This window comes from Nannobrachium achirus, assembly GCF_963921795.1.
Source record: "Nannobrachium achirus genome assembly, contig: SCAFFOLD_330, whole genome shotgun sequence".
Taxonomy (NCBI): Eukaryota; Metazoa; Chordata; class Actinopteri; order Myctophiformes; family Myctophidae; genus Nannobrachium; species Nannobrachium achirus.
The window spans coordinates 16,377-78,903 of NW_027664826.1; the positions used below are offsets into that span (position 1 = coordinate 16,377).

The 62,527-nt window shown below is 42.4% G+C and overlaps 1 protein-coding gene across 1 annotated transcript; it reads left to right on the plus strand.

Annotated features, from left to right (window-relative positions):
- Positions 1-8,470: 8,470 nt before the first annotated feature.
- LOC308280774 (aryl hydrocarbon receptor-like) lies at positions 8,471-59,917 on the plus strand (the record flags this gene model as incomplete). The annotated part of the gene is made up of 7 exons (XM_080755092.1): positions 8,471-8,481; positions 16,851-16,920; positions 40,030-40,119; positions 42,571-42,703; positions 53,497-53,633; positions 54,694-54,896; positions 59,808-59,917. Coding segments are annotated over 7 exons (754 nt in total), but the record flags the coding sequence as incomplete, so codon positions are not given.
- Positions 59,918-62,527: the final 2,610 nt, after the last annotated feature.

A 62,527-nucleotide genomic window follows, 5' to 3' on the forward strand; every position in this document is an offset into this window, starting at 1 on the left:
GTCCTCTGTATTTAATTCATGGACATAATAAATAGCAAGCAAAGAAAATATTCAATAATATCGCAATTATACCAGTAAGACTCCCTAATCGGGAGATAAGCGACCGTAGGTCTCGCTAGAAGAGGGCCATGTGAGAAATGAGGGGTGGGGTCTCCGCGTTGCCTTGGCGGACGAATAGGTACCGGCCCCGGCTCTCCCGGACGCTCCTAGGCCGAGTTAGGGCATTTTATGTGAGCTGCAGTGGAGGGGGTCCTCCACTGGGGGCGCCACCACTTTTGCATCCGTTCTGGAGTAGCAGGAGTGGGTGGTCCCCGGGAATTCCCCGTGAGCAGCCCCGTGGGGGTGGTCATTTGGTCATTTTTGCACATTTGGTATTTTTTTTACACCTGGGGGTCCCCCAGGGACCTGGGGGTCCCTGGAACTCCGGGGGTCCTTGGAGGTTGTAGTTTGGCAGGTAAGGAGTGTGTGTGCAAAATCTGACATGGATCGGGGCAACGGTTGCGGAGATATGAGCAGGGCAAAAGTGTGACGTGACGTCTGACGTGTGACGGACGGACTGACTGACTGACGCACGGACACCTGGTGGAGCTTTCTGTAGTAAGTGCGACCTACGGTCGCAAAAAACACTATATGTACAGGATAGGGGAAACAAGGGGGTGGGGCTAAGGTAAGGAGGGGGGGGGGGTGCTCACTGCTCGCCTGTCTATGGGAGAAGTGATAACTACAGTACCTCCTTCTCTGGCCTCCTGAAAGGTGAGTTTTCAGGGCAGATTTGAAGGATGCCAGCGAGCTACAGTACATGTAGTAGTAGAAGTTGATATAAGTTAGTTAATTATAAAGATGATCAGTAGGCTCACTAGAGCGAAGCCGTGGCGAGCGAAGCCGTGGCCCAACACAAAGTTAACAAAGAAATTACATAAACAAGGGAAATAACAAATAAAGAATGGTCTAAACACAACTTATAAAGCAACAAAAATAATAAGCTAAATAAGAGGAAACGAAAAATACAATAACTTAGCCAAACAGAACCTTTCCGAAGCGTTCAGAACTCAACAAAAACTCAACACATCTTAAAAATAAATAAATAAATAAATCCCGTCCTGTCCCACTCCTGTACAAGGACTCCTCATACCTGGAGTTGTTGTCTTATGTCTTTCTCTGCTTTACTGTAGCCTACTCACTACTCAGGGATTAGACACAATATATATATATATAAATATATATAACAATGAAAAGCAAATGATTATCCATTAGAAATTAAACGTGCAGGACACAAGTGTCGGTGCCTATACTGTTTGACGGGCGGGTGCCCGTGTCACCGTGACATGCGTGCCCGTCTAAAAGCCGTCTCCACTCGGACAGAACAGGCTGACTGCACCGGGAGACAGTGTGTGCCGTGTAGGCCTATCTATACAAGCTATATATATTATAGATCACCCAGTTGTTCTTTCTATGTATTATTAGCTGAAATGATGCTTAGCTTTTAGAAACACGCTGTGCAGTGGCAACACAAGTTCATATACTCTTCTCGGACAAGCTTGAGCTTGCGAGCGTAAAATGAAACCAAATGGACCCGTACGGTTCTCGTGCGCTTTCATTTGGCTCATTGTCTCTGTCTCTCCGTTCTCAGTGGAGGAAAACGTACTCCGATTTTTTACTTAGGTAAAAGTATCAATACTGCATTATTGAAATACTTTGTTACAAGTCCGGAATTCAAAATGCACTTGGGTAAAAGTAGGCTCACAACGTGTCACAGCGCAGCGCTGAGCGCGACGCGCTGTGAGCTTGGCTATTTTCAAATAGTCTATAAAACGCGGCTAAAGGCATGTTTTATAATATATTATTACCCGGCCTGTTTGGATTCTTGATTCTGATTGGTCGAGCGCTGAAATCAGAGGTCTGTTATCACCCGATAACAGACCGCTCCGCTCTATAACAGGCCGCTGCCTAATCACAGACTCAGAGCACCTGCTGCAGTCAAGTTGCACTGCGTGAACCTTGTGCTGTAGCCAACATGTCAGCCATGTAAACAACCACACAGCAACATTTACAACTAAACGTTGATCTCAAGAATGTTTTTAAAAATATTTTAAGCGAGAAAGAGAGGACGTATAGTTGAGTCACAGACTGAGGTTCTGTGACCATCCTCTGGGAAGGATGTTTTGATGATTGATTTGACCTCTATGGACCCTTTATAAAAGATTTAGCCCCCAGGCCTCTCGCCAAAATCCCGGCATTTTTTTCTAGAGGGCCGAATTCAAAATGGCGCCCGGCGCCATCTCTAAAAATGAACTTTTGATCGAGATACCCTAGAAACATGTATGAAGACACTTTTCCATACAAATCAACCACAAGGATTCCAAATCTGACACCATTTTAATCATAAGACCTCATTTTGGCCCAGAAATTCAACATGGCCGCCATCCAGTAGAGTGAAAACTTTTGATTAGGAAAGTAAATTATTTAGGGTTTGTAATTTTTACACACACAAGACACATATCAATCTGAATCAGATCATTCTGTGTCACTGGTTTCTGAATCATCAGATTCAGATGACTCCACCCTCCTCCTCTGTGCATCATCATCATCCTCCTCCACATCCACCTCACTCTCAACGTCCTCGTCCTCTTCAAATGGCCCTGGTGCAGGTAGGTGTGTTGGGAGAGCAGGCTGCGTGTGGCGGACAGGACGACAGTGACCATCCACCAACTCCCAACCATGTCCAAGTGGCGAGGGTTGGTGTTTCAGTGCGGGATTGCGCAATAGATATGCCAAATATTTAGCACAGAGGCAGTGTTGTCGTAGGCTATCTGCATCTGGAGGGAGACGGATAAAGGATTTTTTTCTTCATTGTCTTCCACTTGGCAGCACGGGCTTCAGCCATGGTGCTACTCTTCTTGTCTCCATAGATCACCTGTCTTGTGAATGAAAAGAGCTCTTGTTCTACGTCCTTCTCAAGGTCAAGGCTATCTCCACACCGTGAGAGCTGCTGCCGTGCCACAGAGCTCTTTGCCACCTTGTCATACACTGATGATTTTCCTTTGCCAAAGAAACCTAAGTTAACATCACAGCCTGTAAAACAGTGTAGCTGCACAATGCAGTCTGCCATCTCTTCTGTCAGCAGGCCACTACAGAGGACTGTCTCTTTGTTTCTCTTGATGCATAACATGCCAGGGAGCTTCCGTGAGATGGCTAATGCTGCGACATAGACATCGGTACCAGCTGCATCAATAACAACAGGGCCACTATAGCCTGACTGCCGCAGACCTGCATAGGTGTGTTGGGAGAGCAGGCTGCGTGTGGCGGACAGGACGACAGTGACCATCCACCAACTCCCAACCATGTCCAAGTGGCGAGGGTTGGTGTTTCAGTGCGGGATTGCGCAATAGATACGCCAAATAGTTAGCGCGGAGGCAGTGTTGGCCTAGGCTATCTGCATCTGGAGGGAGACGGCCACGACAGAGGACTGTCTCTTTGTTTCTCTTGATGCATAACATGCCAGGGAGCTGCCGTGAGATGGCTGATGCTGCGACATAGACATCGGTATCAGCTGCATCAATAACAACAGGGCCACTATAGCCTGACTGCCGCAGACCTGCATTAACAGTGAAGAGGATGGTGTCAGCTTCAGACTGCTCAATGCTGTAGTCTTCCATCGGTTGTTGTGTTGACAAGTTGAATCAATGTGGGCCAACAGAGTAGACAATCTCTGCATTCACATTCTGTGCCAGGTCGGTGAGGTAGCTGCATATTAATTTTTGTAACCGCTTGTTACTGACACTACACAGTAGTGTATTGAATGCCTTGGCAGAGGGGAAGGGGTCATTCAATTTCATGTTCGTGTTGGGTACATGTGTGTTACCCTGTACACGCAGGTCTCGCTCATCATCTTTAGTTGAGAATGCTCCATCGTATGGGTCACAATGGCGGGAAAGGATGATGGATGACACCTTGTGGACATAGTCCAACCACTTGTATGGGCTGCCGTCTTGTGTCTGCTGATCTTCTGCTGATGGAGTTGCCATCCTCCAGATCATGCTGATGTCAATGAGAGCGACATAGGGTTCTTTGATATTTATAGTTTGGAGGGAGAATTTCTGGATGAGCTTGCTCTTCTGTGTCTTCCTGTATGTGCCATTGGAGTTGAATAAGGCCACACATTCCTCAACAACACGATGTTCCAGCAACTCAGGGAGCTTGACAAGTTGACTGTCTTCAACCAGGTTGATCACTGCTTTGAGAGCGCTTATTTCCATTTCAGCAGCTCCTCACTGGGCTTCTCTACACATGCATCCTTGGAAAATGTCAAACGTTTGCTCAAACTGACAGGTGCATGGAACGATTTATTCTTACTGAACACCCAGTTCTGCAAGAAGATGTTCAACTTCTCCACTCCTGCAGAACGAGCTGATTTAAAGTCCGCAATGAGCTCATCAGAGGCAGGCACGGCTGACTGTAGGGTGCAATCAGGTTCTGCACGCACTGCTCATCTTCTCGCATCCCCTTCAGGCCACTTTCCGTGTGCTTCCTCTTTTCAGGTGGCAAGAGCTTTGTGAGCAGCTCTTATGCGGGCCACATTGTTAACATTTCTGGAGTGCACCAGCAGCTGCTTTTCATTCTTGAGGATGGAGAGCCAGCCTGACTTCATTTTGCTGCCCTTCTTCATTGTACATTCAATCCACATGTCCAAGGCCATGTTGGAATAGGGGTTACCTGTGATGGACTGAGTGAAGTTAGTATGAAGGAAGGCAACCTGTTCAGCAGGGAGAGCTGTCAGCATCGCCCAGAAGTCAGGCAGCCACCTCCCATACTTATTGTTGTCGTATGCTACCATCCACGGCTGCATGCAGTAGCATGCAGAGAGCTGACATACTCTTCCCAGTTGCAGATATTGACTGCATGCACATTCTGCATTAGCGCATCTGTCATGAACAGGAAGTCCCTCCAGTAGTCTGCCATGTAACTGACCTCTACTTGGGAGAAAAGGTTGGTGATGAGATTCTTGAGATCAGCATCATCCTCCAGTGCTGCATGAGCAGTAGCACGGCTTTCCTGGGAGAGACTTGTATTCCTCAGAATATCAAGATTGTCTCTTGTCTCCTCTGTCAGGTTGGGTATCAGCCTCTCCTTGGCCAGCTGACTCATGAGTGCCTCATACATCAGCCTCAAGCAACGCAGCACCCTCTTATAATGCTTGCCTTTCAGTGCGCAATCAACAGATCCCTCAGAAATGACTCCTGCCGTGACAAGTACATCTCCTAGCTCACTCCCCTTGTAGCGCTTGTAGATGGAACTCATCATCACACACTTTCTATGTTGTTTGTCTACCCCCAAACATATTATGCAAAGGGGAAAAAAACACACACACGCTTTGAAATTTAAAAGTTATGTTTTCACTCTTCTGGATGGTGGCCATGTTGAATTTCTGGGCCAAAATGAGGTCTTATGATTAAAATGGTGTCAGATTTGGAATCCTTGTGGTTGATTTGTATGGAAAAGTGTCTTCATACATGTTTCTAGGGTATCTCGATCAAAAGTTCATTTTTAGAGATGGCGCCGGGCGCCATTTTGAATTCGGCCCTCTTGAAACAAATGCCGGGATTTTGGCGAGAGGCCTGGGGGCTAAATCTTTTATAAAGGGTCCATAGAGGTCAAATCAATCATCAAAACATCCTTCCCAGAGGATGGTCACAGAACCTCAGTCTGTGACCCGACTAGTAGTATCAGAAAATGGATTTTCTATCTAATCAGCACTTCCTTGTTTTCCAAGGCGACCGTGTCGCGCTGGGAGGACGCTCAGCGCAACACTTGTGGAACACTTCCAGCCGTCTGTAAACAAGGAAATACTTTGTTTTGTTTTTAGTTTTGAGTCAAATTATTACTTTTATTTAGTAGCCGGGTAATAAGCGGGATAATGAATGGCTCCTTGGTGAATGACGACAGATAACTTCCCTTCGGACTGATAACTCCCCTCGGCTAGCGCCTCGGGGAGTTATCAGTCCGTCGGTCAGTTATCTGTCGTCATTCACCGCGGAGCCATTCATTATCCCTTACATAATTTACATCTGCAAAGTAACTAGTAGCTATTTTTCATATAATTGTAGTGGAGTAAAAATACAATATTTGGATCCGAGATGTTTAGGAGTAGGCCTAGTATTGAAAAAAAAAAAAAAAAAGAAAAAAACAGCCTCGCCAAACGTTTGTCTCTAGAATGAAACCAAATGGACCTGTACGGCGATAACGCGCGATAACAACACAATTGATACATTGATATTATCATTATTATTTTCAATTATAAAATAAAACATTAGTCAACATTTAGTCATGTTATCTTTGCTGACAGTGAAATGTAAATGATCTATTAGAAGCAACAAAGGCGCACTCCGGGTGGGCTGGAGGTGTGAAGTCTCTTTCTGCTTCTTCTGGAAAGGGAGAAATGGGGAGAACGGTCTTTTCTGCCGATAACAGCCGTCAGAGTAGTATAATTGTATTTTATTTCATAATTAGGAAACGTTTCAGAAGGGGGAAAAAAACGAGAACATATATCCTGAGTATTTAGGAAAAGTCATGGAAGGGGAAATTTCTGAGACCTTCACGGGGAGAGTTATTGCACTTTGAAATCTCAAAATCGGCCTAAAAGGGACCGGTTAGTCACCCGTGTGTTAAGGGAGGTAGTCAAGGAATTCCACACCCGGGTGGCAGTGTTGTAGAAGGAGAATTTACCCATATTTGTCTTATGGGTTTGTGTTACCAGATCATTGTGTGCGTTTGTGCATTTGATAATACAAGGCAATTCAAAGTGCTTGACACAGAAGAACAAGCAAAGGAAACACAATTATACAATGACATTAGGATGCATAGAACAAAATAAATAACAATTACGATGGAGCTTGTTGCACAAAAAACAATGTCTGTTTTACACCTGTAAACCTGTGATGTGGCCATAAAGATTCAGATTTATTCTACAGGGAAACGGACCCAAGTTGCAACTTGGTCAACTATTGATTTCCTACTTCCGAAATCTCGACGAGTTGTGAGCTTGTAGATTTTAACAGGCTATGGTTTCCCCCTAAATGGGGCTGTGGTTGGGGGTTCAGTTTAAACCTGGCATCCCTGTTTTTGTGCATGTCATCATAGGCACAAAAGAATATATAGGCTACACCAGGGGTCTTCAACGTTTTCAGGCCAGGGACCCCTTAGTTGAGAGAGAGATGAAGCAGGGACCCCCACAACCTTTTCATAGATTCCATGTAGTTTCATCCTTTGACAGCACAAGCATCAGTGTATTTTACGTGTGTGTGTGTGTGTGTGTGTGTGTGTGTGTGTGTGTGTGTGTGTGTGTGTGCGTGTGCGTGTGCGTGTGCGCGTGCGTGCGTGTGTGTGTGTGTGCGCACACATTAGGGCATTAACGAAAATGTCGACTCAGTCGACTTCATTACACAAGTCGACTCCCTCCAGTCGTGTGTGATGTGATGACGTCATCAAACGATAAAGTCGACTTCAACTCAACTTTTTATTGAATCGAGTCGACTTGCAAAAATCACAAGTCGTTAATGCCCTAATACGCGTACGTACGTACGTACGTACATACATGTATTGAGCAGAGAGAGACGTGTTTTTTCCGCCCAGAGAAAACAAAAATTCGGTGCGCTTATGCTTGTGTGTCCTCCTGTGGTGTGGGTTTCCTGCATTAAGGCCTATTTTCCCCCAAACAATTCAATAACGTTCTAAACATAGACTGTATAAAAGATATGGACAAAGATATGGACATAGACTGTATAAAAGATATGGACAAAGCAAAGCCATTGGTTTCTATGCAGCGCAAATTACACACTATGGTTCCTTGGCATGGGTGTTGCCATCATAGATTGTAAAGGCACCAGAGGATGCTATTGGCTGCCAACGGTCACGTGCAACCGCAGAGATACATGGGAGAATGTGGTCGGAGCCTCCCGAAATACAGCACACGAAGAAGAACACAGCCGGCTGGTATCAGCTTAGTTGGCCACGCCCCCCGCAACTTTATCATCAATTTTAACATAAATGGGACCTTATTTTCACAAAACGCATATAATCGTGATTGAAAGGCAATTTCTAACGAGCGATAGGAACCATAAAGTATTTATGAAAATGTTAATTAAGGTTAGAAAACAAAAGGGGAAAATGAATGGGGTCCAATGGAGAACAATTCTTTTTGCGATCGGCCGGGGGGGGGGGGGGGGGGGGACAGCGCAACTAGCGGCCAATCATAGGAGGTTTTAGTTCCGTATTGGAGTCATTTTAAATCGGCGGAACTATGCCCCTGGTTCTAAATCATACCAAAATAATTGCCAACTCGTAACATGACGCGCCGCGTTGGAGCTGGTAGATCGTCTGTTTTTTTTGTCTTTGTCTCTTTTGTTTTTTAAACACTATAATGACGTGGCCATAAAGAGGGGACGCCAGGGTGAACGAGGTTCAAGGTTCTGCGATGGGAACAAGGTCAGAAGGAGTGTCCAGTCAAAGCCTTGTCCCGTGTGAAGGGGTGGACACGACACGCCATGACGACCCGGGCTCTCACACACAAAGCCCATATGTCACCCAGGGTCCGCTAGCTCTCTGAACCCTATAAGCCCTGCTCCGGCCCACCCCCCCCACCCCCCCCCCCCCCCCCCCCCCCACCACCACCCCCCCATAAGTAACTAAGTACATTTACTCATGTACTATCGTCACTGTCGGGCAGAAACCTTGTATCTCCGAGTTTCAAATGTGTACATTTTTTTCCCGCAAAGTAAAGCCCTGCTTCACCATACAAGGCCGTTGGGCAAAAGTAGTGAAAACAGCAGATCTACAAGCACACAACGCCTCGCACAAACGGTGTTGGACATACAAGGTTTCCACCCGACAACGACGATATGCTGCACTGGAAGCTGAAAGATGTAACTCTCCTCCTCTACCGTGGAACTTGAACCCGGTTCCCTGCGCAAGTGCTGAGATGTTTCTTTAACCATTGAGCTAATAGAGCCCCGTCTGCTTGCTCAGGGGATAAATGTAATGTTGACCTTCAGGTCAAAATTTGTGTCAGATCTAAAATGTCTCAATAGAAGAGCAGGTTCACCCAAATGCAACCACCCCAACATACTCATAGGATGAACATTGAAATTATTCTTTAACAAAAAGAAAAGGTTATTGTTAGCTATTTTATACTTAGGATATTCGAAAATAATGGATCTACAAGCTCACAGCTCGTTGCGATGGATGTATAGCTTGTATTTTGTGCTATTTTCAAAAAAGGTAAAAATGTACTTTTCAAAATGCAAGCAGCTTTTGCACTTTTTACCCTAAAATGTTAAAGTATTACTCTTTTAAAATGTTGAATAGTTGAGTACTTTTACCCCTTGGGGGGTCCTCAGAGTTATTACAGGGGGTCCTCCAAATCTTTGAGTGATATTAACCACTTGAACCCTAGCCTCCATAATATATTCGGAGAACTTTAGCCAAAAGAGGTTTGGTGTAGAGGGGAGAAAGAGCAGACGAAGAAGTACATATAGTGAAAGGTCAAGTTTACTAATTATTGACAGTTCAAGTGGTTAAATATCTGAAAACACAAATAGACATGAATCCATGAAACTATATTGAATCTATGAAAAGGTTGTGGGGGTCCCTGCTCCATCTCTCTCTCAACTAAGGGTTCCTTGGCCTGAAAACATTTAAGACCCCTGCACTATATTGCTACTCGTACCTAAGTAAAAAGAAAATGGGAGTATTTCCCCCTCCACTATGCATACAATGCTCCTCTACAAGCTCATCAACGTCCAGTCCCACAACAAAGGCTTTTGACCCAGAAACCTGTCACCCACTCATGTCAAGACGCCACCCTCGGGGTCGGAAGGGTCACCGCGGGTCACCACACCTGGGTGACCCTGTTGGGGTCAGAGATTAATGCGCTTGTTGACCACTGCTCTGTGGAGAGAGAGAGAGAGAGAGAGGGAGAGAGGGAGAGGGAGAGAGAGAACCAGCGAGCATCTCGTCGGAAAATGATGGCTTTATTAGTGGTCATTAACGTCGCCATGTCCGCATGAACGCCTCCACTCCCCCCTTTACGAGCAAGCAAATGGTGTGAGATGTCTTCAAACATGTTTTAAACATGACTATATGACATCACACTGACTATGACATCACTCTGACTATGACATCACACTGACTATGAAGGAGAGAGAGAGAGAGAGAGAGAGAGGGAGGAAGAGTGACAGTGGGAGAGCACTTCTTCAGCATTTCAGCGTGTGCACACACACACACACACACACACACACACACACACACACACACACACACACTCTCTCTCTCTCTCTCTCTCTCATTGTTTGTTGAGTAACACTGTGGACATTTGAAGCAGATGTTTGTACACCAACCCCCCCCCCCCCCCCCCCACACACACACCCCACCCTTTCTGTTTAGATCACTTCTGTATGGCTGACCTTGAGATTTGTCACAGTTCACTTGCCATAGATTTCTGACACACATAAGCGTGATGTGTGGAAATATCATTGTATGGTATCGTTGTTGTTGTCGGGAAGAAGCGTCCTACAGTATCTCCATAGTCTATTCTTATTTTTGGAGCTGTGTGGAACACAAGCTCCCTATACGTGGCCGTGTGTGTGGGTCTCCGTCCGTCCGTCCGTCCGTCCGTCCGTGTCTGTATGTAGCCTAAACTTCGGCACGCTACTAGTCCCGCACCATTTACGCCACCCCCGCAATATATACATCAAAACGTGCGGCTTGGCCGGGAATGGTGTGCTAGTAACTTTCGTTCCGATCCGCCTTACAATGGCGACATAATCGGCAAAAAACGACGCTTAATTGTCCCCATTGACTTATAATGGGACAATGCAAGACATCACATTCAAGTATTTTTCTCTCGCAAAGCATAGGAGCTACAGTTTCAAACCTCGGAGAGGAGATTCATAATGATTTTAAGAATGAATCCAAAAATAATTACATCACTCGGCCTCATGGTGGCGCTATAACGGCCCACTTTGCGTTTTGCCCCGTAACTCTTGAACCGTAGATCGGAAAATTAAAATTATTTTTTCCCTGGATTACTTGGGTCAAGACGCATCTCCCCATATAGGCCACGCCCATTTGCGCCAGGATAGATTTTCCGCCATCTTGAATTTTCTCCAAAACACACTTTTTGCACCTTTTCCTACATATTTTCTTCAAATGTCACAAAAATCGGTACACATGATCCTGGGTGACCAGAGAGGTGCTGTTGAGTCTAGCCTGCCCTGAGCATCAACTGCAACACACACACACACACACACACACACACACACACACACACACACACACACACACACACACACACACACACACACACACACACACACACACACACACAGCTCCACTTCGAACAGAGGTTCGATTTTTTCACAGTTTGGGCATATGTCATGTCAACAGAGACGATATATGTGTAAATATCATGTATGATTATGTTGGAAATATAGTGTCAGGACATATGATGTATTGTATGCAGAATCTAGAGCAGTGGTTCTCAAAGTGCATGGGGTTCCAGGATAAAAATCTTTAACCCTATATACTGTATATGTATATGTATATATGTAGATCGGCTATTTGAACGTTGCTTTTCTACAAAGATATCGTGACACGCAGTGAGCTTGTAGAGCTGCAAGAAAAAGAAAAAAGAACATCAAAATGAAATGTAGCAGATCTGCCGATACATTTCCGATGAGTTGTCTGCCGCGTGTTGTCATATGCGACAAAATAATATAGGGCTTAAAGGAGTAGTTCACCCCCAAAATGACTTTTTTTCCTATTGATTACTCATTCCATGGAGACTTGAGTTCAATAATATTTTTGGGTTTTTGTCACATTCCCAAGACAATAATTGGATTTTAGTAAAATCCCATTGATTCCGGATGGGGACCCGAATGCATTTGGGTCCCCATCCAGAATCAATGGGGGTACATTTATTCAAATTACTCAAATTATTGTCTTAGGAATGTGACAAAAAACAAAAAATATTATTGAACTCAAGTCTCCATGGAATGAGTAATCAATAGAAAAAAAGTCATTTTGGGGGTGAACTATACTCCTTTAAGTGCAGGGTTAAAATGTGTAACACTCAAAACAGCATTGCTCCATAATGTAAAAGGCAGGGATCATCCTCGCCATGCTGGCTTGTGTGGTAGACATGTTTTGACCGTCCGTCAGGATGTGGCAAACGACGGCGTTCAAGCGGGGAAAAGGCCAAGATGAAAAGGGCAGCCATTTTATAGCGTAGTGTTTTGGTGAATGTTTAATGAGACCGTGTGCAGCGCAGGGCACTTCCAAGCCAGCGGACATGAGGCATCCTGACACTCACAGCAGACATGAGGCATCCTGACACTCACAGCAGTGCCTCGCAAACATTAGTATTACTGCAGGACTCCAGCCTGGCTCTCCTCTCCAGGCACGTGCAGGGGCGTCACACCAAACTCTGGGCCCCGGGTACAAGGATTCACTGCGGGCCCCCCCATGAATGTTAACGATTGAAAAATAGCAGATATACAAGCTCACAGCGCGGCACCGAGTGCCGCGCTGCGAGCTTGTAGATCTGCTATTTTTGAAAAATCGTGAAAATGTGTGCAAGAAACCTATGTCAGGGGACCCCCAAGATGATATGTATTTGGCCACGGACCCCCATCTCAAAATATTTAGTTCCAGGGACCCCCAGAAGCAAAATTTGAGTTAGAAATGTTTGCTTAAAAAATACATAATTATATTCAAAGATTTTCACACATTTTCACAACTTTTCAAAAATAGCAGATCTACAAGCTCGCAGCGCGGCACTCGGTGCCGCGCTGTGAGCTTGTATATCTGCTATTTTTCAATAGATAAAGTTATTAGGGCCCCTCCACCTTGGGGCCCAGTAACTCAGTCCCACTTTCCTACCCCTTGTGACGCCCCTGGGCACGTGCACACATAGACATCAACGGGGGCGTGAGCCCCTGCCCTTTTATCCATCTGTAAAAAAGTGCCCTCTCCAGACCATGAATGCAGTTTTTACTATGGTGAAAGAAAAGCAAATAATGCCATCTTTCCATGCCATACCTGAAGGCAGCATTCAAGAGAATTGCCTTGTCCAAACTCTCCTGAACTTGAATGCAGCATCTTATGTTGAAATCAAGAAATGTGTAGAAATCAAGCATCGAAAATAGCCGACCTCCAAGTGAGCTTGGAGGTCTGCTATTTTCAATATTTTCACCAAAAGGCCCTTTTAGAAATGTCTGCCCCTGCCTCTCTAACATCCTCTCCTCTCCTCTCCTCTCCTCTCCTCTCCTACTCAATCTTATATCCTCCCTCTGTGTCATCTGTGTTGATGTGTTGGCAGAAGACTTGAAAACACGCTGATGGGTTTATCTTTTCCTTGGGAATAAAGTAAACGCAGAGTCAGGGAGAAAGATGGCGTAGACGTAGAGATTGGAACCCAATAAATAAGAAGACTCAGGCACGGCTGGAGGAATAATAATAACTAGAAAAGAAAATTTCCAAGAAATTTTAAGTGTGCCTGCAGCTCGCTAAGTCTGTGCAACCTTGTGTAGCGGTTGGTGTTAGCATTAGCGTTAAATTTTTTAACATTAGCATTTTTTGCATAAGCTTTAACATTATGGTTCTTCATATGACACCACCCACAGCCATTTCGACTAATTAGTGGCGTTTTGGCGCATTTTCGGCCGTTATCACGGGTCGCACTTTAACGACAGTTTTTTTTAGAAAAAATTGTTTTGTGAGAAAAAAAAGTTTTTTGAGAAAAAAAAAAGGTTTTTGAGAAAAAAAAAGGTTTTTGAGAAAAAAAAAATGTTTTGAGAAAAAAAATTATTTTGAGAAAAAAAAATTTGAGAAAAAAATTTTTTTTGAGAAAAAAAACATTTTTGAGAAAAAAAATGTTTTGAGAAAAAAAAAATTGAGAAAAAAAAATTTTTTGAGAAAAAAAAAATTGAGAAATAAAAATTTAAGAAAAAAAAATTTTGAGAAAAAAAAATTTTTGAGAAAAAAAAACTTGAGAAAAAAAAATTTTTGAGAAAAAAAAAATTTGAGAAAAAAAAATTTAAGAAAAAAAAATTTGAGAAAAGAAAAATTTTGAGACCAGCCGTGAGTCTGTACGACAAACGGTTCATGAGTTATAGAGGCACTTCCTGTTTGGCGAAGGACACTTCCTGTTACAGAGGGGGCGGGGCTTAATCAATTACAGCTCATCCCTATTGGCCGGAAAAAGACCAAAGTTGTGTGTGCATTTTAAAGTTTAAATCACGTTGCTAGGCAAAAGTATGGCAGAGTTATGTGGCGCCAAAGTTTCTGGTTTTTTTTCGGAGTCCCCCATTCTAAGTCAATGGGGTTTTTGGGCGTAGTTTTTTGCGAATTACGTCGCAATCGTATCGCGGATCGGAAAGAAAAGTAATAGCACACCATTCCCGGCCGAGCCGCACATTTTGATGTATATATTGCGGGGGTGGCGTAAATTGTGCGGCAGTTATTACGAGCAGAAATTTGCAAGAACATGACTTACTTACTTACTTACTGACTTAAGTATGGCGGATTACAATAAGTGTTTTGCCATTGCATGGCAGGCACACTTAATAATAGTGATTCGTTCAGTTCAGAGAGAAAAGGCTACGAGGTGGGGGCGCGACGGTGTAGCGGTTAGTCTATTAGGTTGTCAGCTTTGGTGGTGTTTATCAGTTTAGAGCAGGGGTTTTCAAAGTGGGTGACAGGGCACCCTGGGGTGCCGCGAGATAATTTGATAATATTTGGAATTTATGGACACTTGAAAAAATATTTAGTATCATTTTAAACTTGAAGTACAAAGTTATTTTCAGTCAGTTATAACCAAAATGGCTATTATCTCAACGTTTTCCTCACAACATAATCACTAAAATATCGCCACTGTCGGGCAGAAACCTCGTATCTCAAAGTTTCAAATGTGTACGTCTTTTGGTAAAGCAAATATATGCTACCAGTAAGGCTCCCTAATCGGGAGATAAGCGACCATAGGTCACTTATCTCCACAAATAGGGCAAAAATGTGTTTTGCCAAAATCTTCCTGATCCATGTTGATGACATGAGTGTAGACATACTGTGTAGTGATTTTCGTGATTTTAGGGCAAAATCTGTAGGAGCAGTGTCCAAAAATGTGTTTTTAAAAATCGGCCTGGAGGTGGCGCTATATGGGACAGATTCATGTTGATGGGATGAGTGTAGACATACTGTGTACCGATTTGCGTGATTTTAGGGCGAAAATTGTAGGAGCAGTGTCCAAAAATGTGTTTTGCAAGAATCGGCCTCATGGTGGCGCTAGAAGAGGGCCATGTGAGAAATGAGGGGTGGGGTCTCCGCGCCGGCAAGGCGGACGAATAGGTACCGGCCCCGGCTGTCCCGGTCGCTCCTAGCCGGAGTTACGGCATTTTATGTGAGCTGCAGTGTAGGGGGTCCTCCACTGGGGGCGCCACCACTTTTGCACGTTCTGGAGCACCAGGAGTCGGTGGTCCCCGGGAATTCCCCGTGAGCAGCCCCGTTGGGGTGGTCATTTGGTCATGTTTGCGCATTTGGTCATTTTTTACATCTGGGGGTCCCCCAGGGACCTGGGGGTCCCTGGAGCTCCGGGGGTCCTTGGAGGTTGTTGTTTGGCAGCCAAGGAACGTGTGTGCAAAATTTGGCATGGATCGGGGCAACGGTTGCGGAGATATAAGCAGGGAAAAAGTGTGACGTGTGAGGTGTGACAGACAGACTGACAGACAGACGGAGTTACTTACACTTTGTGGTGGTTTTGATAGTAAAGTGCGACCTACGGTCGCAATAAATATAAGGTGCTGTGAGTGAAAATTATAATGTAATTATTAAAAAAATATTAATGGGGTGCCCTGAGACAAAAAAGTTTGGGAACCCCTGGTTTAGAGAGACGCCTGTAAGTTCAAAAAATCATTCTGGTCGGAACACCGTCAGCTATCTTTCTGTGTGAAAGTTATTTGACATGGGGAATGATGTTGCCACTGCGACATTCATTTGATACGCTACAAAAACTCTGATTAAAATAAAATAAACTATTGCCTATAAAATAGATCTATCACATGATGCCATAAGCTTTTAGGTTAGGTTCAAAGTGCGTGGTTACATCGTATCCTTTTGTTTTATATTATGCTACATGTTTTGATTTCATTCCATATGCTTCTTTTTTTTAAATGTAATCATTCATTTCTATGTTCCTGTCATATGTTTTGTCATGTTTGTTTTGAACCTACTTTAATTTTGTTTTTTTATTTAATTTTAAAACATATGTTGCTTACACCTGTTGAGCGTAGTGTGCTATATCAGGGGTCTTCAACATTTTCAGGCCAAGGACCCCTTAGTTGAGAAATAGATGAAGCAGGGACCCCCACAACCTTTTCATAAATTCCATATAGTTGCATTGCTTGACAGCACAATCATCAGTGTATTTTGGATTCATGTCAATGTGTGTTTTCAGATATTTAACCACTTGAACTGTCAATACTTAATAAACTTGACCTTTCACGCGTTGTGAGCTTGTAGATCGTCTGTTTTTGGCTAAAGTTCTCAGAATAAGGACGCTAGGGTTCAAGTGGTTACCATAAAAAAGGAGAAAAAAAGTTTCTATCACACAAAGATTTGGAGGACCCCCTGTAGTAACTCTGAGGACCCCCTGTTGAAGACCCATGTGCTATATGAATGCATTTGACGTGACTCTCTCTCTCTCTCTCTCTCTCTCTCTCTCTCTCTCTCTCTCTCTCTCTCTCTCTCTCTCTAGTGGCTCTGAAGAGCTACCATGCCTCTAACGGAGTGGCGTCCATCTGCAGTAATGAAGACAACGACAAAGCCAGCGCATCGGCAGACAGTTGGCTGCCCGAGGGCGAACTCTTGCTTCAGGTCGGTGTTATTATTATTAGCATGTCCCCATTACTACCTGCACCTGATTGCCCACGGGCCCAAGCTTTACACTGTTGTGATGATGTCTTTCATAGCTTTTATAATGCTGTTTTTGCACCTGATTTGACCTGAAGCACTAGGAGGACAGGGCGATATGGACAAAATCACATTCTTTTTGTCCAAATACACGCACACATTTCAATCATTTATTTATGTCCACATAAGAGATACAGTACAAGGACACAAATATTACAAGGTGCTGTAAATAATGTACAGTCAGCAAATCCTGGACAAATATCCAATAACCACACATCATTCAAGGGTACATGTAGCTACGCCTTCGCCATATTTGGCGACTACCGATAGTAGAAGAGATTGCACAGAACTTTGCAAGCCGTTTAGCTGCTTTTTTTGGCATCCCAAGTTGTTGGAAGCCTCTTACAACCAACCTATGTACATGTCCAAGGCTGCCAAAGATGAACACAAATAGATTGCACCTATAGCCTAGCTCTGTGATGGTTCTTAGGAGCGGCTGGTATTTAATGACTTTAGTCATAAAGGCTTCCTCTAAGCTAGAATCAAAGGTACAGGCCATTTCAAGAATGGAAACTGATTTGTCTCCTTCATTGACAACAACAACATCTGGTGTATTAGCAGAGCGATGTGCAAAGATTTCTGGATTTTCTATACAGAGATGAAACATGGAAGGTTTGACACAGGAATGTTTGTACATTCTCACAGACGGTGCAACATGTTTAGATATGTCCTTTGTTATGAGAGCAACTATTCTGTGGTGGCGTGCTATGTAAAGTCCTTTATAGGCATAGCAGCCATTCAGAATGTGTGACATGGTTTCTTGTAACATTGTTGAAAGTAAAAAATAGGAAAACGCAATACACCCCTGCAAGCAAAATTACGCCATGATGACATTATGATGACGTCCTCCGGTGACTCCGGTGACGTTCAGAACTAGGCCAGAACCACAGCCCATATGGGGATGATCTTGACGTCATTACCAGGACCATATTACTACATGGACTTTTTTGTTTGACAGGATTATTGTTATTGTTTGTAATGTTAGTTGAAATATGGGCACGTAAGGTTATATTCTGGGACATATCTGACTAGTTATGATATTTATCTGGGCTCGATCGAACCCTCTCTGATTAATCCAGGATGTCCGTTTTCGTGGGCAGGATTTATGTTGGTTGAAATCAGGTGATATTCTAGGCCAGATCTGACTAGTCATGGTTTGACTTGATCTGGCCCCAATGGAGACGTCACTGATTGCTGGGACACTTATGTTGACATTACAATATTCAGAATCACAGAAGATATCCAGTCTCTTGTCATGATATCGATATCACATCGATATATTATATTGCCCAGCCCTATAATCGTCACTGTCGGGCAGAAACCTCGTATCTCCAAGTTTCAATTTTTTTTTATTTTTTTTTTCGCAAAGTAAAGCACTGCTTCATCACACAAGGCCAACGCACAAAAGTAGTGAAAACAGCAGATCTACAAGCACACAACGCCTCGCGGTGCGAGGCGTTGTGTACTTGTAGATCGTCTGTTTTCACTATAGTTTAAATCATTTTTAAGATGAAAAATGCAAAACGAACGGTTGTGGACATACAAGGTTTTCAGTTTTCACCCGACAATGACGATATAGTCTTAGTTCCCAGAGTGTTTTAGAAAATGACTCATTGGGAAAACAAACGGAACAATAAAGTGCTAATTGTTTCCTGTTTGAACCATTTTTCTGAGAAAGTTTCTCCGAATTAATTTCCATCGTTATGTTGGAGACGTCTTCAGTAAACGACCCGTCACCCTCACTGTCACAAGTGTTTACGCAAGGCTGCAAGCAATGATGACAGATTCGGGGATAGTTTTACTTTACTTGGGAATATGTCCATTTTCCAATCCTTGTCTCTGGAAGCTCTCCGTTGTTTATCTTTTTTTTTTTTTTTTATGTTGTAATTCTGAGGTAGTGGCCAACGTGTGTTTATCGCCTCTGTTGGGTGGAAAACTCATATGTTAAAAAAAATAAAATGTCAGGATTTAAATCAGACAAAAACAGCAAAAGATCTACAAGCTCGAAACGTGTCGCTTCGAGCTTGCGGATCTGCTACTTTTGATGCTTTTGTGCGACGCTGTAGTGCAGGGTTCCCCAATAGGCGGCCCGCGGGCCATTTGCGGCCCGTGGGGGGCTACTGTCTGGCCCACACCAACCCCAGTAATAATGGTGGTATAAGAGCAGCAACAACACTAGTATATCGTCGTTGTCGGCTGGAAATCTCGTATTTCCAAATTTGTACTTTCTTTCGCAAATCATACAAGGCCGTCGCACAAATTTAGTGAAAACAGCAGATCTACAAGCACACATCGCCTTAAATAATTTTAAAATGTATAAATTCAAAACGAACGGTTTCACCCGACAAAGACGATATCTGAACTGTCACTGGAGTAGCGGGAACTACTCGTCGTCCCCTGCAATGTTGTGGCCCTCTGCTTGGTACCCTAGACATAATTCGGCCCTTGGGGAAAACTAATTGAGGTACCCTGCTGTAGTGTGATGGAGTAGGGCGGTAATTTATGAAAAACACACAAAGAGATAAGAGGTTTCTGCCCGACAGCGACGTGTATTTAAGCTAATGACAGCGGCTGAGGAGGGAGGCTGACTGGCCACTGTCTGTTGGGGGCGGGGCCCCTGACCCGATGACATGTTTTTGTTGTGTTTGGCAGTGGTGTAAAGTAACTAATTACATTCACTTAACTCATTTAGTGCCACCCCTTTCACCACTAGAGGGCGCCCAGTGGCCATAGAAAATCCCATAGAGATATGCTGGTATATGCAGAAGCCCTGCAGCCATGACTTGCCTGAACACTTTCCTTTGTGCATGTACAGGAAGAGGATGAAGTTAGCTTGAAGTTAGCTATTGGCTACCAAGCATTTTAGAAGCCTTATTTTCGTCAACTTAGCCATGATTAAACCTTGCACACCTCATGCATGGGAAAAAAACAGAGAAGAATGAGCTCTAAAAAATCCAATGCAATCCTGGATTGCATTGGAGTGGATTTGTGCAGTTTGTTCACAGCTTTCAAACAAAAAAATCCGATTGGAAATCCGTTCAGGCATTCTTGAGATAATCGCCATTATGTTTTACATGTTATGTAAACAAACATGGCTGCCCTGTATGTTAGATGGGGTTGTATGGGGGTGGAACATGCATTTTTTTTTTTTTTTTTTTTTATATCCCGAACTAGTTCGGGATAGGCACTCTGGGATGCGATAATATATCCCGAACTAATTCGGGATAGGCACTCAATGAGTTAAGTACTACAGAACTCAAGTACAAATTCGGGGATAGATAGATTTGCTTTTACTTATATTTTTTCTCCACTACATCTTAGAGTCATCTTAGACTTTTTTTTTTTACTTCCCTACAATTATTTGAAAGCCTTAAGGCCTGTCCATACTCTCGGAAAAATAACTTTTTGTCGGAGAGTTCCAACTTTGACACGTTGTGAGCTTGTGGATTGTCTATTTTTGAAAGATTTTGAATGGACCTTGACATGAAAAAGGTTGAAAACCCCTGAAGAAGGGTGTTATTTTACAACCAAAAAAAAAAAGAAGTTAAAAATGGAGATAAGAGGTTTCTGCTCAACAGCTCAATACCTTCACAACACAGGACTCTTACTTGTAACAGAGTATTTCTACAGTACATTGCGGTGCGGCTACTTAAATAAGTAAAAATAATGGGAACTTCCAGCTCTTCTGTTTGGACAGGATGAGTCAATGCAGGATAAAACATCTGCACTGGCCGGGCTGCCTGGCTCAAAGGCAGGGGTGTCACACCAAATGCTGGGCCCTGGGTACTTTAACTATTGAGAAATAGCAGCTATACAAGCTCACAGTGCGCTGCGAGCTTGTAGATCTGCTATTTTTGAAAAATCATTAAAAAATATATATATATTTCAAATCCTTCTAATGTTTCTATGTCAGTGGTGCTCAAACTTTTTCATGTGAAGGACCCCCAAAATGATATGTATTTGACCACAGAAGATTTGCACACATTTTCACGACTTTTCAAAAATAGCAGATCTGCAAGCTCGCAGCACGGCACTCGGTATATCTGCCATTTTTCAATAGCTAAAGTATGAAATAATTAAGGCCCTTCCACCTTTGGGCCCTGGTAACTCAGTCCCACTCCACTCCCCCCCCTTGTGACGCCCCTGGCTGTGCTGGCCCAAAGGCACGGCGAAGGACGTAGGGTGATGGTTTATCAACGGAGAGTCTAAATATGAGTCCATCTAACTCAGAAATCTGTCTGTATTTAACGCAATGACCGGTGTTCTCAAAGACCATGCTCTCTCTCTCTCCACCACCGATTGATCTCATCACGCTTTCAAGAAAACATTTGTCTCCCTCTCTCTCTCTCAATTGTTTTTTTTTTGGGGGGGGGGGTGGGGGGTTGGGGGGGGGGGGGGGTGAGGGGTTGGGTAGGGAGTAGGGCATTCAGGAATAGTCATTTTTAGTATTCGAATTATTCAACCTCAAAGTATTTGAATAGTCTGGCCAAACTATCAAATATTATTAAGTAATTAGGAGGCGAACATTGTGAAAATAGCAGATCTACATGCTCACAACGCCTCGCGTTGCGAGGCGTTGTGAGCATGTAGATCTGCTATGTGAGCATGTTATGTTCGTGCTATGTGAGCATGTAGCATGTAGATCTGCTATTTTCACAATATTTATCTGTGGGGAACCGAGTCACTTTAAATGTAATAACTACAATTCCAAGTGCTTGTCAGGCTGGGGGTCCCCAGTTCAAATATGTTTGATTTGGGGGTCACGGCCTAAAAAGGTTTGCGGGGCATTGACAACTCATTCTTATGACTTCCTATCTAGCTAAGCTTTATAAACTATATATTTTTGAAAGAGAAAACAATAAAAAAATAAATAAAAAAAATAAGTGAACATTCGACTTCGGTGAACAACGTCGAATAGTGATTTGATATTCGAATATTCAAATATTTGGTGAATGCCCTAGTAGGGAGAAAGTTGTGACTGCAAAAAAAAATTGCCCCTGTTTTCCCACTCAAGTGTGAACTGAAGTGAAAGAGGGGAGAGAAAAGAAGAGGAAGTGTTCTTGATTCATTGCAGTTCCGTGGCCCCCCTTTGCGCTGCATGTGTGTGGATGGGCGAGCTAGCTAGTAGGCTGCAACAGTGTTGCCACGTCTGCTTATTGTAAGCAACATTTGGGCTTTTTTCCCCCTGTAGAGTCGTTTGTAAATATTGCTTTCTACTGTTTCTAGACACATGTTCAAATACTGGATTCGGATTGGTTTAAAACAGTTGTAAATAGGCCAACAACCTTGAGTTGGCTCATGGACCCCGCCGACTGAAACTAAAGATCCTTGCAAGTTACAACTGTGTTTTCTTTCATTTATATGGAAAAAGTGGTAGAAAAACTATTTACCATTCGAGGTCGTGGGTTGTTGGCTGATTTACCACTGTTTCAGGGTTGTGCCACTCGTGGCACAACCCTGAAACAGTGGTAAATCAGCCAACAACCCACAACCTCGATTGGTAAATGGCTTACATTTAATATTATTAAATATATAATATTGCGTTTTCTCTTTTTTTCTTGTTTCCTTATTTCCTTATTTGGGCTTGCTTCCTAATGCTCTTTAAACCAGCGGTTCTCAAACATGTTCATGTCAAGGACCCCCAGATTAATATGAATTTGTCCTCCCCCTTCAAAAAAAATCCAGAATTACACTTCACAAGTTTTAATTTTTATTTCATACATTTTGAAAGTAGCAGAAGATCTAACAAGTGAGCTTGTATACATCGACTATATTTTCAAATCGTATCCTATATAATAGTCGCTTCTTTTTGGGGCTTGTTTTCATAGAGACCTGGCTGCTTATTTCCCTCGCAGAATGTGGCAACAAGGCTGCCAAATCTCTTTGGGATCGGCCCTGAGTCATTGATTTTCCAGTCCAGTTCCTCCCAATGTGCTCCATACTGGCATTCCAGAGCACCCCCCCCCCCCCCCCCCCCCCCCCCGAGGGGCGTCACAGCAAATTCTGGGCCCTGGGTACAAGGATTCACTGCGGGGCCCCCCATGAATGTTAACTATTGAAAAATAGCAGATATACAAGCTCACAGCGCGGCACCGAGTGCCGCGCTGCGAGCTTGTAGATCTGCTATTTATTTTTAAATCGTGAAAAATGTGTGTAAGAAACCTATGTTTCCATGTCGGTGGTGCTCAAACATTTTCATGTCAAGGACCCCCAAGATGATATGTATTTGGCCACGGACCCCCAACTCAAAATATCTAGTTCCAGGGACCCCCCCAGAAGCAAAATTTGAGTTACAAATGTCCGCTTAAAAAATACGTAATAATATTCAAAAGATTTGCACATGCAGACTTTTCAAAAATAGCAGATCTACAAGCTCGCAGCGCGGCACTCGGTTACTAGGGCCCTCCACCTTGGGCCCTAGTAACTCAGTCCCACTTCCCCCCCCCCCCCTTGTGACGCCCCCCCCCCCCCCCCCCCACACACACACACACACACACACACACACTCACCCAGCCTAGCAAGGACAACTGCATTATTGATAACATCATTAGTGGCCAAGGCCACGAAGTGGCAAAAGCCTTGGCCACTCATTGTTATTGGACTTCAGCACTATTATTAGTGGCCAAGGCCACGAAGTGGCAATGCCTTGGCCACTCATTGTTATTGGACTTCATCACTATTATTATTATTATTATTATTATTCCGCCACTTTTGCTCTAGCGGCTAGACCGTGCAGTCGCTTTTTACGAAACTCGGCAGTATGGCAGAGGCCTATGCCAAACGGCTAAAACGCGAAGCTCGCAACAATCGGCCAAAGGGTGGCGCTGTAGGAAGCCTTCGAAAGTGCAAACTTTGAACTGGTGTAGCTCATGCCCTGTTTCAGGTACAGCAATGAAACCTGTATACACTTATGCGTCTCCTCATGCCGAACAACTTTTACGCTCTGACTTTTGACCTCTGACCTTTACCTCTCCCACAATTTTGAATTCTATGAAAAACAGTAAAAATGTATCTCCTCCTGGGATTTTCGCGTAACGTGCGCGAAACTTTTTTTACATGAACTTTGGACCAATACGGTCTGAAAAGTTAGCCGGATTTTCTTTAAAGCGAAACATTATTTTTTAATAATTAACCGTATAATGCAGTTTCATGCAAATTATTCTTCTGCCTCTAAATCATACTGCAAAGTGACACGTTCATGGCAGTATGGCAGAGGACCATGCCAAACGGCTAAAACGCGAAGCTCGCAACAATCGGCCAAAGGGTGGCGCTGTAGGAAGCCTTCGAAAGTGCAAACTTTGAACTGGTGTAGCTCATGCCCTGTTTCAGGTACAGCAATGGAACCTGTATACACTTATGCGTCTCCTCATGCCGAACAACTTTTACGCTCTGACTTTTGACCTCTGACCTTTACTTCTCCCACAATTTTGAATTATATGAAAAACAGTAAAAATGTATCTCCTCCTGGGATTTTCGCGTAATGTGCGCGAAACTTTTTTTACATGAACTTTGGACCAATACGGTCTGAAAACTCAGGCGGATTTTCTTTAAAGCGAAACATTATTTTTTAATAATTCACTCAATGTTGCAGTTATATGCAAATTATTCTTCTGCCTCTAAATCATACATGCAAAGTGACACGTTCATGGCATTTGGCAAATATGTAGAGGATTAGTCCAAATATCACTGAAAGCAATCTTACTCCAATTGGCCAAAGGGGGGCGCTATACGAAGCGTTTGAAAACTCAAACTTTAAAGGGGCATAAGTCATGCCTCGTTTTGTTTGAAGACATGCAACTTGCTTACACGCGTGCCTTGACTCAAGCTGAAGACATCTGTGTCTTTGTTAAGTAAGCTCCGCCCTTCGATTTTCCGCCTTTTGGAGCAGTTCGTAAAACACTTAAACCATCTTTTATTCCGGAACTTTCGCGTCACGTGCACAGAACTTTTTTTACATGAACTTTGGACCAATATCTAAAGATCTGTCAGATCGGATTTTTTAAAAATTGAAACATGCTTTTTTAATAATTCTATCAACATTGCAAGTTTTATGCAAATTATTCTTCTGCTTCTAAAACAAACATTTAAAGTAATATTTTCTCACTGTGCAGAGCTGTGCATAGCTCACATGGTAAGGCCTTTGTCTATCATTCCAGAAGTCCCCTGTTCAAGCCTTACCTCATGCATTTAAAATACATGTTACAACATTTTGCCGTGAAAACCCTGGTACTGCAACTGAACATGGCAACCCGACCAAACATGGCAACCTTCTTAAGCAAGGGTATAAATAGTGGTTGAGTTGAGGCCACTCCCCCCCTCTCAGATTGTTTGAAGCCGCATGGTGCTGGTGGTTGCTGCTACTCACTGCTACATTATGCAGCAGCTGCAGGTCTGTACACTGTTCATTATTCCAACAACTATTCCAATTTCTAACAGTTTCATTCATTATACTTACCCATACTATAATTTGTCTTTTAGATTTACCTCACCTGAACATACCTACCTGATCCACTCGATACACTGGCTGTGTATGATGGAGGAACAATGTGTCACTTGGTAAGCTGACCATGTGCTCTGAAATGTTATGTTGTTTTTGGTTTTGGTATCTAAATGTTAAACGATTTCTTTTGGAATGTAATGCTTGTATGTTAGCTGCAACGTTGATTATTGAATTGATGTATTTTGAGTTTAATGCCAATGCCTAGTTGGGGAGATTAATGGAATTATTTTGTTTCAAGCCTGTAGTGCAGCAGATTATTTGAATTTGTTGTTTTTCTATTCATTTGGCCTTTTTCTTTGATCCAGGCCAGGTTTATTGCCTAGAACTGAATCTGAAAGATGGCGAGCCTGCAGAAAGACTGACACAATCCTGTCTGACCTATGGTTATGGGTAGGAAAAAGCAGCCGCAGTGACACTCATTCCTAGTTTGATTTGATTTTGAAGTAATGACTTTGAGTTTCTTTATAAAGTAATGATGTTTGAGTGCATTCATTTATTCGTTTATTGTTTCAAACCATGCAGGGGAAGCTCAGCCTCACACCTGAAGCCCATCTGACAATCAGCTGACAATCAGTACCAGCTCCCAGATTGCTTAATTGAAGCCAAAGAACGGCAGTGTAAGTGGGTTCATTATTCTGAATTGTGTGGAACGGGCAGATTGAACACCTCTTCTCTAACTTGTGGCTCAACTGTAATTATTCTGAAGCTCACCTCATTTCTCTCTCCCTCCCCCACCTAGGCTGGCTGGGTTCCAACACCCCCCAATTGGAATCCATAGTCTGCTCTGCCCACAGGACGGCAGCCCCATGTGAGCGTCTAAAGTTCCAAGTTTTGACCCCCAGCCGCCTTCCCCTCAACGTTTTTCAATAAAAACAATTTAAGTTTAGTTAAGTCTGACTCTGCTAGCCACTTACAGAAAATAATGCTGCCAAATATTTTGCAATTGCAAATCCTTTGTGTAAATAAACTGAAATTCATACTATTGCATGACTATTTCTTTATCATGTTTCACAAGCATCTGGGTCTACAATGCCAGGGGTGTAAAAGTAACTGAGTACATTTACTCAAATACTATCCTTAGTATAATTTTGAGGTATTTTATACTTCACTTGTATAGTCTTACTTCTAGGCTACTCCAGCAAATGCTCATGCGTTGCATTGCATTGTGAGCTTGTAGATCTGCTATTTTCAAAAAAATTCAAGTTGATGCCAATACCTTCGTACTTTTATTCAGTATTACTATTTATCTCTATATATTCATGTTATTCCTGGCACCGCCCCTGTTATCCTGTTCATATCCTGAAAAAGGCGGGGGCTGAAAAAGCTGTCCTGAAAAACATCATTTGATTTCCTGTTGTCCTTGCATTAAAGTGTCAGTAGTTGGGTTCTGGGTTGCCATGTCTGCTTATAATAAGCAATTTGTGTCTCGTTAAGATTTTTATTTATCCAGCCCCCACCATGCAGTTGTACAGTGAAACCCAAAATTCAAAAATGGCAAAAATAAACTTTGCCAAAAATCTAAAAATGAAGAACTCGGGAACGGGAACAAAAGGCAAAACTCAAGAAAAAGGCAAAAATAACAAACACTGCACTAGGCTATGGGGCCCTTGCAACTCTCACTGAGATTTGTTCATCTCGCTCTGCAGCTATAGACAGAAAATCACACAAATCAGTACACAGTATCTCTACAGTGATGTGATCATGACGGATTTGTCCGATATCATATTCTATCTAATTGGCTAAAAATTGAATTCCAAGGTTTGCAGGATTGCTCCTTTTTGAACAAATTGTCTCAAACGCAGCCTGCTATGTGTGTGAGATTTTGCACACACATTCCCACTAGGCCAAGGAACAGATGCCACCCTTCTCACATTGGCCTGTTATAGAGTCACCAGTGGGCCAAAAAAAACACCTGACCTGTTCGGAAGAACACTGCTTCTAGTTTCTCTTTGATGTCTTCTTTGCTTTCCCTTGATGCTTTTGCCTTGGCCACTTTATCGCTGCTTGCAGCTATATTTATTATTATTATTCTTCCGCCACTTTTGCTCTAGCGGCTAGACCGTGCAGTCGCTTTTTACGAAACTCTGCAGTATGGCAGAGGACTATGCCAAACGGCTAAAACGCGAAGCTCGCAACAATCGGCCAAAGGGTGGCGCTGTAGGAAGCCTTCGAAAGTGCAAACTTTGAACTGGTGTAGCTCATGCCCTGTTTCAGGTACAGCAATGAAACCTGTATACACTTATGCGTCTCCTCATGCCGAACAACTTTTACGCTCTGACTTTTGACCTCTGACCTTTACCTCTCCCACAATTTTGAATTCTATGAAAAACAGTAAAAATGTATCTCCTCCTGGGATTTTCGCGTAACGTGCGCGAAACTTTTTTTACATGAACTTTGGACCAATACGGTCTGAAAAGTTAGCCGGATTTTCTTTAAAGCGAAACATTATTTTTTAATAATTAACCGTATAATGCAGTTTCATGCAAATTATTCTTCTGCCTCTAAATCATACTGCAAAGTGACACGTTCATGGCAGTATGGCAGAGGACCATGCCAAACGACTAAAACGCGAAGCTCGCAACAATCGGCCAAAGGGTGGCGCTGTAGGAAGCCTTCGAAAGTGCAAACTTTGAACTGGTGTAGCTCATGCCCTGTTTCAGGTACAGCAATGGAACCTGTATACACTTATGCGTCTCCTCATGCCGAACAACTTTTACGCTCTGACTTTTGACCTCTGACCTTTACTTCTCCCACAATTTTGAATTATATGAAAAACAGTAAAAATGTATCTCCTCCTGGGATTTTCGCGTAATGTGCGCGAAACTTTTTTTACATGAACTTTGGACCAATACGGTCTGAAAACTTGGGCGGATTTTCTTTAAAGCGAAACATTATTTTTTAATAATTCACTCAATGTTGCAGTTATATGCAAATTATTCTTCTGCCTCTAAATCATACATGCAAAGTGACACATTCATGGCATTTGGCAAATATGTAGAGGATTAGTCCAAATATCACTGAAAGCAATCTTACTCCAATTGGCCAAAGGGGGGGCGCTATACGAAGCGTTTGAAAACTCAAACTTTAAAGGGGCATAAGTCATGCCTCGTTTCGTTTGAAGACATGCAACTTGCTTACACGCGTGCCTTGACTCAAGCTGAAGACATCTGTGTCTTTGTTAAGTAAGCTCCGCCCTTCGATTTTCCGCCTTTTGGAGCAGTTCGTAAAACACTTAAACCCGCTTTTATTCCGGAACTTTCGCGTCATGTGCACGGAACTTTTTTTACATGAACTTTGGACCAATATCTAAAGATCTGTCAGATCGGATTTTTTAAACATTGAAACATGCTTTTTTAATAGTTCAATCAACATTGCAAGTTGTATGCAAATTATTCTTCTGCCTCTAAAACATACATGCAAAGTAACATTTTCATGATGAACTACCGTAGAGGGTAAGTCCAAATATCACTGAAACCAAAAAGAATCATATTTGAACTGGGGACCCCCCACCCTGACGTGAGTAGGGTTTTCCCATGATCTGGTCCTTAGGCTAGATGCAGAATAGAGCTGGGACATTCGCGAACGAATCAAATCTTTTGAACGGCTCTTTGAAGTGAACGTTGGGATCCGGTTCGCGCAGTAGAGAGCCGTTCATTTGGGGGGGAGACCCCCTCCCCCCAATTCAACATCTCCTTGCTACTCCACTGAGTACTGACTGAGTACAGTGAGTGAGTGAGAGAGAGAGAACAAGTGGAGGAGCGAGTTCATTGTTGCCTGCTTGTTTTTTTTAGGTGTTTTATGAATAACAAAAGTCAAGGTAGCTTAATTTACACACACATTTTATGATCGATGGTACTGTCTCACTTCAAATAGCCATAAATCCCACCTCTAATGCAGAATGGTTAGGCACAGGTGTGTGTGTGTGTGTGTGTGTGTGTGTGTGTGTGTGTGTGTGTGTGTGTGTGTGTGTGTGTGTGTGTGTGTGTGTGTGTGTGTGTGTGTGTGTGTGTGTGTGCGTGCGTGCGTTATTCTTCTGCCTCTAAAACATACATTCAAAGTCACATTTAAATCACACTTTGCAATAATGTAGGTTAGTGCACTGTGCACTTGTGCACTTGTAACCCACGGTTCAGCGGGAATTACAGTCATTTTATTTTATTTTTCAAATGGAATATATTCTTATTTTTCGCATGCAATGTTTTGACCACGGTCCCTGAGTCACAGCTGCAGAGCATTCGTAATCACCACACCCTGTATAAAGCCAGTCTTTTTTCAGTTTGTTCAGTAACCTCATTGGAGCTGCTGCAGGTTTGTACACATTTCATTTCAAGACTATTCCAATTTCTAACAGCATTACTCCATTTATATTTAACCCACACTATATTGCTTTTAGATCCACCTGACCAACTCTGATATTGACACTGAGGCTGCGTGACTAAGATAATTGGTAAGTGAACATGTGGCTCGGAAATGTTTGTTTCTGGTTTTGGGATTGGAATGTAAAAAGATTCATTTCGGTAATGTAATTATTGCTTGTAGATAAGCAGATTTGTCGACTTTATTTAGTTTTAAGCTTGTAGATCGGCTGATTAGTTGATTTTTTTTAGTTTTTTTGCCTGTGAACTGAATCTTAATTGTTTGGTTTTCAGAAAAACTACATTTCCCAGAATGCAGCAGCTAAGATGGTTGCTTGTTGGGCGTCGGCCGATTGAATCCATCTGAACAGTTTGAACAAAACACTGCTGAGTTGAGTGTGTGCTGCTCTGTTAACCGGTAAGACTGTTTGCTTGTATTTTGTATGGTCTCTTTTACCTTTTTACTGTGTTATTTTGGTTCTATCGTTTACAGTGAGAATGTGTTTTATATTGTCAGGAGTGTGCAGTTGTGGATTATTGCCTGTGTCCACTATTGTTTGGGGTGTGGCCTCATCTCTTTCTTCAATGTAAGCATTTAACTAAAGAGATGTGAGTATTATTGCGACTGTTAGGTCGCAGTTACTATCGAAACCTCCACCGGCTGTCACTCTGTCCGTGTGACATCATACTTTTGCCCTATTCATATCTCCGTTACCATTGCCCCTATCCATGCCAAACTTTGCACACACTCCTTGGCTGCCTGATTTCTCACATGGCCCTCCAGCGCCACCATGAGGCCGATTCTTGCAAAACATTTGCGAACACTGCTCCTACAGATTTTGGCCTAAAATCACACAAATTGATTGTCAAATCACAACCTCCGTCCCTGATTTCACACATGCCCCTCTCTAGCGCCACCATCAGACAGATTTTTGCAAAACACATTTTACAACACTGCTCCTACAGATTTTGGCCTAAAATCACGCAAATTGGATGGCAAATCACAACCTCCAAATCAGCAGATCTGTTGACTTTATTTTGTTTTAACCTTGTAGATCGGCTGATTAGTTGATTTTTCTTATTTTTTTTATCCAGGCCCTGTTTTTTGCATGTGAACTGAATCTAACTGATGGCTTTGCTTGGTTTTCAGAAAAAACTACATTTCCCAGAATGCAGCAGCTAAGATGGCTGCTTGTTGCAATCAGTTTGATTTGTCAGCACCTGGGCGCAACACAGCTTCTCCGAGTCAGGCAATCCAAATGTTTTTGCTCTTAACCACCGAGCTCTGCTTCACTGTGTAGCTGGCTCTCGAAGGGACTCTTCCATCGAGCAGTAAGCAAAACTCCACTATGTTCTCCTCTGTCGCACATTTGCTCTGTATTTTGCCACATTGCTAATGGTGGTTCTATCTGTTCCCATTGTAGGCAAATTAGGAGCTGCATCTGAGTCTTGGAAGAGAAATGGCATGTGTTAATGGAAGCAACAGCATACTGTGAAACATATGTTTCGAATGTAACCCCTGTTTGTTAAGTTCTGGAAAGAAGCATATTTTGAGTTAAAAGCCCCGGTTTTGGGAAGAACTTTATTTCATGTTTTAGGGGAACACCCCATTGAATAAAACAACGCTTATTGCGTTTTCACCTTGAGAACTGTTTCCGTGTGCTGGTTTGGGTTCAGACTTAACAATACTTAATGTTTAAAAACTTTATTTGAAGACGTGTTAAAAGCCCCGGTTTTGTGAAGAACTTTATTTCATGTTTTAGGGGAACGCCCCATTGAATAAAACAACGCTTATTGCGTTTTCACCTTGAGAACTGTTTCCGTGTGCTGGTTTGGGTTCAGACTTCACAATACTTAATGTTTAAAAACTTTATTTGAAGACGTTTACTACTTGAATTATTTGAAAACATTGTGATTTAAAAGACATGCCTGAAAATGGCTAGGTTGTTAACCCTCTGTTTTGAAGGTTTACAACCTGATGAACAACTCTTCAACAAAGACAACTAATGAAAAAGTTGGAAAATAAAGATTGAGTTAAAACCTTGAGGAGTTCTTTGGAACTATTTTATGTCTGTTGCATATAGTCTTTTGCATACATGTTGTGTAGAGGTCAATTTGTGCTTTCACCAATAACTATGCCGATTAGTGTAAAATCGGCAGAGTCTCTGTCATTTATAGCGCCACCAGAAGGCCGAAAATGCATTCTTCGATATTACTCCTTCAGATTTTATCCGATAATCACACAAATGTGCACACAGTATCTCTACAGTGATGTAATCATGACGGATTTGTCCAATATCATATTCTATCTAATTGGCTAACATTGAATTCCAAGGTTTGCAGGATTGCTCCTTTTTGAACAAAATGTCTCAAACGCAGCGTGCTATTTGTGTGAGATTTTGCATGCACATTCCCACTAGGCCAAGGAACAGATGCCACCCTTCTCACATTGGCCTGTTATAGCGCCACCAGCGGGTCAATTTTTGCAAAACCCATTTTTGGAACAAAATGCCTCAAATCCCGCATGCAGCGTCCGATTGCCGTGAAAGGCCAAAGAACACGTGGTACCCTTTTGACTTTGGCCTATTATAGTCACCACTAGGCTAAAAAAAAAAACACCTGACCTGCCGGAGACCTGTTCGGAAGAACACTGCTTCCAGTTTTTCTTTGATTTCTTCTTTGCTTTCCCTTGATGCCTTTTTGCTTTCCTGCTATTTATGCCTTGGCCACTTTATCGCTGCTTGCAGCTATATTTATTATTATTATTATTACCATGTGATCAAACCTACGTTCAAGAGGTGTTTTTATCAGTTTATTTATTGGGCTGTGTGAGGTCGTTATCCATGCACATGTCGGTGTGAAAACCTTGTATGTCCAAAACCGTTCGTTTTGTATTCATCATTTTAAAAATGATTTAAACTAGTGAAAACAGCCGATCTACAAGCATGCGTGCGAGGCGTTGTGTGCTTTTACTTGTGCAAGACGGCCTTGTATGATGAAGCAGGGCTTTACTTTGCCATAAAACATACAATTTTGAAACTTGGAGATACGAGGTTTCTGCCCGACAGTGACGATATGCAATGCATAAATACCCCTCATTTCCCACTTTCCCTCCCGCGGCCACCCTCCCACTCTTCCCAGACGCAGAAACAACACTGAGAGAAAAAATATATAATACCAAAAATGTAAAATACATTACATAAAATGTTTACAATCTGTGTAGGCTATTAAAGTTGAAAAGTTAAAGTGTCCAAACCCGTAATGGAACACACACATCAGGCGCAAACAAACCAATCAATTCAGCTCCATATATGGACATATACTGATGACATCAGGGATCTCCATGATGTACTATGCACCCTCTCATAGTAACAGCGTCACTAATTAAGGCCTTCGCAACGTATAGGAATATATTCAACCTGTGGCCCGTGGGCCGCATGCGGCCCCAGCAGCATGTCTATGTGGCCCGCCATGGTCAGTCATACCAATAAAAATATATTTTGTCTGCTTTCATTGTGGATAATTGTTCAGTTACTCTCCAAAACCACTAAGAAACTATTTTTGTCTTGTTTTATACAAGACATGTTTGTTATTTTATTTGTTCCAAAATAAGAAACTTCATAATTTCATCATTTATCATTTCTTCTTTTTGTTCTTTGAGGTTTGTCCTTACAGATGGAAATGTGTCTGTTTTCTAGTGTGTTTCCTTATTTTCTAGACTACTCATGCAGTGTTACAAAATCATTGTCTAGACTCAATGTCCAAAATACAACCATAATTTTTATCTTGCGGCCCTCTGACTTTTTGTATTTTGCTGAGTGGCCCCTGAGCCATCTTAAGTTGAGTAGCCCTGCCCTACTATGTATCATTGCATCATTATTTTTGCAGCTTTGACTGAAAATAAACAAGAGTGCAAGCATCATGTTGTTGCTGCAACTCTCCTGTTCAAAAAGCAACAACACCAACATACATATTATAATATTATAATAAAAGCAATAACACCAACATACATATTATAATATTATAATAAAAGCAATAACACCAACATACATATTATAATATTATAATAAAAGCAATAACACCAACATACATATTATAATATTATAATAAAAGCAATAACACCAACATACATATTATAATATTATAATAAAAGCAACAACAATAACATACATATTATAATATTATAATAAAAGCAATAACACTAACATACATATTATAATATTATAATAAAAGCAACAACACTAACATACATATTATAATAAAAGCAACAACACTAACATACATATTATAATAAAAGCAACAACACTAACATACATATTATAATAAAAGCAACAACACTAACATACATATTATAATATTATAATAAAAGCAACAACACTAACATACATATTATAATATTATAATAAAAGCAACAACACTAACATACATATTATAATATTATAATAAAAGCAACAACACTAACATACATATTATAATATTATAATAAAAGCAACAACACTAACATACATATTATAATAAAAGCAACAACACTAACCTACATATTATAATATTATAATAAAAGCAACAACACTAACATACATATTATAATATTATAATAAAAGCAACAACACTAACATACGTATTATAATAAAAGCAACAACACTAACATACATATTATAATATTATAATAAAAGCAACAACACTAACATACATATTATAATATTATAATAAAAGCAACAACACTAACATACATATTATAATAAAAGCAACAACACTAACATACATATTATAATAAAAGCAACAACACTAACATACATATTATAATATTATAATAAAAGCAACAACACTAACATACATATTATAATATTATAATAAAAGCAACAACACTAACATACATATTATAATATTATAATAAAAGCAACAACACTAACATACATATTATAATAAAAGCAACAACACTAACATACATATTATAATATTATAATAAAAGCAATAACACTAACATACATATTATAATATTATAATAAAAGCAACAACACTAACATACATATTATAATAAAAGCAACAACACTAACATACATATTATAATAAAAGCAACAACACTAACATACATATTATAATAAAAGCAACAACACTAACATACATATTATAATAAAAGCAACAACACTAACATACATATTATAATATTATAATAAAAGCAACAACACTAACATACATATTATAAATGGAAGCCTGTGCTGCTGTGAGGTCACTGAGTACACATGAGTCAGCGCTCTGGCACGAGAGAGAGACGCTGAGTCATTTTCACCCAGCTCATATTAACCCAACGTAAAACATCAGACGTTGTTTTTCCCTCCTCTCTCCTTTTGCCCTTGTTTTTCTCCTCTTCTTTAGAGGCTGCAGCTGATTGGGCATTCACGAATAGTGATTTTTAGTATTCGAATTATTCAACCTCAAAGTATTCGAATAGTCGAATATTCGACAACTGTCAAATACAGTATTAAGTAAGCAAGAGGCGAACATTGTGAAAATAGCGTTGCGAGGCGTTGTGAGCATGTAGATCGGCTATTTTCACAATATTTATCTGCGGAACCGAGTCACATTAAATGTAATACCTACAATTCCAAGTGCTTGTCAGGATGGGGGTCCCCAGTTCAAATATGTTTATTTTGGGGGTCACAGCCTAAAAAGGTTTGAGAACCCCTGGTATAGAGCATTAACAAATTCATCCACCAGGGGCATTGACAACTCATTCTTATGACTTGCTATCTAGCCAAACTTCATAAACTATATATTTTTTAAAGAGAAAACAATAAAAAAATTAAAATAAGCGAATATTCGACTTCGGTGAACAACATCGAATAGTGACTTTGATATTCGAATATTCGAATATTTGCCCTAGCAGCTGCCTACATTCTAGACTGGAGAACATCAGTGATTCTCAGCCTTTTGAGTTTCAAGGAACCCTGATATTGTGTCTGTCGGGCAGAAACACGAGTTTTTCAATAAAACTTTTAGAAGACATGTATAGAATCGGGACGATATATTCAAAGATTTAAAAAAAATAGCAGATCTACAAGCTCGCAGTGAGCTTGTGAGGATGGCGTCGCATTGTTTTTGTTCCGCACATAATCCGAATCAATTCGTTTAGTCTCGCTGGTCGTGCCACGACTAATGAGTTAGAATAAAAGATGGACATACCAAAGGATTATTATAACAAAAGACAATAAACGATTATACCAAAGGGTACCAGCCACCCGTCTGAGAAAACTCATTTCGGTCGCTTGTACCCGAGACCTTATACTTTCGGACATGACCCACTTCATGACCATATAGTCTGGGATCACTTCACTTTTTGAGGTTTGATCCGGTCGGGAGAGGAAACCATGCACTTAACGTCATGTTGTAGTACTCAAAGGACTACAATTTGCCGGAACTATCAAACCGGATTCAGTTTTAACCCAAAATAATTCCCCTGTGCTCAAGGACATACTTTTAGGGCCTACCTAATAAACTCCTTGATGCGGTGTAGTTTTGCTTTTGAAAAATTAGTTTGGGATATTCATCTTTTATTCCAACTCGTAGCGACTGGCAAGACTACACTGGAGCATTTTAATAGGGATTGGGGAAACAAACGGAGGGAACCAAACAAAGCGACACCGCTTCTTCGGCTTGTGGTTTCCGCCTAGACCGGATCAAACCGCCGGTTGTCTCAGAAAGCCTGGTGGGCGAGGTTAATGACCATACAGTAGGTGAGAGTAGGAACGAAGATTGCTCGGAAGACAGAGAGCTTTGCCTTCCGGCTCAACTCTTTTTTTCTTCACAACTTCGTGAACAGGACCCCGAGATACTGTACTTAAACGTGGCACGAAGCGACACGTTTCTTTTTTTAGCTTTGAGCTGAATGGATGGTTATTATTATAGAGAGCAACATGAGCATCATCTCCAGCCTAACCCATCTTTCAAACAGATCAAACAGTCTGTCCACATTGCTTCATCTGGTTTGCACTGTGCATGTGTGTGTGTGTGTGTGTGTGTGTGTGTGTGTGTGTGAGTGTGTGAGCGTGCGCGTGCATCTACTGTAGGCGTGCACATGTGTCCTGTGCTGACTACACTGTACGTCTCCAAGTGACCTTGTCAGATCATTTGTATGTACAGGTCTGTTTGTGTTTGTTTACTGTGTGTGTGTGAGTGAGTGAGTGAGTGAGTGAGTGAGTGAGTGAGTGAGTGAGTGAGTGAGCGTGTGTGTGTGAGTGAGTGAGTGAGTGAGTGAGCGTGTGTGCGTGTGCGTGTGTGAGAGCGTGTGTGTGTGTGTGTGTGTTTGTTAAGTGGTCTGGAAAGGCGGGACCAGCTGTTCCCATCTGAAGAGAAAACAAAGGGGGGATAATAATCTCGTATTTATATCCATGACATTATTTTGATCGCTCATCTTCTTATCTAATAATTCAATAACTCATAATTCTCAGCAAAGTGTTTTTTTTTTCTTTCTTTTTTTTACCACAGCACGACTGCGTGGTGTACTGGTCGTCTCTAAGAGGGTCACTCCGTGTTTGGGCAGCAGGAATTAAAGCAATTTTCTGATTCTATCAATTACTTTTCCCAATGTTTTAAATGTATCAACAAACTGACAACATAGGCGTCATTTGATACTTCATTGCACAATGGCGCTTTTTTTTTTAATAACTCGATCTACACGCTGAGGCTACAATAAAATGCCCATAATTTTTTTATTTAATTATTGATTATCGATTTGTTTTCTTTTTAGATAATCAATTAAATCACTTTGTTTGATTAACTGCTAACACTCCTCGTCTGTGTGTCTGGGGCCAATCAATCCACTGGACCAATCATTTACTCAAGTACTTAAAGCCATACTATGTAACTTTTCCAATAAAACTAATCTTAAAATTGTCCTAACTATTAAATCGCTAAAGTTTTAGAACCCCAACTCCGTTAATTTCAGCCCCTAAAGCCTTCTGTAAATATGTTTTCTATGATCCTGGCCGGGGACCGGATTACCCGCCAAAATTACGTCATCTGCATCATCCATATACGTTGTATATACGTTGGCCAATCACAGCACCGATCATACACTACCGGCCAATCACAGCGTGTCTTGCCGTCTCTTCAGGAAGTAGCTTCCGTCAGCAACAGTGTTTACACTGGTGAAGGAATCTCCCCCAATCCTGGTCTAAAAATGACGGGAGACGGCTCTACGGATTCGTATCGGCGAGGCGGAGGCGGTTCTGGTGGTCCGCGCCGACGTCCGAAAAAAGCAATACTGCTACTGACCAGTAGTTGAGCAACTTCCATAGTATAGCTTTAAGTACATTTTTTTTTTACTTTCAATTTTGAAATAATTGTACTTCTATTCCACTCCATGCAAATGTTGGACTTTTTATTCCATTATTTGAAGACTTTAAGGAAAGAGGGCATTTGCATTTCTTTCACCATAGTAAAAACTGCATTCATGGTCTGGAGAGGGCACTTTTTTACAGAAGGATAATAGGGCAGGGGCCCCCTTTGATGTCTGTGTGCACGTGCCTGTTTGTGGTGGTTGTGTTTGTGTTAACAGGTTTGTATTGGTGGTTTATGTTTGTGTTAACAGGTTTGTGATGGTGGTTGTGTTTGTGTTAACAGGTTTGTGATGGTGGTTGTGTTCATAGGCGATTCTAGCCTCTTCCAGCGGGGGGTGCACGACCTCTATTACCTCATGCACGCGCGCGAAAAGAATTGCGGATATTAGCGGTTTGGTAATGTTTTAGCGGATTTCTGCAGTTAATTTTGTACCCAAATGTAACACAATATAAACAAAAAAAGTGTAAAACAGGTGCTTCTTTTTCTAGACACCATGAGCATGTCTAGTATAGGATTTATTTACTTATTTTGCAGACAGAGGCAGCAAAGCCAAACATCAAGTTAATCATCATTCATCAAGCAATCAAGCAGTCATTTACAGTGTCAAATAAGCATTTCACAAAAACAAATAGTAGACACATCCTTATTACACAATGAACTGCAGCCTCCGGGTTTTGACACTTGCAAACCTTTCAATTATTTTCTGCACTTTAATTTCGTGTATTTTCTCAATCTGTAAAATGCCTATATCTGACACTCTTTTATCAGTCATGGTTGTCCGTAAATACGTTTTTAGTTGTCTCAAAGTAGAGAAACTGCGCTCAGCTGAAGCACTCGTAACTGGTATGGTGAGGTACAGTGTGTAGACGTGTTTTAATGTACCAAATGAATCAGAATTATGCATTCCCTTCTCTTGAAAAAAAGCAAGTTTCTTTTCAAACAGTGTCGTGTCCTCCATTTCTTTTTTTTTGCGCACATTCTCTTCCCTGTACATGGAAGTCATTACAGAGATTTCAGCTTTCAGAACATCTGCATCAAGAGTGTATGTTTGACATACGTCTGTCACACTTTTTTCTGAAGGGCTATCTGAGGTTACAACATCAGCAAGACACTGGAGGATATGAAAATCGTTTTCAGAAAAGCGCCCCTCAAGCTGTTGTATGAGTGTGTCCAGTGTTCTATACAGAATATCACATCGGTAATAATCCGCTGCTGTGTTCGGTTCTACACGGCGGCAGAACCATTTTGGGCTTAATATAATAGGGTTTATAAAAGCATGATCTGACTGTCTTAGTCTTACCTTGGGCTGGTCAGGAGGAAATGGTTCAGTCACGCACAGTGAGACAAGAGTCCTGGCTGATAGAGCCTGAGGTCTGTGTTTTGTAGAGGAAAGTCAGGTACAAAATGATCCTCTCCATGTGATGTTTCAGGGCAAGCAGCTATATTATAATATCTACCGGTAGTCACGTCCATAGTAGTGAAGAGCTCGAACTCCATGCTTTATTTTTAACAGATGTTGTTTTCAATTTCAATACTGGCGCGTGGATATGACATCACATCAGGAGGGGAGGGGGGGGCTGCCTGGAGCTGCCAGCCTCTATCACTACCACTAGGGGGTGTTGTTGTATTCGGTCTGAGTGGATGTAAAGTTACATTACAAAAAAAAAAAAAATCAAAATGGCCGCCTGGCGGCCAGGGGTTGCACGTGCACCCTAGGACACCCCTTAAAATCGCCTATGGTTGTGTTTGTGTTAACAGGTTTGTACTGGTGGTTGTGTTTGTGCTAACAGGTTTGTGATGGTGGTTGTGTTTGCGTTGCAGGCTCTTAATGGCTTTGTGATGGTCATCAGCGCAGACGGGACCATCTTCTACTGCTCTCACACCATCCAGGACTACCTGGGATTCCACCAGGTAATTCATCGAGTCACACCCTACTTGATCATATACTACAGCATCACACAAAAGCATCACAAGAAGCAGATCTGCAAGCTCGAGAGCCGTGTTTCGAGCTTGTAGATCTGCTTTTTTTTTTTATTTGAATCCTGAAAAGTAACATCATTGGGCATATGAGGTTTCCACCCGACAGAAAGACGATGTCTATAGAAATGCAACTGAGAGCGCTGTACGGTACAGAAAAAGAAAACAAAACTCATACGATCAGGGACGTGCAGAGAATGCTAGAGAGGCAGGGGCTGACATTTCTAAAAGGGCCTTTTGGCGGAAATATCGAAAATAGCCGACCTCCAAGCTCACAACGCGTCACGCTGCGACGCGTTGTGAGCTCGGAGGACGGCTATTTTCGGTACTCGATACCACACTGAACTAAACATAATCAAGTCAATACAGGAGATGTGGCGTAACGCCATGGATTTCTACACAGAGAGGGCAATTATTTCGGTTATTTGGTCCGAAGGTTCATTAACTAAATTCGGACTAATGAACCTTCGGACTAATGAACCTTCGGATTTATGGGCAGTCCCCATTCTTTCAACATAAGATACTGCATTCAAGTTCAGGAGAGTTTGGACAAGGCAGTTCTCTTGAATGCTGCCTTCAGGTATGGCATGGAAAGAGGGGCATTTGCATTTCCTTTCACCATAGTAAAAACTGCATTCATTTCATGGTCTGGAGAGGGCACTTTTTACAGACGGATAAAAAGGGCTGGGGGGTGAAGAGAGACAGGGTTTCAACTGGCCTAAAAAGCTGTCGACTGTGCTGAGCCTCCCCTTGATTTCTTGAGGTAATGAATGCAACCATTTAATTAACCAGCACTAACAAGCCTTTAGTGCAGCACTTCCCAAAGTGGGGTCCGGGCCGTGGACCCCCAGGCGTCCTTAAGGGGGGGTTAATGTTTATGTTTATTAAAGGATCCCCAATTAGAGACGCATGATTGAGCCTCCACTGCTCCAGTCTTCCTGTGGTCCTGAACACAATAAAAATAAAAATAAACACTTAAAGGAGGACTTCACCAGTTTTCAACCAATCTTCATATAGGTCCTCACTAATGTTCATGATAAAATATCAACAAAAAAAATCTACTCAGTCTGGGTCTCATAGGAGAGCTCCTTCCACCGGTGATATCATCAATGGGAAATGTAAGCTAATAAAAACTGCAGGCTTTCTATTCCTGAAAAGTTGCAATTTTCTTTTTTTTTCTACAAAAAAAAATCTGTCAAACGATGATGTCACCTGTGGAAGGATTTGACAGCTCTCCTATGAGACCCAGACTGAGTAGAAAAAAATGGTGCTATTTTATTATGAACATTAGCGAGGACCTATTATATGAAGACAGGTTGAACATTGGTGTTCAACCTGTCCTCCTTTAAGTGTTTGGTTAACCACATAGAGCCACCAAATCATATTTGAACTGGGGACTATGGATCTTAATAAAATCATGTATTCTCTTTTTTTATTTGTAAATACAATAGCAACAATGGCACATCTACAAGCTCACAGGCTATCTTATTGAGCTTGTAGATCGGCCATGTGTAAGCTATTTCTTTCTTTTAAATGGTTCATGATTTGAAGTCATATAGCCCATTAGCCCAGCCCTCAGTTTGCGTGCAGTCTCCAAAGGGAATGGTGTTGGGGGGTCTTGCACTGAGCTAAGGGTCTCCTGCTTCCCTGCATGTGACAGGCAGGCAGGCAGACAGACAGACAGACAGACAGACAGACAGACAGACAGGCAGGCAGGCAGGCAGGCAGGCAGGCAGGCAGGCAGGCAGGCAGGCAGGCAGGCCAGGCCAGGGCAGACAGACAGACAGACAGACAGACAGACAGACAGACAGACAGACAGACAGACAGACAGACAGACAGACAGACAGACAGACAGACAGGCAGGCAGGCAGGCAGGCAGGCAGGCAGGCAGGCAGACAGACAGACAGACAGACAGACAGACAGACAGACAGACAGACAGACAGACAGGCAGGCAGGCAGGCAGGCAGGCAGGCAGGCAGGCAGGCAGGCCAAGCAGGCAGACTAGGGCAGACTATTGTACACAGCCAGCAGCCACACACACACACACACACACACACACACACACACACACACACACACACACACACACACACACACACACACTAATATATAGACCATTTTTCTTATGGGCAGCGACCATAGACTGTAGAAAAATAGGCAGCGACTTTTACATTGTCGTAAATTGCTGCTTTTATTTCTAAATAAAAAGTACTATGAATACTCCAGTATTCCACCACGACATACTGTGATGTTGTACGCTTCTCATTATGCATGATGTACAGTATGTGTTATTTTGACAGAAGTTAATCTGATATTCATAATTAAACATTTCTATCCCCTCTCCTCTCCTCTCCTCTCCTCTCCTCCTCTCCTCTCCTCTCTCAGACGGATGTGATGCATCAGAGTGTGTATGAGCTGGTCCACACGGAGGACCAACAGGAGCTGAGGAGAAACCTGCACTGGGCGTTGAACCCTCCACCTGCCACCTTAGCTGCCTTGGCCCAAGAGTCCCCCCAAGGTGACCTTTCTACTCTCTACTGCCTACTATTTATGTTATGTGTCATAGGGCATTCACCAAATATTCCAATATTCGAATATTCAAATATCAAAGTCACTATTCAACGTTGTTCACCGAAGTCGAATATTCGCTTTTTTTATTATTATTGTTTTCTCTTTAAAACATATATAGTTTATAAAGCTTGGCTAGATAGGAAGTCATAAGAATGAGTTGTCAATGAATTTGTTAATGCTCTATACCAGGGGTTCTCAAACCCTTTTAGGCTGTGACCCACAAAAATAAACACATTTGAACTGGGGACCCCCACCCTGACAAGCACTTGGAATTGTAGGTTTTACATTTAATGTGACTCGGTTCCGCAGATAAATATTGTTGCGAGGCGTTGTGAGCATGCAGATCGGCTATTTTCACAATGTTCGCCTATTGCTTACTATTTGACAGTTTGGCCAGTCCTGTTAATCGGGGGATATCTTTAGAAATAGTGTCAAATCCTGGAATAAATTCCTTACCAAAAGAAATCTTCACCAATGTGTTTGTAAAGGTGTCTTACCCAGGGGGCAAAGGAAGGTGTGCTGCATTTGCCCCGACATACAAAGTTGTCCACCAGAAATATTATCTATGACCCAGTAGGATCACAACCTATATGGACAACCCGGTCAATTTGTACAACAAAGTCCAATATGGCCGCCTTTAGTTTTAATGGGGCGTGAATAGGGCAAAATTTTAAACTGAGGGATATTTCCACGAAACTTCACAGGTTGATCAATGGTATACATATGAACATTTTTTGTATTGCAAGTTTCCATGAAATCCAATATGGCCGCCACAATATGGCCGCCATAATGTAAGGACCCAGAAAATAGGTTTTGCTTCTGAACCAGATGAGCTAGAAACGCAAACTTGGTGTCTATTTCATGGTGTCTGACCATGGGAGACCCAATGGAATAGCTAAGTTTATTATTGGGTGTGTCTCGACCTTTATTGTGCATATTTGCAAGATGGTGGACTCCCAAAATAGAGCTTTAACATAATTTCTACCATGATTGTTGACTGCTTTTGCAAATACAAGCAATATGAATCCATTTGCTAAGATTTATGGCACAGAAGGGACTTATACCTGTATTATTCTTGAGTTTGCATGTTGTCAAAATGTAAACGAGATATTATATTTCCTGTCCGATTCTACTGTATGTAGTTGTAGCAATGACTTCAGATAAAATCAGAGACCAAAACAATGTATCTTAGAAATTATTTTTTAATTAAAAAAAAAAGAAAAAAAGAGAGGTATTATCTCAATGAAATGAATGCAACTGCCTTTTTGGGTCTTTCACACATAGACATGCACATGCTTTCCAACAACTTCAGCTTCAGGGAAATTATAATGAACACATGATTAAAACAGGCTGCATTATAATGCAAATACTTGCTAGTCACTATCACTGTCATGTGTACCTATCCTGCTGCATCTTGTCTCCAGTCCTTGGCAACGACACCCCAAGTAGCATGCAATTCCCTTCTTCGCACATGAACAGTTTTTCTGGCAGCCTTTGATACAGCTACATGATATTGCCTTGTCCATTGATATAGGCCAGGCTGACTCTGTAGATGGACAGGGGACTGCCTTCCCATCACTGAGAGACCATCCATATTCAGTGAAGCAAGGGATGTCTGGCTTCGCGATGTGTGCAGTTTTATGTATTATGGCTGCTAGAGCAGCTCTTTTCAGGTGCAGGCCAAAGGCATTTTCTGTAGGTGGCAGCAGCTTCAACATATGAAGTCTCTGCACAATATACAGCTCCTGATCCTCAAGAGTTTTTTGCTGTCTCTGAAAACAAAGCAAACCTTCTAAGATTCCTCTGTGAAGAATGGTGTCAAAATGAGACACTTAAGTCTGCTCTTGGTACAACCCATCTTTACCTGAGTGGAGGATTTAAAGAAGAGACAAGGGGTGTGGTGATCAAGGAGGGGTGGGTTGTTGATGTCCCTGCACTAGAGTCAACACAACAGGAGGCCGACACAAGGGTAATTCTACACACCATCTACAGTGTCCAGGCTCACAAAGTTGACAGAGTTGTCATCCATGCTAATGACACAGTCATCATCATCATGTGCCTATATCATGCTGCCACCCACCTCCTAGACCTTCCAGAGCTGTGGGTGAGAACAGAGCAGGATGCATATCTTCCTATCCATCACATGGTCTCAGCCCTTGGACTCGCACAGTGTCGTGCCCTGCCCTTTATTCACAGCCTGAGTGGCAGAGATACCACCAGCTATCCCTTTTTCACTGGAAAGAAGGCATGGTTCAAGACCAGCATGGGTCTAGATCTCCCTGCACTTCAGAAGTTTGGTGAAAATTCCTCTTATTCCCTCTCAGAGGATGTCAAGAATCAGGATAGAGACCTCACAATAGCTGTACAGTATATGCATCAAAAGCTGACCATTCGGAGGACTTTGACCTGGCAAAGCTGAGAGTGTACAAGTTCCTAAATAACCGATCAACCCTGTTGAAGCTGCTGCCACCTACAGAAAATGCCTTTAGCCTGCACCTGAAAAGAGCTGCTCTAGCAGCCATAATACATAAAACTGCACACATCGCGAAGCCAGACATCCCTTGCTTCACTGAATATGGATGGTCTCTCAGTGATGGGAAGGCAGTCCCCTGTCCATCTACAGAGCCAGCCTGGCCTATATCAATGGACAAGGCAATATCATGTAGCTGTATCAAAGGCTGCCAGAAAAACTGTTCATGTGCGAAGAAGGGAATTGCAAGCTACTTGGGGTGTCATTGCCAAGGACTGGAGACAAGATGCAGCAGGATAGGTACACATGACAGTGATAGTGACTAGCAATTATTTGCATTATAATGCAGCCTGTTTTAATCATGTGTTCATTATAATTTCCCTGAAGCTGAAGTTGTTGGAAAGCATGTGCATGTCTATGTGTGAAAGACCCAAAAAGGCAGTTGCATTCATTTCATTGAGATAATCTCTCTCTTTTTTTCTTTTTTTTTTTAATTAAAAAATAATTTCTAAGATACATTGTTTTGGTCTCTGATTTTATCTGAAGTCATTGCTACAACTACATACAGTAGAATCGGACAGGAAATATAATATCTCGTTTACAGCCATTTTGACAACATGCAAACTCAAGAATAATACAGGTATAAGTCCCTTCTGTGCCATAAATCTTAGCAAATGGATTCATATTGCTTGTATTTGCAAAAGCAGTCAACAATCATGGTAGAAATTATGTTAAAGCTCTATTTTGGGAGTCCACCATCTTGCAAATATGCACAATAAAGGTCGAGACACACCCAATAATAAAATTAGCTATTCCATTGAGTCTCCCATGGTCAGACACCATGAAATAGACACCAAGTTTGCGTTTCTAGCTCATCTGGTTCAGAAGTTAGAGGCAAAACCTATTTTCTGGGTCCTTACATTATGGCGGCCATATTATGGCGGCCATATTGGATTTCATGGAAACTTGCAATACAAAAAATGTTCATATGTATACCATTGATCAACCTGTGAAGTTTCGTGGAAATATCCCTCAGTTTAAAATTTTGCCCTATTCACCCCCCCATTAAAACTAAAGGCGGCCATATTGGACTTTGTTGTACAAATTGACTGGGTTGTCCATATAGGTTGTGATCCTACTGGGTCATAGATAATATTTCTGGTGGACAACTTTGTATGTCGGGGCAAATGCAGGTTTCCTAAAAAAAGGCTGGTTTGCCCCCTGGGTACCCAGGGGGCAAAGGAAGGTGTGCTGCATTTGCCCCGACATACAAAGTTGTCCACCAGAAATATTATCTATGACCCAGTAGGATCACAACCTATATGGACAACCCGGTCAATTTGTACAACAAAGTCCAATATGGCCGCCTTTAGTTTTAATGGGGCGTGAATAGGGCAAAATTTTAAACTGAGGGATATTTCCACGAAACTTCACAGGTTGATCAATGGTATACATATGAACATTTTTTGTATTGCAAGTTTCCATGAAATCCAATATGGCCGCCACAATATGGCCGCCATAATGTAAGGACCCAGAAAATAGGTTTTGCTTCTGAACCAGATGAGCTAGAAACGCAAACTTGGTGTCTATTTCATGGTGTCTGACCATGGGAGACCCAATGGAATAGCTAAGTTTATTATTGGGTGTGTCTCGACCTTTATTGTGCATATTTGCAAGATGGTGGACTCCCAAAATAGAGCTTTAACATAATTTCTACCATGATTGTTGACTGCTTTTGCAAATACAAGCAATATGAATCCATTTGCTAAGATTTATGGCACAGAAGGGACTTATACCTGTATTATTCTTGAGTTTGCATGTTGTCAAAATGTAAACGAGATATTATATTTCCTGTCCGATTCTACTGTATGTAGTTGTAGCAATGACTTCAGATAAAATCAGAGACCAAAACAATGTATCTTAGAAATTATTTTTTAATTAAAAAAAAAAGAAAAAAAGAGAGGTATTATCTCAATGAAATGAATGCAACTGCCTTTTTGGGTCTTTCACACATAGACATGCACATGCTTTCCAACAACTTCAGCTTCAGGGAAATTATAATGAACACATGATTAAAACAGGCTGCATTATAATGCAAATACTTGCTAGTCACTATCACTGTCATGTGTACCTATCCTGCTGCATCTTGTCTCCAGTCCTTGGCAACGACACCCCAAGTAGCATGCAATTCCCTTCTTCGCACATGAACAGTTTTTCTGGCAGCCTTTGATACAGCTACATGATATTGCCTTGTCCATTGATATAGGCCAGGCTGACTCTGTAGATGGACAGGGGACTGCCTTCCCATCACTGAGAGACCATCCATATTCAGTGAAGCAAGGGATGTCTGGCTTCGCGATGTGTGCAGTTTTATGTATTATGGCTGCTAGAGCAGCTCTTTTCAGGTGCAGGCCAAAGGCATTTTCTGTAGGTGGCAGCAGCTTCAACATATGAAGTCTCTGCACAATATACAGCTCCTGATCCTCAAGAGTTTTTTGCTGTCTCTGAAAACAAAGCAAACCTTCTAAGATTCCTCTGTGAAGAATGGTGTCAAAATGAGACACTTAAGTCTGCTCTTGGTACAACCCATCTTTACCTGAGTGGAGGATTTAAAGAAGAGACAAGGGGTGTGGTGATCAAGGAGGGGTGGGTTGTTGATGTCCCTGCACTAGAGTCAACACAACAGGAGGCCGACACAAGGGTAATTCTACACACCATCTACAGTGTCCAGGCTCACAAAGTTGACAGAGTTGTCATCCATGCTAATGACACAGTCATCATCATCATGTGCCTATATCATGCTGCCACCCACCTCCTAGACCTTCCAGAGCTGTGGGTGAGAACAGAGCAGGATGCATATCTTCCTATCCATCACATGGTCTCAGCCCTTGGACTCGCACAGTGTCGTGCCCTGCCCTTTATTCACAGCCTGAGTGGCAGAGATACCACCAGCTATCCCTTTTTCACTGGAAAGAAGGCATGGTTCAAGACCAGCATGGGTCTAGATCTCCCTGCACTTCAGAAGTTTGGTGAAAATTCCTCTTATTCCCTCTCAGAGGATGTCAAGAATCAGGATAGAGACCTCACAATAGCTGTACAGTATATGCATCAAAAGCTGACCATTCGGAGGACTTTGACCTGGCAAAGCTGAGAGTGTACAAGTTCCTAAATAACCGATCAACCCTGTTGAAGCTGCTGCCACCTACAGAAAATGCCTTTAGCCTGCACCTGAAAAGAGCTGCTCTAGCAGCCATAATACATAAAACTGCACACATCGCGAAGCCAGACATCCCTTGCTTCACTGAATATGGATGGTCTCTCAGTGATGGGAAGGCAGTCCCCTGTCCATCTACAGAGCCAGCCTGGCCTATATCAATGGACAAGGCAATATCATGTAGCTGTATCAAAGGCTGCCAGAAAAACTGTTCATGTGCGAAGAAGGGAATTGCAAGCTACTTGGGGTGTCATTGCCAAGGACTGGAGACAAGATGCAGCAGGATAGGTACACATGACAGTGATAGTGACTAGCAATTATTTGCATTATAATGCAGCCTGTTTTAATCATGTGTTCATTATAATTTCCCTGAAGCTGAAGTTGTTGGAAAGCATGTGCATGTCTATGTGTGAAAGACCCAAAAAGGCAGTTGCATTCATTTCATTGAGATAATCTCTCTCTTTTTTTCTTTTTTTTTTTAATTAAAAAAAAATTTCTAAGATACATTGTTTTGGTCTCTGATTTTATCTGAAGTCATTGCTACAACTACATACAGTAGAATCGGACAGGAAATATAATATCTCGTTTACAGCCATTTTGACAACATGCAAACTCAAGAATAATACAGGTATAAGTCCCTTCTGTGCCATAAATCTTAGCAAATGGATTCATATTGCTTGTATTTGCAAAAGCAGTCAACAATCATGGTAGAAATTATGTTAAAGCTCTATTTTGGGAGTCCACCATCTTGCAAATATGCACAATAAAGGTCGAGACACACCCAATAATAAAATTAGCTATTCCATTGAGTCTCCCATGGTCAGACACCATGAAATAGACACCAAGTTTGCGTTTCTAGCTCATCTGGTTCAGAAGTTAGAGGCAAAACCTATTTTCTGGGTCCTTACATTATGGCGGCCATATTATGGCGGCCATATTGGATTTCATGGAAACTTGCAATACAAAAAATGTTCATATGTATACCATTGATCAACCTGTGAAGTTTCGTGGAAATATCCCTCAGTTTAAAATTTTGCCCTATTCACCCCCCCATTAAAACTAAAGGCGGCCATATTGGACTTTGTTGTACAAATTGACTGGGTTGTCCATATAGGTTGTGATCCTACTGGGTCATAGATAATATTTCTGGTGGACAACTTTGTATGTCGGGGCAAATGCAGGTTTCCTAAAAAAAGGCTGGTTTGCCCCCTGGGTATCTAGTAACACATCTCACAAAGACTGAAATTCAGTTTCCCTAGGAAAATCTTTGACAGCTAGGGTAATTCTGGGTCTCATTCACTCACTATACACTATACTATAGGGGAAATATCACTCCCAAAAAATATGCTTTAAGTGGGATGTGAGGTGTCTAACTAGGTGTTTTTAATTATTCTGAATCCATTGTAAGCATTTGTTTTGCACCAAAAACATTCCTTGGGCTAGAAATGGACCCCCATACCACTGTGAAAAGTGATGACTCATCACTAAACCATCATTTTATGGGCTGTTTTTAACCCAATGAATGTTTTTTTGTGCAAAACAAATGCTTGCAATGGATCCACTTAAAGCATATTTTTTGGGAGTGATTTTTTCCCCTATAGTAGTGTATAGTGAGTGAATGAGACCCAGAATTACCCTAGCTGTCAAAGATGTTCCTAGGGAAACTGAATTTCAGTCTTTGTTAGATATGTTACTAGACACCTTTACAAACACATTGGTGAAGAAATGTTTTGGTAAGGAATTTATTCCAGGACTTTTTAAGATATCCCCCGATTATGTAGAATATTCGACTATTCAAATACTTTGAGGTAGAATAATTTGAATACTAAAAATCACTATTCGTGAATGCCCTAATGTGTCATGATTGCCATGTGCAACTTCAAAGCCTAAAAGCCAAACAGAAATGTAAATGTCAACGACAAAAAACACAATTAAATAGTTAATCGCAATTATTTGGGTGATAATTAATCGCCATGTAAAATGTCATAATTGTGACAGCCCTATGAGCATAGCGAGCACCCCCGCTCCCATCTCTCATACACTGACTGTTTGACAAAGCCCACCTCACTAAACGGTTTTAAAGGGTTAAGCTATGAGATCACAGTGTGCTGACAGGCCAGGGGTCACATGATCCTCTAATCTATTCCAAGGCTTAACGAGGTGAAGTGGTCAGAGATCTGTGTTTGTGTGTGTTTGTGTGTGTGTGCTGTGAATGTAAGATACTTATATAGGTCCTGTGTGTTTTAGTTTATGGCCTATATTGTTATTACGATAAAACAATGAAACTGTGCGTGTTAAAGCCCTCCCTATAGATTGTTATAGGTTTTACTAGGGGGCGGCCATAGCTGAGTGGTTAGTGAGCCCCATAGTCAACAGCGCCCCCGGGAGACACACAAATACAGTTACAGTTGAATATGGCAGGCACAGGAGAATTTTGGCCATTGTCAATGCTGGTCAGCAGGGACCAGGCAACTGTTTTTTTGTCCCTGAACAATTTGCAAATGCTCCCGTCATACAGTCTGGGCGACGGAAGTTCTAATCATGAGTATACGATAAAGCGGATCTGATGCGATGACAAGTCCTACTGGAAGTGCTATGTCTTCTTTCAATATTATTGGGGGCATTATTTTGCCTTTCTCTGGTGTTGTCGGTGTTATTTCCATGATGTTTTCAAATGTTTTCTTAAACTATACACGCATAACAAGAATATGCTGCTCGAATGACTCCGTCTGTGCTAGTGTGCTTCTGTTATGTTTCCAATGGGACTAACGGTTCCGTGCAGCAGTGACTACTTCCGTTACTCGGCTTTCGGGAGATGCAGTTCCAGACTCTATATAGCATTCAGAGATTGTGAAATACTTGTCTACCTAACCCCTAACCGCTCCCCCCTCCACGCCCCTCTGTGGGCAGCACTCAGCTGGGTGAAGCTGAAACTGAAGTTCCCTCTTGGGATAAGCGGATAAGCTACTGTAGGTACAGTATGTAAAAACAATATACTGACTATTGCATGGTAAATATAACAGATGTCCAAAAAACATTCTTTTCAGGATTCAAATTCTAAATTATACTGCCTTGTTTCAATCTTGTAGATACTTTTGATGCTTTCGTGTGATGCCGTAGTATGATCAAGTAGGGCATTCATAAAGAATAATAATAATAAAAACAAAAAAGTATATTTTATGCATATTGTCCCTATCTCATTTATTAATCACTTTCAACGTGGCATCCCAACTTTGGGAAGGCAAACTTCTTTAAAGCTATACTGTGTAAGTTGCTCAACTTGTGGTCAGTAGCTCTATAGCAAGCCTCGGTCGCGTCCGCGTCTTTCGGACGTTTTTCGGTTCTCACACCACCGCGTCTGCCTCCACCTCGCCGAGATCTATCTTTTGAGGGGTCCCTGGTTGCTGTGCGTTCAGCCATTCCGGAGATACACTCCTTCACCTATGCTTCTCACCGTGCACCCGAGTATAGAGACACGGGAGACTACAAATATGGCCGCCCTAGCGACCCCACTCCAAGATGTGCTGTGATTGGCCGGCAGTGTATAACCCTCGCTGTGATTGGCCGGTAGTGTGATGACGCAATTTTTTCGCGAAAACCGGTCCCCGGTAGGTATCATAGAAAACATATAAAGAGAAGGCTTTAGAAGCTGAAAATAACGGAGTGGGGGTTCTAAAACTTTAGCGATTTAACAGTTAGGACAGTTTTAAGATTTGTTTTATAAAAAAAGTTACATGGTATAACTTTAAGTTCAAACATTCTCTTTTCACCCACAAACAAATAGTGAAAATAGCTACATTACGACGTGTTGAGAGCCTGTAGATCCACTATTTTTACCACTCCCTATTTATTTCTGAAAGTACGCCTCTGGTGCCATTTTCACTATTTTAGCATATAGGAAAAGTAGTTAATTCGTAGGTTTACGAGTTTGGGTCCCAGGGAGACATCCAAATGTATCTTTTGGGTCTCGAGCTGAAACTGCACTGCAGAGCCCATGACTTCAAAGGCAGAGGGACTCCTCCGTAATCCTATCTCTTTGCTAAGGGGGCAGAAGAAGCCTGCTGAGCTGGTCTTCCTTTACAGATGTGACAGTGCACTACAATCTGCTCGATGGGCAGCTGTCTGTCTCCTCGTTAAAACCCAGCATAATCTCCCCGAACCCATCGGAATAGAGCATCGCAGCGGAAGTGGATTCCTGGTGCCACTTAATATTCCCCATTCATTTTCGCCATAGACTTTTACAAAAATATTTATAACAATTATGTTAAGCCTCAAACCAAGCCATCCAGGATGGCAGTGAATCATGAACATATACAACCTTTGTTTCTATGAAAAGAACATTTTGAAAATCGCTAAACAAAGGGTAGTTATTAAATGTAGTATATCAAATAATGTAATATTAAAATATTTTTTCACATAGGATCAAAGGTTGTATGTTCATGATTCACTGCCATCCTGGATGGCTTGGTTAGAGGCTTAACATAATTGTTATAAATATTTTTATGGCGAAAATGAATGAGGAATATTAAGTGGCACCAGGAATCCACTTCCGCTGCGATGCTCTATATCCCTGACCGCGGAATGCCGGAACGTATCACCCTTTCCTCCACGGTAGCGCTGCACTAGTAGCTCTGGGGCCATTACTGCCTTATGACTTACGATGCAGAAATGTTATCGCTGCATCAAAATGACTCTCGATTGCTACTGTTTTCACCATTACTCCAGTTAGTTAGGACTTCAGGGGCAGTAACCTCTCCCTTTCACACTGTGCAGGGAATAGCTGTGTCATTTTAGGCTCCGACGTAACCAATCACCTACAGTCCACAGATTTGGAGCTGGCCATTGATCTGGTCTGTTCAGTTATCAATACCCCAAGCAAGAGAATCGCGTTTGTCGTATTAGTATTATTCAATTAGTGTTTGTTGCCAAAATTCATTAGCCCCCGCTCTAAAAAAGCCAGCCCCCCCCATAGCACCCCCATAGCACCCCCAATCACAATTCTCTGGAGCTGTTGCTGCTAATGGACAGTGATAACACATGTCTTTGCTCCTAACAGAGATGGAAGTGGACCCCAGCAGCACATCCATAGTTACCTACAACCCTGAGCAGCTTCCCCCTGAGAACTCCTCCTTCCTGGAGAGGAGCTTTGTCTGTCGCTTCCGCTGCCTCCTGGACAACTCCTCTGGCTTCCTGGTAAGATACCAACCCCACCCACATGGCAAAATAGGTCTGGCCCAGTTATGGCCCAGACAAATCCTCTGGCTTCCTGGTAAGATACCAACCCCACCCACATAGCAAAATAGGTCTGGCCCAGTTATGGCCCACATAAACCATAAACCTTGACCCAAAGGTGTAAAGTAACTAAGTGCATTTACCTAAGCGCTGTACTTAAACTCATTTGCTGTGATTTTAAACATAGCTGAACTCAGCAACTGCCAAATTGTCCTTACCTTTTAACGTCGGCGCGTGCGCGCATCGTGCAAGATCTGTGTGCAACTCATGTAGCAGGCACGTAGACTCGAGCACAGCTTTCCATTAAAAAAATTCGATTGAAAAATAGACATTTACGTTGTCAGGCTATAATTGCTACTGTTTTACAGAAAAAACTAATGTAAAAGTCCGAGCTGTGCGCTATGGTCCTGCGTGGGCACGTTCGCGCACATAGCACACGATCTGTGCGCAGATCATATGCCATGCGGGTAAAGCATCCATAACAGTTTCCAAATAAAATAAAAAAATGTGTAAAAAAAGACAATTCTATGGCCGTGCAGCTCCTTCCTTTGTTTACATGCAAACCTATGGAAGCGGAGCTATGACGCGGCCTCAGACCGGATACGGAAACCTAGATCCGGTCAAAACAGGAAATGCGGCAGGATATAGTTAGGAGGCGGGCCTAAAGAGTCCGAATCGGCGATAAACAGCGATCATGCTTTTAATTGTTTTATAATGATTAAAGCTAATTAAATCTTCGGTTGCTCGGGCATGGCAGGGTGGTACAGCGGGAAATCTTCGGTTTCGTCGGGGATCGCGGCAAATGAGTTAAGTACAGCTTTGAGGTATTTGTACTTTACTTGAGTATTTCCAATTCCCAATACTTATACTTTTACTCCACTACATCTCGGATCCAAAAATAGCAGATCTACAAGCTTGCAGCGCTGTGAGCTTGTATATCTGCTATTTTTCACTGGTTAAAGCATTCAATAATTCTAGGCGGGGTTAAAACACCATCTTTCTCCACGGTCTTTTCTCCAAGGCGTTGACCCTGCAGGGCCGGCTGAAGTTCCTGCACGGGCAGAACCAGCGCCACGACAACGGGGGCAAGGCCCCGCCCCAGCTGGCGCTGTTCGCCATCGCCACGCCTCTGCAGCCGCCGTCCATCCTGGAGATCCGGACCAAGAACATGATCTTCAGGACCAAGCACAAGCTGGACTTTACGCCCATGGCCTGCGACGCAAAGTAATGCCTTACGCCACAGCGCAGTTACATGCTAGACTAGGGGTCTAACAGGGGGGACCTGAGGACTCCTATGGGCAGTGGTTCTAACCCTTTTCAGGTTCGGGACTCCAAAAATAATCATGTTTTAACTGGGGACCCCCTCCCCACCCTGACAAGCACTGAGAGTTGAGGCATTACATTTTGTATAACACGGTTCTATTGTGAAAAAAGGCGACCTACATGCTCACAACACCTCGCAACGCGAGGTGTTGTAGATTGGCCATTTTCACAATTTCTGCCTGTCATTTTAGATGTATTAAAAAGTCCTTAAATTGTCAGATACCCTCTATACACTTAAACCTTATGTTAGTTTGTTTACTGTTGAGTGAGAAAACAATATTTCACATTAAAGTTGTACTATGTAACTTTTTTTATAAAACAAATCTTAAAATTCTCCTAACTATTAAATCACAAAAGTTTTAGAAGATCCGCGCCGTGAATTTCAGCCTGTAAAGCCTTCTCTGTATGTAAACTGAGATCCTTGCCGTGGACCGGATCTCGCGCCAAAATTGCGTCATCACACTACCGGCCAATCACAGCGAGGGTTATACAACTGCCGGCCAATCACAGCGCATCTTGAAGTGGGGTCGCTATGGCAGCCATATTTGTTGTCGCCCGTTTGTACCATCCCTTCTCTAGGTAATTTCGCCTACCAGGCAGGGTGAAGGAGTCCGTATCTCTGGAATTACTGAACGCACAGGAACAAGGGACCCCTTAAAAGATAGATCTCAGCGAGGTGGAGGCAGACGCGGGGGTCTGAAGGTACGAAAAACGTCCGAAAGACGCGGACGCGACCGCGGTTTGCTATAGGGCTAATGACCACTAGTTGGGCATCTTACACAGTATGGCTTTAAGTTAATCATCTGGGGACCCCCCAAAATAATTTGGGGGATACCGACCCACAGGTTGAGAACCACTGTGCTAAACCAGTGGTTCTCAACCTGTGGGGCAGGGGGGTCCCCAAATTATTTTGAGGGGTCCCCAGATGATTAACTTAATGTGCAACATTATTTCCTCACTCACAACAGTAAACAAACCAACATACAGTATAAGTGTATAGAGGGTATCTGCACGTTTCTGAAGTGAAAATTTAAGGACTTTTTAATACCTCTAAAATGACAAATTATACACTGGTCAAATTGTCAAATATTAGAGGCGGTAATTGTGAAAATAGCAGATCTACATGCTCACAACGCCTCGTGTTGCGAGGCGTTGTGAGCATGTAGATCTGCTATTTTCACAATAGAACCGTGGTACACATAATGTAATGCCTCAACTCTCAGTGCTCGTCAGGGTGGGGGGGGGGGGGTCCCCAGTTAAAATATGATTATTTTGGGGGTCGCGGCCTGAAAAGGTTGAGGACCACTGTGCTAGACCAGGGGTCAAACAGGGGGACCTGGGGACCCCTAGGGAGTCCTCAGAGTTACTACAGGGTGTGCCACCAAATCTCTGTGTGATAGGATTTTAGCCTATAGTGCAGCTAGACTCCATCTGCCATTGCAAACACAACAGTAGTGGCGTTTCCATAAAGCCACTTTTTGCGCATTAACGGCTTAATCGCAAAATGTTTTTATGGAAACACTTCAAAATGCGAATAAACTTTCATTATCCGCAAAAAAAAGTTATCCGCTTGGAGGAGGAGGATTTTGAGCCTTTATCGAATAAACTAAATGCGCTTAAGTGAATGGAAACGGGTCAGACAATACATGCGAATAGATGATGACGTTCTAGGTCCATTTCCTCATCCCCTGCCGCTTTGTCCATGGTATAGCGTTAGCCCACAAAACAAACCTGTTGTTTGTTACACACGGAGTGACACGGACCATGTGTAAATTCCTCCCGTTTTCACCTCAAGCCATCGGTGTCGAGCGAACCCTTCCTCATCCCACGGTGTTGCGTGCCTGACGTGCCCTACAAGCTCACAGGCACAGCAGCAGCTCGCATCCACGTCTCCGCGCCGCGTTGAGAGCTTGCAGATCGGCCACCTGACCTTCCAGAGGACGCTAAAACTTGCACTGTGCAACTGCAGCGACGCGACCGCGGTGGTTTTTCCGGTGAACCGGTAGCTTTATGTATTGAGAGGAACTCTTGCCAATTTCGTAAGAGACTCGTCGCCAATTGTATTTAAAAGTTATTTGGGGCCATGATGATGATAACACCTTCTTCCCACTACTAGACAGCGACCGAGTCACAGCAGTCAGACGTGCAGACGGTGCAGTGCTCAGGTTCGGTCTGATAAAAATCAGCCCGATCAACTCTTGCGACGTCGCTAATTCGAATGACACCCGCAAATGGAAACATGGAAATTCGCTTTGTCTTAATGCGTATTTCTGATAATACGCTTCCCTAATTCGAATAAGTTTATGGAAACGCCACTAGTGTGATACTAGGGAGTTTAAGCAAAGACGGTTTTCAGGACGGCTCCGCTAGGCGGAAGTACAGCTGCTACGACGCAATCGCCGTAGCAGTCAAAATTGTTAAGCAAACAGCCTTCGGCGACAGGTTCCCACCTCCCATGGTGACGCGTCTATGCAGCAGTCGTTGTAGACCAGCGGTTCCCAAACTTTTTTGTCTCAGGGCACCCCATGAATATTTTTTTTTTTAATCCGAGGCACCCCTACATTATAAATTTCACTCCCAGCACCTTATATTTATAACATATCATCGTTGTCGGGTGGAAACCTTGTATGTCCAAAACCGTAGACATAGACATTTGAAACTTGGAGATATGAGGTTTCTGCCCGACAGTGACGATATTTTGGTGATTATGTTTGCGAGGAAAGCGTTGGGATAATAGCCATTTTGGTTGGAACTGACTGAAAATAACTTTGTAGGCCTACTTCAAGTTTAAAATTATACTAAATATTTTTTCAAGTGTCCAAATAAATTCAAAATATTATCCAAATATCTCGCGGCACCCCTGGACTGCCGTCACGGCACCCCAGGGTGCCCCGTCACCCACTTTGAAAACGTGGAAAGGTTGTTTCTGCCGTAGTAGGAAGGGCTGAAAGAACACTGGCTGGAGCATTGACTGGAGCATTGGCTCGAGCGATATATTTTTGGTTAATTGCCCAGACCTTAGTTTTCTCGCTCTGGTTACAGGTAGTGCTAAAACAGTTCTCGTTCTGGTTACAGGTAGTGCTAAAACAGTTCTCGTTCTGGTTACAGGTAGTGCTAAAACAGTTCTCGCTCTGGTTACAGGTAGTGCTAAAACAGTTCTCGTTCTGGTTACAGGTAGTGCTAAAACAGTTCTCGTTCTGGTTACAGGTAGTGCTAAAACAGTTCTCGCTCTGGTTACAGGTAGTGCTAAAACAGTTCTCGTTCTGGTTACAGGTAGTGCTAAAACAGTTCTCGTTCTGGTTACAGGTAGTGCTAAAACAGTTCTCGTTCTGGTTACAGGTAGTGCTAAAACAGTTCTCGTTCTGGTTACAGGGAGTGCTAAAGCAGGGTTTCCCCAAAGTGGGTGCCGTGGCACCCTAGGGTGCCGTGATGCCAGTCCAGGGTGCCTCAGAATAATTTGATAATATTTGTAATTCATCAATATCACTTCACTATGCTTAGTAAAACAGACCTCATTTGGACTGTACTTGATGAGTTCTTCCATCTACAGCCAACTCTCTTCACCAAAAACAGCCAATCTACAAGCTCACAACGCGTCACGTTGTGACGCGTTGTGAGCTTGTAGATCGGCTATTTTTTGGTGAACCTTCCCCCCCAGAATATAGCGATGCTGGGGTTCAAGTGGCTAAACGTAAAGTATAAAAAGTATAAAGTTATTTTCTGATATTTCTCCGTGACATAGCCTACTGTATCTCGGGTGGAAAGATGTGCTTATTTACGTCGCATAATATAATGTAAGATTGTAAATATTAACAGTATAATTCAGGGGTGCCGTAGAGGAATAAAGGTTATTTACAGGGGTGCCCTGAATCAAAAAAGTGTGAAAACCCCTGTGCTAAAAGACAGAGAGGGTGATATCTGAATACCAGCCAGTGCAGGCCAAAGTGCCGCTGTGCGCTGAACTGTCTGTGGCATCTTCAGTGGCCTAATTGGAAGGAAATCAGCATGTCATGGCTGCCACAGTTGCTACTTTGATCAAAAGTCATTTTCTCATTGTCCTTTGCACTATATAAGGCTATATGGGTATACGGGTTTTCACGGTTGCTCTCTGTTTAGTCTCGCGAGCCAGACTGTTGTCTCCCTCAATTTAAATGTAAAAGATAGTTTCATGAACAGAAATGACAAACAGATGACACAAACCGGGTTCAAATCCCAGGTTAGAACAGTAAAGTTACATGGTGCACAGCTGTTGTTTTTGACAGCAAATTTTGATTTCGTTTTAGTCATAGTCTTTTGAATAAAATATCATTTAGTTTTAGTCATAATTTAGTCACCTGAAAAGTATTGGTTTTTGAAAGATTTCAGTAGACTAAATATCATATGATTTTAGGCGACTAAATGTACAGTTGATTTAGTCAACTGAAATGTATTTTGGCAGGCCTTGATGGCATCGTAATTTTACACTTGGTTGTGTGCTGAAAATAGCAGATCTACAAGCTCACAACGTGTCGCTGCGCGACGTGTTGTGAGCTTGTAGATCTGCTATTTTCAGCATGCAACACCTGAGAGCAACCAAACATAAAATGACTCTCTTCTCCACTAGTACCTCCCTAACGTTTTAGTCTAGTTTTTTTTATTTTGTTTTTGACGCAGTCGACAACATTTTTTCGTCATAGTTTTAGTCAACGAAATCAACACTGATAGTGCAGCTCTAATATTCATAATCATACAAAAAGGCTTTTGTACTGTAGTGAATGAACTACAATGGACTGATCTATACACCAAATGATGTCCCTTTCTTTTCTTTTCCAGGGGGAAGATCGTCCTGGGCTACACGGAGGCTGAGCTCCGCGTGCGCGGGTCTGGATATCAGTTCATCCACGCGGCAGACATGTTGTACTGCGCCGAGAACCACGTCAGAAGTGAGTCACTCAAACACAACGCTTGACCACTTGAACCCCCCACCCCCATGCAGGCGTCCACATTCTGAAGGGAACATTGACCAAAAGAATTGCAGCTCTACAAGCTCACAGCACGTCGTGTTGCAACGCGCTGTAAGCCTGTAGATCGTCTATTTTTGCCGGAAAATATTCGGTGTAGATGGAAATGATAGCGGTTCAAGAGCAGTTGTAACTCAGGCCCGTCCGATTTACTGTTTTTTTTTTTTTTGCGTGTTGGTGTCGCCGCACAAGTAAAAAGGCCAACGTACAACGCTCACAAGCTCACGCATTGTGAGCTTCTAGATCAGCTATTCCCAGCGCAGCTAATTTACAACAAATGTGACGATTTCATGTTTTTTTCCATCAGTGTTTTCCGTTTCCAAGTTTTAAGAATTAATCCTGTTCATAAAAACGTGGAGGAGGAGGAGGTCTGGTCTGGTCTGGTCTGGTCTGGTGGTTCGCCAGACCGATGCCGGTCAGGGAGTTCAGACGGCTTTCCCAAGTAATCCCGCGGGATTACAAACCCAGATTGAGCAAAGCTACAGAAGCAGCCAGCAGAGGGGAGGAACAGGGGGGGCTGACAAATCCAACCGCATGAGCAGAGCATGGAAGGTGATCCATAATGTCAACACAGCCAGGGGCGTCACAAGGGGTAGGAAAGTGGGACTGAGTTACCGGGGCCCAAGGTGGTGGAGGGGCCCTAGTAACTTTATCTATTGAAAAATAGCAGATATACAAGCTCACAGCGCGGCACCGAGTGCCGCGCTGCGAGCTTGTAGATCTGCTATTTTTGAAAAGTTGTGAAAATGTGCGACAATCTTTGAATATATGTATTTTTTAAGCGAACATTTCTAACTCAAATTTTGCTTCTGGGGGGTCCCTCTGGATCTAAATATTTTGAGATCGGGGTCCGTGGCCAAATACATATCATCTTGGGGGTCCTTGACATAGGTTTCTTGCACACATTTTCACGATCGAGTGCCGCGCTGTGAGCTTGTATATCTGCTATTTTTCAATAGTTAACATTCATGGGGGGCCCGCTGTGAATCCTTGTACCCAGGGCCCAGAATTTGGTGTGACGCCCCTGAACACAGCCCCGCAGGCCAGGCGGACACACCTCCGGCAGGGTTAGAACTGACCCCTGTATGGCCAAAAGTGTTACGAATAGAAACGGAAAAAAGAACCCGTGTTCCCATGGATCCAGTGTAGCTACTGTGGGCCTCTTAAAGGTGATACACCATGCATTTAAAAAGTATTTATGTCATTTTTTTTTTTTTTTTTAGATTAGAGTTTATTTGTCATTGTAACAATACAGTACAGGTACAGGCACAGTTTCATTGTCAACGACCAACTCATTTCCAAAGTACAGTACACATACAAGCACATAAACAGTACAACGAAATGTATTTGTGCATTTAAGGGTGCACGGCTGCTGCCATGTACGGTGCTGCCATATTGTTTATGTCCCAAAAACGTTTTTTTTTCAAAAGGTTTGAGGCTAAATTACCACTCCTGAATAGAGAGCCTCTCTCACTTTTTAATGGCTCTCAGAGCATTTCAGCTGCAGTGCCACCTTTGGCCTGAACTGCGCCACCCCCCAAAATCGTTTTGAAAAAAATAAAAATAAAAAAAAATGTTTTTTTTTTTTTTATGATGACGTCACAATCGGCAGATGACGTCACAATCGGCAGCAAATCTGGATAGCCTGTTTTGAGAACCCGTGGGATACTTGTAACCTTCGCCTTCTCAAAACCAGAGAAAGACACAACGGTCAGAAATGGGACTTTGTGAGGATAGAAGGTGCTAGTGGGACCACAAAAAAAGGTTTCAAAATAGGAAAAGTGAAATTTCATGGTGTATCACCTTTAAGTCTGACATCATTTTGTAGGCAGAGGAGAAATTCTGGTGCCAACAAGGCACCGCAGCGTCTGTGAATCTTTTTACTATAAGCTAATTTTTCTTCTCTTTCTTGTTGACAGGAAAGTGGTAGAATGATACTTTAGTCCAGGGGTCTTCAACCTTTTCAGGCCAAGGACCCCTTAGTTGAGAGAGATGAAGCAGGGACCCCCACAACCTGTTCATAGATTCCATATAGTTTAATTGTTTGGCAGCACAATCATCAGTGTATTTTGGATTCATGTCAATTTCTGTTTTCAGATATTTAACCACTTGAACCGAATTTAAAACTTGACCTTTCACTCTGTACTTAGTCTGCTCTTTTTCCCCTCTACACCAGAGCTCTTTGCCGAAATTAGCCGATCTACAAGCTCACAACGCCTCGCTGCGAGGCGTTGTGAGCTTGTAGATCTGCTATTTTTGGCTAACGTTCCCCGAATATGGACGCTATGGACGCGGGTTCAAGTGGTTAATATAAAAAAGGAGAAAAAAAAGTTCTATCACACAAAGATTTGGAGGACCCCCTGTAGTAACTCTAAGGACCCTCTAGGGGTCCCGGACCCCTTGTTGAAGACCTCTGCTTTAGTCGTTATTTTTTGTCTCGGATCTGTTGAAATAGCGAGGGACACATCACTGCCCATATTGACAATAAGTCTGCTTGGCACCTTATTACAAAATGATGTCACGGCTTAAGAA